We start from the raw sequence: 72,089 nt of genomic DNA on the forward strand, positions 1-72,089 counted from the left end.
CTGTAAATTCAGTTAACAGAGATAAAACATATTTTTGATTGAGCAGTTATGAAACACTCTTTTTGTAGAAAATGCAAGTGGAGATTCGGAGCGCTAAGAGGGTAATAGTGGAAAAAGGAATGTCTTCAAATATAAACTACACAGAATCATTCGGTGAAACTTCTTTCTGATCTGTGCATTCAGCTAACAGAGTTAAACCATACTTTTGATTGAGCAGATCTGAACACTCTTTCTGTAGAAATTGCAACTGGACATTTGGAGCGCTAAGAGCGTAGTAGTGGAAAAAGGAATATATTCAAATATAAACTACACAGAAGCATACGGTGAAACTTCTTTCTGATCTGAGCATTCAGCTAACAGAGTTAAACCATACTTTTCACTGAGCAATTTTGAAACACTCTGTCTGTAGAAAATGCAACTGGACATTCGTAGCGCTAAGTGGGTAATAGTGGAAAAAAGAATATGTTCAAATATAAACTACACAGAAGCATTGTATGAAACTTCTTTCTGTTCTGTGCATTCAACTAACAGAGTTGAACCTTACTTTTGATTGAGCCGTTCTGAAACACTCTTTCTGTAGAAACTGCAATTGGACATTCTGAGCGCTAAGAGGCCTATATTGGGAAAAAGAATGTCTACAAATAAAAACTGCACAGAAGAATTGTGTGAAACTTCTTTCTGTTCTGTTTGTTCAACTAAAAGAGTTGAACCTTAGTTTTGATTGAGCCGTTCTGAAACACTCTTTCTGTAGAAAATGCAAGTGGAGATTCGGAGCGCTAAGAGGGTAATAGTGGCAAAAGTAATGTCTCCAAATATAAACTACACAGAATCATTCTGTGAAACTTCTTTCTGATCTGTGCATTCAGCTAACAGAGTTAAACCATACTTTTGATTGAGCAGATCTGAACACTCTTTCTGTAGAAAATGCAACTGGACATTTGGAGCGCTAAGAGAGTAGTAGTGGAAAAAGGAATATATTCAAATATAAACTACACAGAAGCATTCTGTGAAACTTCTTTCTGATCTGAGCATTCAGCTAACAGAGTTAAACCATACTTTTGATTGAGCAGTTTTGAAACACTCTGTCTGTAGAAAATGCAACTGGACATTCGTAGCGCTAAGTGGGTTATAGTGGAAAAAAGAATATGTTCAAATATAAACTACTCAGAAGCATTGTATGAAACTTCTTTCTGTTCTGTGCATTCAACTAACAGAGTTGAACCTTAGTTTTGATTGAGCCTTTCTGAAACACTCTTTCTGTAGAAACTGCAATTGGACATTCTGAGCGCTAAGAGGCCTCTATTGGGAAAAATAATATCTTCAAATAAAAACTACACAGAAGCATTGTGTGAAACTTATTTCTGATATGTTCATTAAGCTAACAGAGTTAAACCATACTTTTGATTGCGCAGTTCTGAACACTCTTTCTGTAGAAAATGCAAGTGGACATTCGGAGCGCTAAGAGGGTAATAGTGGAAAAAGGAATATATTCAAATATAAACTACACAGTAGCATTCTGTGAAAATTCTTTCAGTTCTGTGCATTCAACTAACAGAGTTGAACCTTACTTTTGATTGAGCCGTTCTGAAACAGTCTTTCTGTAGAAACTGCAATTGGACATGCTAAGCGCTAAGAGGCCTACATTGGGAAAAAGAATATCTTCAAATAAAAACTACACAGATGCATTCTGTGAAACTTATTTCTGATCTGTAAATTCAGTTAACAGAGATAAAACATATTTTTGATTGAGCAGTTATGAAACACTCTTTTTGAAGAAAATGCAAGTGGAGATTCGGAGCGCTAAGAGGGTAATAGTGGACAAAGGAATGTCTTCAAATATAAACTACACAGAATCATTCGGTGAAACTTCTTTCTGATCTGTGCATTCAGCTAACAGAGTTAAAGCATACTTTTGATTGAGCAGATCTGAACACTCTTTCTGTAGAAAATGCAACTGGACATTTGGAGCGCTAAGAGCGTAGTAGTGGAAAAAGGAATATATTCAAATATAAACTACACAGAAGCATTCTGTGAAACTTCTTTCTGATCTGAGCATTCAGCTAACAGAGTTAAACCACACTTTTGATTGAGCAGTTTTGAAACACTCTGTCTGTAGAAAATGCAACTGGACATTCGTAGCGCTAAGTGGGTAATAGTGGAAAAAAATATGTTCAAATATAAACTACACAGAAGCATTGTATGAAATTTCTTTCTGTTCTGTGCATTCAACTAACAGAGTTGAACCTTACTTTTGATTGAGCCGTTCTGAAACACTCTTTCTGTAGAAACTGCAATTGGACATTCTGAGCGCTAAGAGGCCTATATTGGGAAAAAGAATGTCTACAAATAAAAACTACACAGAAGAATTGTGTGAAACTTCTTTCTGTTCTGTTTGTTCAACTAAAAGAGTTAAACCTTAGTTTTGATTGAGCCGTTCTGAAACACTCTTTCTGTAGAAAATGCAAGTGGAGATTCGGAGCGCTAAGAGGGTAATAGTGGAAAAAGTAATGTCTCCAAATATAAACTACACAGAATCATTCTGTGAAACTTCTTTCTGATCTGTGCATTCAGCTAACAGAGTTAAACCATACTTTTGATTGAGCAGATCTGAACACTCTTTCTGTAGAAAATGCAACTGGACATTTGGAGCGCTAAGAGAGTAGTAGTGGAAAAAGGAATATATTCAAATATAAACTACACAGAAGCATTCTGTGAAACTTCTTTCTGATCTGAGCATTCAGCTAACAGAGTTAAACCATACTTTTGATTGAGCAGTTTTGAAACACTCTGTCTGTAGAAAATGCAACTGGACATTCGTAGCGCTAAGTGGGTAATAGTGGAAAAAAGAGTATGTTCAAATATAAACTACACAGAAGCATTGTATGAAACTCCTTTCTGTTCTGTGCATTCAACTAACAGAGTTGAACCTTAGTTTTGATTGAGCCTTTCTGAAACACTCTTTCTGTAGAAACTGCAATTGGACATTCTGAGCGCTAAGAGGCCTCTATTGGGAAAAATAATATCTTCAAATAAAAACTACACAGAAGCATTGTGTGAAACTTATTTCTGATATGTTCATTAAGCTAACAGAGTTAAACCAAACTTTTGATTGCGCAGTTCTGAACACTTTTTCTGTAGAAAATGCAAGTGGACATTCGGAGCGCTAAGAGGGTAATAGTGGAAAAAGGAATATATTCAAATATAAACTACACAGTAGCATTCTGTGAAAATTCTTTCTGTTCTGTGCATTCAACTAAAAGAGTTGAACCTTACTTTTGATTGAGCCGTTCTGAAACACTCTTTCTGTAGAAACTGCAATTGGACATGCTAAGCGCTAAGAGGCCTACATTGGGAAAAAGAACATCTTCAAATAAAAACTACACAGATGCATTCTGTGAAACTTATTTCTGATCTGTAAATTCAGTTAACAGAGATAAAACATATTTTTGATTGAGCAGTTATGAAACACTCTTTTTGTAGAAAATGCAAGTGGAGATACGGAGCGCTAAGAGGGTAATAGTGGAAAAAGGAATGTCTTCAAATATAAACTACACAGAATCATTCGGTGAAACTTCTTTCTGATCTGTGCATTCAGCTGACAGAGTTAAACCATACTTTTGATTGAGCAGATCTGAACACTCTTTCTGTAGAAAATGCAACTGGACATTTGGAGCGCTAAGAGCGTAGTAGTGGAAAAAGGAATATATTCAAATATAAACTACACAGAAGCATTCTGTGAAACTTCTTTCTGATCTGAGCATTCAGCTAACAGAGTTAAACCACACTTTTCATTGAGCAGTTTTGAAACACTCTGTCTGTAGAAAATGCAACTGGACATTCGTAGCGCTAAGTGAGTAATAGTGGAAAAAAGAATATGTTCAAATATAAACTACACATAAGCATTGTATGAAATTTCTTTCTGTTCTGTGCATTCAACTAACAGAGTTGAACCTTACTTTTGATTGAGCCGTTCAGAAACACTCTTTCTGTAGAAACTGCAATTGGACATTCTGAGCGCTAAGAGGCCTATATTGGGAAAAAGAATGTCTACAAATAAAAACTACACAGAAGAATTGTGTGAAACTTCTTTCTGTTCTGTTTGTTCAACTAAAAGAGTTGAACCTTAGTTTTGATTGAGCCGTTCTGAAACACTCTTTCTGTAGAAAATGCAAGTGGAGATTCGGAGCGCTAAGAGGGTAATAGTGGAAAAAGGAATGTCTCTAAATATAAACTACACAGAATCATTCTGTGAAACTTCTTTCTGATCTGTGCATTCAGCTAACAGAGTTAAACCATATTTTTGATTGAGCAGATCTGAACACTCTTTCTGTAGAAAATGCAACTGGACATTTGGAGCGCTAAGAGAGTAGTAGTGGAAAAAGGAATATATTCAAATATAAATTACACAGAAGCATTCTGTGAAACTTCTTTCTGATCTGAGCATTCAGCTAACAGAGTTAAACCATACTTTTGATTGAGCAGTTTTGAAACACTCTGTCTGTAGAAAATGCAACTGGACATTCGTAGCGCTAAGTGGGTAATAGTGGAAAAAAGAGTATGTTCAAATATAAACTACACAGAAGCATTGTATGAAACTTCTTTCTGTTCTGTGCATTCAACTAACAGAGTTGAACCTTAGTTTTGATTGAGCCTTTCTGAAATACTCTTTCTGTAGAAACTGCAATTGGACATTCTGAGCGCTAAGAGGCCTCTATTGGGAAAAATAATATCTTCAAATAAAAACTACACAGAAGCATTGTGTGAAACTTATTTCTGATATGTTCATTAAGCTAACAGAGTTAAACCATACTTTTGATTGCGCAGTTCTGAACACTCTTTCTGTAGAAAATGCAAGTGGACATTCGGAGCGCTAAGAGGGTAATAGTGGAAAAAGGAATATATTCAAATATAAACTACACAGTAGCATTCTGTGAAAATTCTTTCTGTTCTGTGCATTCAATTAACAGAGTTAAACCTTACTTTTGATTGAGCCGTTCTGAAACACTCTTTCTGTAGAAACTGCAATTGGACGTGCTAAGCTCTAAGAGGCCTACATTGGGAAAAAGAATATCTTCAAATAAAAACTACACAGATGCATTCTGTGAAACTTATTTCTGATCTGTAAATTCAGTTATCAGAGATAAAACATATTTTTGATTGAGCAGTTATGAAACACTCTTTTTGTAGAAAATGCAAGTGGAGATACGGAGCGCTAAGAGGGTAATAGTGGAAAAAGGAATGTCTTCAAATATAAACTACACAGAATCATTCGGTGAAACTTCTTTCTGATCTGTGCATTCAGCTAACAGTGTTAAACCACACTTTTGATTGAGCAGATCTGAACACTCTTTCTGTAGAAAATGCAACTGGACATTTGGAGCGCTAAGAGCGTAGTAGTGGAAAAAGGAATATATTCAAATATAAACTACACAGAAGCATTCTGTGAAACTTCTTTCTGATCTGAGCATTCAGCTAACAGAGTTAAACCATACTTTTCACTGAGCAGTTTTGAAACACTCTGTCTGTAGAAAATGCAACTGGACATTCGTAGCGCTAAGTGGGTAATAGTGGAAAAAAGGATATGTTCAAATATAAACTACACAGAAGCATTGTATGAAAATTCTTTCTGTTCTGTGCATTCAACTAACAGAGTTGAACCTTACTTTTGATTGAGACGTTCTGAAACACTCTTTCTGTAGAAACTGCAATTGGACATTCTGAGCGCTAAGAGGCCTCTATTGGGAAAAAGAATGTCTACAAATAAAAACTACACAGAAGAATTGTGTGAAACGTCTTTCTGTTCTGTTTGTTCAACTAAAAGAGTTGAACCTTTGTTTTGATTGAGCCGTTCTGAAACACTCTTTCTGTAGAAAATGCAAGTGGATATTCGGAGCGCTAAGAGGGTAATAGTGGAAAAAGGAATGTCTCTAAATATAAACTACACAGAATCATTCTGTGAAACTTCTTTCTGATCTGTGCATTCAGCTAACAGAGTTAAACCATAGTTTTGATTGAGCAGATCTGAACACTCTTTCTGTAGAAAATGCAACTGGACATTTGGAGCGCTAAGAGAGTAGTAGTGGAAAAAGGAATATATTCAAATATCAACTACACAGAAGCATTCTGTGAAACTTCTTTCTGATCTGAGCATTCAGCTAACAGAGTTAAACCATACTTTTGATTGAGCAGTTTTGAAACACTCTGTCTGTAGAAAATGCAACTGGACATTCGTAGCGCTAAGTGGGTAATAGTGGAAAAAAGAGTATGTTCAAATATAAACTACACAGAAGCATTGTATGAAACTTCTTTCTGTTCTGTGCATTCAACTAACAGAGTTGAACCTTAGTTTTGATTGAGCCTTTCTGAAACACTCTTTCTGTAGAAACTGCAATTGGACATTCTGAGCGCTAAGAGGCCTCTATTGGGAAAAATAATATCTTCAAATAAAAACTACACAGAAGCATTGTGTGAAACTTATTTCTGATATGTTCATTAAGCTAACAGAGTTAAACCATACTTTTGATTGAGCAGTTCTGAACACTCTTTCTGTAGAAAATGCAAGTGGACATTCGGAGCGCTAAGAGGGTAATAGTGGAAAAAGGAATATATTCAAATATAAACTACACAGTAGCATTCTGTGAAAATTCTTTCTGTTCTGTGCATTCAATTAACAGAGTTAAACCTTACTTTTGATTGAGCCGTTCTGAAACACTCTTTCTGTAGAAACTGCAATTGGACATGCTAAGCGCTAAGAGGCCTACATTGGGAAAAAGAATATCTTCAAATAAAAACTACACAGATGCATTCTGTGAAACTTATTTCTGATCTGTAAATTCAGTTAACAGAGATAAAACATATTTTTGATTGAGCAGTTATGAAACACTCTTTTTGTAGAAAATGCAAGTGGAGAGGCGGAGCGCTAAGAGGGTAATAGTGGAAAAAGGAATGTCTTCAAATATAAACTACACAGAATCATTCGGTGAAACTTCTTTCTGATCTGTGCATTCAGCTAACAGAGTTAAACCATACTTTTGATTGAGCAGATCTGAACACTCTTTCTGTTGAAAATGCAACTGGACATTTGGAGCGCTAAGAGCGTAGTAGTGGAAAAAGGAATATATTCAAATATAAACTACACAGAAGCTTTCTGTGAAACTTCTTTCTGATCTGAGCATACAGCTAACAGAGTTAAACCATACTTTTGATTGAGCAGTTTTGAAACACTCTGTCTGTAGAAAATGCAACTGGACATTCGTAGCGCTAAGTGGGTAATAGTGGAAAAGAGAATATGTTCAAATATAAACTACACAGAAGCATTGTATGAAACTTCTTTCTGTTCTGTGCATTCAACTAACAGAGTTGAACCTTACTATTGATTGAGCCGTTCTGAAACACTCTTTCTGTAGAAACTGCAATTGGACATTCTGAGCGCTAAGAGGCCTATATTGGGAAAAAGAATGTCTACAAATAAAAACTACACAGAAGAATTGTGTGAAACATCTTTCTGTTCTGTTTGTTCAACTAAAAGAGTTGAACCTTAGTTTTGATTGAGCCGTTCTGAAACACTCTTTCTGTAGAAAATGCAAGTGGAGATTCGGAGCGCTAAGAGGGTAATAGTGGAAAAAGGAATGTCTCCAAATATAAACTACACAGAATCATTCTGTGAAACTACTTTCTGATCTGTGCATTTAGCTAACAGAGTTAAACCATACTTTTGATTGAGCAGATCTGAACACTCTTTCTGTAGAAAATGCAACTGGACAATTGGAGCGCTAAGAGAGTAGTAGTGGAAAAAGGAATATATTCAAATATAAACTACACAGAAGCATTCTGTGAAACTTCTTTCTGATCTGAGCATTCAGCTAACAGAGTTAAACCATACTTTTGATTGAGCAGTTTTGAAACACTCTGTCTGTAGAAAATGCAACTGGACATTCGTAGTGCTAAGTGGGTAATAGTGGAAAAAAGAATATATTCAAATATAAACTACACAGAAGCATTGTATGAAACTTCTTTCTGTTCTGTGCATTCAACAAACAGAGTTGAACCTTACTTTTGATTGAGCCTTTCTGAAACACTCTTTCTGTAGAATCTGCAATTGGACATTCTGAGCGCTAAGAGGCCTATATTGGGAAAAATAATATCTTCAAATAAAAACTACACAGAAGCATTGTGTGAAACTTATTTCTGATATGTTCATTAAGCTAACAGAGTTAAACCATACTTTTGATTGCGCAGTTCTGAACACTCTTTCTGTAGAAAATGCAAGTGGACATTCGGAGCGCTAAGAGGGTAATAGTGGAAAAAGGAATATATTCAAATATAAACTACACAGTAGCATTTTGTGAAAATTCTTTCTGTTCTGTGCATTCAACTAACAGAGTTGAACCTTACTTTTGATTGAGCCGTTCTGAAACACTCTTTCTGTAGAAACTGCAATTGGACATGCTAAGCGCTAAGAGGCTTACATTGGGAAAAAGAATATCTTCAAAAAAAACTACACAGATGCATTCTGTGAAACTTATTTCTGATCTGTAAATTCAGTTAACAGAGATAAAAAATATTTTTGATTGAGCAGTTATGAGACACTCTTTTTGTAGAAAATGCAAGTGGAGATTCGGAGCGCTAAGAGGGTAATAGTGGAAAAAGGAATGTCTTCAAATATAAACTACACAGAATCATTCGGTGAAACTTCTTTCTGATCTGTGCATTCAGCTAACAGAGTTAAACCGTACTTTTGATTGAGCAGATCTGAACACTCTTTCTGTGGAAAATGCAACTGGACAATTGGAGCGCTAAGCGCGTATTAGTGGAAAAAGGAATATATTCAAATATAAACTACACAGAAGCATTCTGTGAAACTTCTTTCTGATCTGAGCATTCAGCTAACAGAGTTAAACCATACTTTTGATTGAGCAGTTTTGAAACACTCTGTCTGTAGAAAATGCAACTGGACATTCGTAGCGCTAAGTGGGTAATAGTGGAAAAAAGAATATGTTCAAATATAAACTACACAGAAGCATTGTATGAAACTTCTTTCTGTTCTGTGCATTCAACTAACAGAGTTGAACGTTACTTTTGATTGAGCCGTTCTGAAACACTCTTTCTGTAGAAACTGCAATTGGACATTCTGAGCGCTAAGAGGCCTATATTGGGAAAAAGAATGTCTACAAATAAAAACTACACAGAAGAATTGTGTGAAACTTCTTTCTGTTCTGTTTGTTCAACTAAAAGAGTTGAACCTTAGTTTTGATTGAGCCGTTCTGAAACACTCTTTCTGTAGAAAATGCAAGTGGAGATTCGGAGCGCTAAGAGGGTAATAGTGGAAAAAGGAATGTCTTCAAATATAAACTACACAGAATCATTCGGTGAAACTTCTTTCTGATCTGTGCATTCAGCTAACAGAGTTAAACCATACATTTGATTGAGCAGATATGAACACTCTTTCTGTTGAAAATGCAACTGGACATTTGGAGCGCTAAGAGCGTAGTAGTGGAAAAAGGAATATATTCAAATATAAACTACACAGAAGCATTCTGTGAAACTTCTTTCTGATCTGAGCATACAGCAAACAGAGTTAAACCATACTTTTGATTGAGCAGTTTTGAAACACTCTGTCTGTAAAAAATGCAACTGGACATTCGTAGCCCTAAGTGGGTAATAGTGGAAAAGAGAATATGTTCAAATATAAACTACACGGAAGCATTGTATGAAACTTCTTTCTGTTCTGTGCATTCAACTAACTGAGTTGAACCTTACTTTTGATTGAGCCGTTCTGAAACACTCTTTCTGTAGAAACTGCAATTGGACATTCTGAGCGCTAAGAGGCCTATATTGGGAAAAATAATGTCTACAAATAAAAACTACACAGAAGAATTGTGTGAAACTTCTTTCTGTTCTGTTTGTTCAACTAAAAGAGTTGAACCTTAGTTTTGATTGAGCCGTTCTGAAACACTCTTTCTGTAGAAAATGCAAGTGGATATTCGGAGCGCTAAGAGGGTAATAGTGGAAAAAGGAATGTCTTCAAATATAAACTACACAGAATCATTCTGTGAAACTTCTTTCTGATCTGTGCATTCAGCTAACAGAGTTAAACCATACTTTTGATTGAGCAGATCTGAACACTCTTTCTGTAGAAAATGCAACTGGACATTTGGAGCGCTAAGAGAGTAGTAGTGGAAAAAGGAATATATTCAAATATAAACTACACAGAAGCATTCTGTGAAACTTCTTTCTGATCTGAGCATTCAGCTAACAGAGTTAAACCATACTTTTGATTGAGCAGTTTTGAAACACTCTGTCTGTAGAAAATGCAACTGGACATTCGTAGCGCTAAGTGGGTAATAGTGGAAAAAAGAATATGTTCAAATATAAACTACACAGAAGCATTGTATGAAACTTCTTTCTGTTCTGTGCATTCAACTAACAGAGTTGAACCTTAGTTTTGATTGAGCCTTTCTGAAACACTCTTTCTGTAGAAACTGCAATTGGACATTCTCAGCGCTAAAAGGCCAATATTGGGAAAAAAAATATCTTCAAATAAAAACTACACAGAAGCATTGTGTGAAACTTATTTCTGATATGTTCATTAAGCTAACAGAGTTAAACCATGCTTTTGATTGCGCAGTTCTGAACACTCTTTCTGTAGAAAATGCAAGTGGACATTCGGAGCGCTAAGAGGGTAATAGTGGAAAAAGGAATATATTCAAATATAAACTACACAGTAGCATTCTGTGAAAATTCTTTCTGTTCTGTGCATTCAACTAACAGAGTTGAACCTTACTTTTGATTGAGCCGTTCTGAAACACTCTTTCTGTAGAAACTGCAATTGGACATGCTAAGCGCTAAGAGGCCTACATTGGGAAAAAGAATATCTTCAAATAAAAACTACACAGATGCATTCTGTGAAACTTATTTCTGATCTGTAAATTCAGTTAACAGAGATAAAACATATTTTTGATTGAGCAGTTATGAAATACTCTTTTTGTAGAAAATGCAAGTGGAGATTCGGAGCGCTAAGAGGGTAATAGTGGAAAAAGGAATGTCTTCAAATATAAACTACACAGAATCATTCGGTGAAACTTCTTTCTGATCTGTGCATTCAGCTAACAGAGTTAAACGATACATTTGATTGAGCAGATCTGAACACTCTTTCTGTTGAAAATGCAACTGGACATTTGGAGCGCTAAGAGCGTAGTAGTGGAAAAAGTAATATATTCAAATATAAACTACACAGAAGCATTCTGTGAAACTTCTTTCTGATCTGAACATTCAGCTAACAGAGTTAAACCATACTTTTGATTGAGCAGTTTTGAAACACTCTGTCTGTAGAATATGCAACTGGACATTCGTAGCGCTAAGTGGGTAATAGTGGAAAAAAGAATACGTTCAAATATAAACTACACAGAAGCATTGTATGAAACTTCTTTCTGTTCTGTGCATTCAACTAACAGAGTTGAACCTTATTTTTGATTGAGCCTTTCTGAAACACTCTTTCTGTAGAAACTGCAATTGGACATTCTGAGCGCTAAGAGGCCTCTATTGGGGAAAATAATATCTTCAAATAAAAACTACACAGAAGCATTGTGTGAAACTTATTTCTGATATGTTCATTAAGCTAACAGAGTTAAACCATACTTTTGATTGCGCAGTTCTGAACACTCTTTCTGTAGAAAATGCAAGTGGACATTCGGAGCGCTAAGAGGGTAATAGTGGAAAAAGGAATATATTCAAATATAAACTACACAGTAGCATTCTGTGAAAATTCTTTCTGTTCTGTGCATTCAACTAACAGAGTTGAACCTTACTTTTGATTGAGCCGTTCTGAAACACTCTTTCTGTAGAAACTGCAATTGGACATGCTAAGCGCTAAGAGGCCTACATTGGGAAAAAGAATATCTTCAAATAAAAACTACACAGATGCATTCTGTGAAACTTATTTCTGATCTGTAAATTCAGTTAACAGAGATAAAACATATTTTTGATTGAGCAGTTATGAAACACTCTTTTTGTAGAAAATGCAAGTTGAGATTCGGAGCGCTAAGAGGGTAATAGTGGAAAAAGGAATGTCTTCAAATATAAACTACACAGAATCATTCGGTGAAACTTGTTTCTGATCTGTGCATTCAGCTAACAGAGTTAAACAATACTTTTGATTGAGCAGATCTGAACACTCTTTCTGTTGAAAATGCAACTGGACATTTGGAGCGCTAAGAGCGTAGTAGTGGAAAAAGGAATATATTCAAATATAAACTACACAGAAGCATTCTGTGAAACTTCTTTCTGATCTGAGCATTCAGCTAACAGAGTTAAACCATACTTTTGATTGAGCAGTTTTGAAACACTCTGTCTGTAGAAAATGCAACTGGACATTCGTAGCGCTAAGTGGGTAATAGTGGAAAAAAGTATATGTTCAAATATAAACTACACAGAAGCATTGTATGAAACTTCTTTCTGTTCTGTGCATTCAACTAACAGAGTTGAACCTTACTTTTGATTGAGCCGTTCTGAAACACTCTTTCTGTAGAAACTGCAATTGGACATTCTGAGCGCTAAGAGGCCTATATTGGGAAAAAGAATGTCTACAAATAAAAACTACACAGAAGAATTGTGTGAAACTTCTTTCTGTTCTGTTTGTTCAACTAAAAGAGTTGAACCTTAGTTTTGACTGAGCCGTTCTGAAACACTCTTTCTGTAGAAAATGCAAGTGGAGATTCGGAGCGCTAAGAGGGTAATAGTGGAAAAAGGAATGTCTCCAAATATAAACTACACAGAATCATTCTGTGAAACTTCTTTCTGATCTGTGCATTCAGCTAATAGAGTTAAACCATACTTTTGATTGAGCAGATCTGAACACTCTTTCTGTAGAAAATGCAACTGGACATTTGGAGCGCTAAGAGAGTAGTAGTGGAAAAAGGAATATATTCAAATATAAACTACACAGAAGCATTCTGTGAAACTTCTTTCTGATCTGAGCATTCAGCTAACAGAGTTAAACCATACTTTTGATTGAGCAGTTTTGAAACACTCTGTCTGTAGAAAATGCAACTGGACATTCGTAGCGCTAAGTGGGTAATAGTGGAAAAAAGAATATGTTCAAATATAAACTACACAGAAGCATTGTATGAAACTTCTTTCTGTTCTGTGCATTCAACTAACAAAGTTGAACCTTAGTTTTGATTGAGCCTTTCTGAAACACTCTTTCTGTAGAAACTGCAATTGGACATTCTGAGCGCTAAGAGGCCTCTATTGGGAAAAATAATATCTTCAAATAAAAACTACACAGAAGCATTGTGTGAAACTTATTTCTGTTATGTTCATTAAGCTAACAGAGTTAAACCATACTTTTGATTGCGCAGTTCTGAACACTCTTTCTGTAGAAAATGCAAGTGGACATACGGAGCGCTAAGAGGGTAATAGTGGAAAAAGGAATATATTCAAATATAAACTACACAGTAGCATTCTGTGAAAATTCTTTCTGTTCTGTGCATTCAACTAACAGAGTTGAACCTTACTTTTGATTGAGCCGTTCTGAAACACTCTTTCTGTAGAAACTGCAATTGGACATGCTAAGCGCTAAGAGGCCTACATTGGGAAAAAGAATATCTTCAAATAAAAACTACACAGATGCACTCTGTGAAACTTATTTCTGATCTGTAAATTCAGTTAACAGAGATAAAACTTATTTTTGATTGAGCAGTTATGAAACACTCTTTTTGTAGAAAATGCAAGTGGAGATTCGGAGCGCTAAGAGGTTAATAGTGGAAAAAGGAATGTCTTCAAATATAAACTACACAGAATCATTCGGTGAAACTTCTTTCTGATCTGTGCATTCAGCTAACAGAGTTAAACCATACTTTTGATTGAGCAGATCTGAACACTCTTTCTGTTGAAAATGCAACTGGACATTTGGAGCGGTAAGAGCGTAGTAGTGGAAAAAGGAATGTCTTCAAATATAAACTACACAGAATCATTCGGTGAAACTTCTTTCTGATCTGTGCATTCAGCTAACAGAGTTAAACCATACTTTTGATTGAGCAGATCTGAACACTCTTTCTGTAGAAAATGCAACTGGACATTTGGAGCGCTAAGAGCGTAGTAGTGGAAAAAGGAATATATTCAAATATAAACTACACAGAAGCATTCTGTGAAACTTCTTTCTGATCTGAGCATTCAGCTAACAGAGTTAAACCATACTTTTGATTGAGCAGTTTTGAAACACTCTGTCTGTAGAAAATGCAACTGGACATTCGTAGCGCTAAGTGGGTAATAGTGGAAAAAAGAATATGTTCAAATATAAACTACACAGAAGCATTGTATGAAACTTCTTTCTGTTCTGTGCATTCAACTAACAGAGTTGAACCTTACTTTTGATTGAGCCTTTCTGAAACACTCTTTCTGTAGAAACTGCAATTGGACATTCTGAGCGCTAAGAGGCCTCTATTGGGAAAAATAATATCTTCAAATAAAAACTACACAGAAGCATTGTGTGAAACTTATTTCTGATATGTTCATTAAGCTAACAGAGTTAAACCATACTTTTGATTGCGCAGTTCTGAACACTCTTTCTGTAGAAAATGCAAGTGGACATTCGGAGCGCTAAGAGGGTAATAGTGGAAAAAGGAATATATTCAAATATAAACTACACAGTAGCATTCTGTGAAACTTCTTTCTGTTCTGTGCATTCAACTAACAGAGTTGAACCTTACTTTTGATTGAGCCGTTCTGAAACACTCTTTCTGTAGAAACTGCAATTGGACATGCTAAGCGCTAAGAGGCCTACATTGGGAAAAAGAATATCTTCAAATAAAAACTACACAGATGCACTCTGTGAAACTTATTTCTGATCTGTAAATTCAGTTAACAGAGATAAAACATATTTTTGATTGAGCAGTTATGAAACACTCTTTTTGTAGAAAATGCAAGTGGAGATTCGGAGCGCTAAGAGGTTAATAGTGGAAAAAAGAATGTCTTCAAATATAAACTACACAGAATCATTCGGTGAAACTTCTTTCTGATCTGTGCATTCAGCTAACAGAGTTAAACCATACTTTAGATTGAGCAGATCTGAACACTCTTTCTGTTGAAAATGCAACTGGACATTTGGAGCGGTAAGAGTGTAGTAGTGGAAAAAGGAATATATTCAAATATAAACTACACAGAAGCATTGTGTGAAACTTCTTTCTGATCTGAGCATTCAGCTAACAGAGTTAAACCATACTTTTGATTGAGCAGTTTTGAAACACTCTGTCTGTAGAAAATGCAACTGGACATTCGTAGCGCTAAGTGGGTAATAGTGGAAAAAAGAATATGTTCAAATATAAACTACACAGAAGCATTGTATGAAACTTCTTTCTGTTCTGTGCATTCAACTAACAGAGTTGAACCTTACTTTTGATTGAGCCGTTCTGAAACACTCTTTCTGTAGAAACTGCAATTGGACATTCTGAGCGCTAAGAGGCCTATATTGTATAAAAGAATGTCTACAAATAAAAACTACACAGAAGAATTGTGTGAAACTACTTTCTGTTCTGTTTGTTCAACTAAAGGATTTGAACCTTAGTTTTGATTGAGCCGTTCTGAAACACTCTTTTTGTAGAAAATGCAAGTTGAGATTCGGAGCGCTAAGAGGGTAATAGTGGAAAAAGGAATGTCTCCAAATATAAACTACACAGAATCATTCTGTGAAACTTCTTTCTGATCTGTGCATTCAGCTAACAGAGTTAAACCATACTTTTGATTGAGCAGATCTGAACACTCTTTCTGTAGAAAATGCAACTGGACATTTGGAGCGCTAAGAGAGTAGTAGTGGAAAAAGGAATATATTCAAATATAAACTACACAGAAGCATTCTGTGAAACTTCTTTCTGATCTGAGCATTCAGCTAACAGAGTTAAACCATACTTTTGATTGAGCAGTTTTGAAACACTCTGTCTGTAGAAAATGCAACTGGACATTCGTAGCGCTAAGTGGGTAATAGTGGAAAAAAGAATACGTTCAAATATAAACTACACAGAAGCATTGTATGAAACTTCTTTCTGTTCTGTGCATTCAACTAACAGAGTTGAACCTTACTTTTGATTGAGCCTTTCTGAAACACTCTTTCTGTAGAAACTGCAATTGGACATTCTGAGCGCTAAGAGGCCTCTATTGGGAAAAATAATATCTTCAAATAAAAACTACACAGAAGCATTGTGTGAAACTTATTTCTGATATGTTCATTAAGCTAACAGAGTTAAACCATACTTTTGATTGCGCAGTTCTGAACACTCTTTCTGTAGAAAATGCAAGTGGACATTCGGAGCGCTAAGAGGGTAATAGTGGAAAAAGGAATATATTCAAATATAAACTACACAGTAGCATTCTGTGAAAATTCTTTCTGTTCTGTGCATTCAACTAACAGAGTTGAACCTTACTTTTGATTGAGCCGTTCTGAAACACTCTTTCTGTAGAAACTGCAATTGGACATGCTAAGCGCTAAGAGGCCTACATTGGGAAAAAGAATATCTTCAAATAAAAACTACACAGATGCATTCTGTGAAACTTATTTCTGATCTGTAAATTCAGTTAACAGAGATAAAGCATATTTTTGATTGAGCAGTTATGAAACACTCTTTTTGTAGAAAATGCAAGTGGAGATTCGGAGCGCTAAGAGGGTAATAGTGGAAAAAGGAATGTCTTCAAATATAAACTACACAGAATCATTCGGTGAAACTTCTTTCTGATCTGTGCATTCAGCTAACAGAGTTAAACCATACTTTTGATTGAGCAGATCTGAACACTCTTTCTGTAGAAAATGCAACTGGACATTTGGAGCGCTAAGAGCGTAGTAGTGGAAAAAGTAATATATTCAAATATAAACTACACAGAATCATTCTGTGAAACTTCTTTCTGATCTGAGCATTCAGCTAACAGAGTTAAACCATACTTTTGATTGAGCAGTTTTGAAACAGTCTGTCTGTAGAAAATGCAACTGGACATTCGTAGCGCTAAGTGGGTAATAGTGGAAAAAAGAATATGTTCAAATATAAACTACACAGAAGCATTGTATGAAACTTCTTTCTGTTCTGTGCATTCAACTAACAGAGTTGAACCTTACTTTTGATTGAGCCGTTCTGAAATACTCTTTCTGTAGAAACTGCAATTGGACATTCTGAGCGCTAGGAGGCCTATATTGGGAAAAAGAATGTCTACAAATAAAAACTACACAGAAGAATTGTGTGAAACTTCTTTCTCTTCTGTTTGTTCAACTAAAAGAGTTGAACCTTAGTTTTGATTGAGCCGTTCTGAAACACTCTTTCTGTGGAAAATGCAAGTGGAGATTCGGAGCGCTAAGAGGGTAATAGTGGAAAAAGGAATGTCTCCAAATATAAACTACACAGAATCATTCTGTGAAACTTCTTTCTGATCTGTGCATTCAGCTAACAGAGTTAAACCATACTTTTGATTGAGCAGATCTGAACACTCTTTCTGTAGAAATTGCAACTGGACATTTGGAGCGCTAAGAGAGTACTAGTGGAAAAAGGAATATATTCAAATATAAACTACACAGAAGCATTCTGTGAAACTTCTTTCTGATCTGAGCATTCAGCTAACAGAGTTAAACCATACTTTTGATTGAGCAGTTTTGAAACACTCTGTCTGTAGAAAATGCAACTGGACATTCGTAGCGCTAAGTGGGTAATAGTGGAAAAAAGAATATGTTCAAATATAAACTACACAGAAGCATTGTATGAAACTTCTTTCTGTTCTGTGCATTCAACTAACAGAGTTGAACCTTACTTTTGATTGAGCCTTTCTGAAACACTCTTTCTGTAGAAACTGCAATTGGACATTCTGAGCGCTAGGAGGCCTATATTGGGAAAAAGAATGTCTACAAATAAAAACTACACAGAAGAATTGTGTGAAACTACTTTCTGTTCTGTTTGTTCAACTAAAAGAGTTGAACCTTAGTTTTGATTGAGCCGTTCTGAAACACTCTTTCTGTAGAAAATGCAAGTGGAGATTCGGAGCGCTAAGAGGGTAATAGTGGAAAAAGGAATGTCTCCAAATATAAACTACACAGAATCATTCTGTGAAACTTCTTTCTGATCTGTGCATTCAGCTAACAGAGTTAAACCATACTTTTGATTGAGCAGATCTGAACACTCTTTCTGTAGAAAATGCAACTGGACATTTGGAGCGCTAAGAGAGTAGTAGTGGAAAAAGGAATATATTCAAATATAAACTACACAGAAGCATTCTGTGAAACTTCTTTCTGATCTGAGCATTCAGCTAACAGAGTTAAACCATACTTTTGATTGAGCAGTTTTGAAACACTCTGTCTGTAGAAAATGCAACTGGACATTCGTAGCGCTAAGTGGTTAATAGTGGAAAAAAGAATACGTTCAAATATAAACTACACAGAAGCATTGTATGAAACTTCTTTCTGTTCTGTGCATTCAACTAACAGAGTTGAACCTTACTTTTGCTTGAGCCTTTCTGAAACACTCTTTCTGTAGAAACTGCAATTGGACATTCTGAGCGCTAAGAGGCCTCTATTGGGAAAAATAATATCTTTAAATAAAAACTACACAGAAGCATTGTGTGAAACTTATTTCTGATATGTTCATTAAGCTAACAGAGTTAAACCATACTTTTGATTGCGCAGTTCTGAACACTCTTTCTGTAGAAAATGCAAGTGGACATTCGGAGCGCTAAGAGGGTAATAGTGGAAAAAGGAATATATTCAAATATAAACTACACAGTAGCATTCTGTGAAAATTCTTTCTGTTCTGTGCATTCAACTAACAGAGTTGAACCTTACTTTTGATTGAGCCGTTCTGAAACACTCTTTCTGTAGAAACTGCAATTGGACATGCTAAGCGCTAAGAGGCCTACATTGGGAAAAAGAATATCTTCAAATAAAAACTACACAGATGCATTCTATGAAACTTATTTCTGATCTGTAAATTCAGTTAACAGAGATAAAGCATATTTTTGATTGAGCAGTTATGAAACACTCTTTTTGTAGAAAATGCAAGTGGAGATTCGGAGCGCTAAGAGGGTAATAGTGGAAAAAGGAATGTCTTCAAATATAAACTACACAGAATCATTCGGTGAAACTTCTTTCTGATCTGTGCATTCAGCTAACAGAGTTAAACCATACTTTTGATTGAGCAGATCTGAACACTCTTTCTGTAGAAAATGCAACTGGACATTTGGAGCGCTAAGAGCGTAGTAGTGGAAAAAGGAATATATTCAAATATAAACTACACAGAAGCATTCTGTGAAACTTCTTTCTGATCTGAGCATTCAGCTAACAGAGTTAAACCATACTTTTGATTGAGCAGTTTTGAAACACTCTGTCTGTAGAAAATGCAACTGGACATTCGTAGCGCTAAGTGGGTAATAGTGGAAAAAAGAATATGTTCAAATATAAACTACACAGAAGCATTGTATGAAACTTCTTTCTGTTCTGTGCATTCAACTAACAGAGTTGAACCTTACTTTTGATTGAGCCTTTCTGAAACACTCTTTCTGTAGAAACTGCAATTGGACATTCTGAGCGCTAAGAGGCCTCTATTGGGAAAAATAATATCTTCAAATAAAAACTACACAGAAGCATTGTGTGAAACTTATTTCTGATATGTTCATTAAGCTAACAGAGTTAAACCATACTTTTGATTGCGCAGTTCTGAACACTCTTTCTGTAGAAAATGCAAGTGGACATTCGGAGCGCTAAGAGGGTAATAGTGGAAAAAGGAATATATTCAAATATAAACTACACAGTAGCATTCTGTGAAACTTCTTTCTGTTCTGTGCATTCAACTAACAGAGTTGAACCTTACTTTTGATTGAGCCGTTCTGAAACACTCTTTCTGTAGAAACTGCAATTGGACATGCTAAGCGCTAAGAGGCCTACATTGGGAAAAAGAATATCTTCAAATAAAAACTACACAGATGCATTCTGTGAAACTTATTTCTGATCTGTAAATTCAGTTAACAGAGATAAAACATATTTTTGATTGAGCAGTTATGAAACACTCTTTTTGTAGAAAATGCAAGTGGAGATTCGGAGCGCTAAGAGGGTAATAGTGGAAAAAGGAATGTCTTCAAATATAAACAACACAGAATCATTCGGTGAAACTTCTTTCTGATCTGTGCATTCAGCTAACAGAGTTAAAACATACTTTTGATTGAGCAGATCTGAACATTCTTTCTGTAGAAAATGCAACTGGACATTTGGAGCTCTAAGAGCGTAGTAGTGGAAAAAGGAATATATTCAAATATAAACTACACAGAAGCATTCTGTGAAACTTCTTTCTGATCTGAGCATTCAGCTAACAGAGTTAAACCATACTTTTGATTGAGCAGTTTTGAAACAGTCTGTCTGTAGAAAATGCAACTGGACATTCGTAGCGCTAAGTGGGTAATAGTGGAAAAAAGAATATGTTCAAATATAAACTACACAGAAGCATTGTATGAAACTTCTTTCTGTTCTGTGCATTCAACTAACAGAGTTGAACCTTACTTTGATTGAGCCGTTCTGAAATACTCTTTCTGTAGAAACTGCAATTGGACATTCTGAGCGCTAGGAGGCCTATATTGGGAAAAAGAATGTCTACAAATAAAAACTACACAGAAGAATTGTGTGAAACTTCTTTCTCTTCTGTTTGTTCAACTAAAAGAGTTGAACCTTAGTTTTGATTGAGCCGTTCTGAAACACTCTTTCTGTAGAAAATGCAAGTGGAGATTCGGAGCGCTAGGAGGGTAATAGTGGAAAAAGGAATGTCTCCAAATATAAACTACACAGAATCTTTCTGTGAAACTTCTTTCTGATCTGTGCATTCAGCTAACAGAGTTAAACCATACTTTTGATTGAGCAGATCTGAACACTCTTTCTGTAGAAAATGCAACTGGACATTTGGAGCGCTAAGAGAGTACTAGTGGAAAAAGGAATATATTCAAATATAAACTACACAGAAGCATTCTGTGAAACTTCTTTCTGATCTGAGCATTCAGCTAACAGAGTTAAACCATACTTTTGATTGAGCAGTTTTGAAACACTCTGTCTGTAAAAAATGCAACTGGACATTCGTAGCGCTAAGTGGGTAATAGTGGAAAAAAGAATATGTTCAAATATAAACTACACAGAAGCATTGTATGAAACTTCTTTCTGTTCTGTGCATTCAACTAACAGAGTTGAACCTTACTTTTGATTGAGCCTTTCTGAAACACTCTTTCTGTAGAAACTGCAATTGGACATTCTGAGCGCTAAGAGGCCTATATTGGGAAAAATAATATCTTCAAATAAAAACTACACAGAAGCATTGTGTGAAACTTATTTCTGATATGTTCATTAAGCTAACAGAGTTAAACCATACTTTTGATTGCGCAGTTCTGAACACTCTTTCTGTAGAAAATGCAAGTGGACATTCGGAGCGCTAAGAGGGTAATAGTGGAAAAAGGAATGTCTCCAAATATAAACTACACAGAATCATTCTGTGAAACTTCTTTCTGATCTGTGCATTCAGCTAACAGAGTTAAACCATACTTTTGTTTGAGCCGTTCTGAAACACTCTTTCTGTAGAAACTGCAATTGGACATGCTAAGCGCTAAGAGGCCTACATTGGGAAAAAGAATATCTTCAAATAAAAACTACACAGATGCATTCTGTGAAACTTATTTCTGATCTGTAAATTCAGTTAACAGAGATAAAACATATTTTTGATTGAGCAGTTATGAAAGATTCTTTTTGTAGAAAATGCAAGTGGAGATTCGGAGCGCTAAGAGGGTAATAGTGGAAAAAATAATGTCTTCAAATATAAACTACACAGAATCATTCGGTGAAACTTCTTTCTGATCTGTGCATTCAGCTAACAGAGTTAAACCATACTTTTGATTGAGCAGATCAGAACACTCTTTCTGTAGAAAATGCAACTGGACATTTGGAGCGCTAAGAGCGTAGTAGTGGAAAAAGGAATATATTCAAATATAAACAACACAGAAGCATTCTGTGAAACTTCTTTCTGATCTGAGCATTCAGCTAACAGAGTTAAACCATACTTTTGATTGAGCAGTTTTGAAACAGTCTGTCTGTAGAAAATGCAACTGGACATTCGTAGCGCTACGTGGGTAATAGTGGAAAAAAAATATGTTCAAATATAAACTACACAGAAGCATTGTATGAAACTTCTTTCTGTTCTGCGCATTCAACTAACAGAGTTGAACCTTACTTTTGATTGAGCCTTTCTGAAACACTCTTTCTGTAGAAACTGCAATTGGACATTCTGAGCGCTAGGAGGCCTATATTGGGAAAAAGAATGTCTACAAATAAAAACTACACAGAAGAATTGTGTGAAACTACTTTCTGTTCTGTTTGTTCAACTAAAAGAGTTGAACCTTAGTTTTGATTGAGCCGTTCTGAAACACTCTTTCTGTAGAAAATGCAAGTGGAGATTCGGAGCGCTAAGAGGGTAATAGTGGAAAAAGGAATGTCTCCAAATATAAACTACACAGAATCATTCTGTGAAACTTCTTTCTGATCTGTGCATTCAGCTAACAGAGTTAAACCATACTTTTGATTGAGCAGATCTGAACACTCTTTCTGTAGAAAATGCAACTGGACATTTGGAGCGCTAAGAGAGTAGTAGTGGAAAAAGGAATATATTCAAATATAAACTACACAGAAGCATTCTGTGAAACTTCTTTCTGATCTGAGCATTCAGCTAACAGAGTTAAACCATACTTTTGATTGAGCAGTTTTGAAACACTCTGTCTGTAGAAAATGCAACTGGACATTCGTAGCGCTAAGTGGGTAATAGTGGAAAAAAATACGTTCAAATATAAACTACACAGAAGCATTGTATGAAACTTCTTTCTGTTCTGTGCATTCAACTAACAGAGTTGACCCTTCCTTTTGATTGAGCCTTTCTGAAACACTCTTTCTGTAGAAACTGCAATTGGACATTCTGAGCGCTAAGAGGCCTCTATTGGGAAAAATAATATCTTCAAATAAAAACTACACAGAAGCATTGTGTGAAACTTATTTCTGATATGTTCATTAAGCTAACAGAGTTTAACCATACTTTTGATTGCGCAGTTCTGAACACTCTTTCTGTAGAAAATGCAAGTGGACATTCGGAGCGCTAAGAGGGTAATAGTGGAAAAAGGAATATATTCAAATGTAAACTACACAGTAGCATTCTGTGAAAATTCTTTCTGTTCTGTGCATTCAACTAACAGAGTTGAACCTTACTTTTGATTGAGCCGTTCTGAAACACTCTTTCTGTAGAAACTGCAATTGGACATGCTAAGCGCTAAGAGGCCTACATTGGGAAAAAGAATATCTTCAAATAAAAACTACACAGATGCATTCTGTGAAACTTATTTCTGATCTGTAAATTCAGTTAACAGAGATAAAGCATATTTTTGATTGAGCAGTTATGAAACACTCTTTTTGTAGAAAATGCAAGTGGAGATTCGGAGCGCTAAGAGGGTAATAGTGGAAAAAGTAATGCCTTCAAATATAAACAACACAGAATCATTCGGTGAAACTTCTTTCTGATCTGTGCATTCAGCTAACAGAGTTAAACCATACTTTTGATTGAGCAGATCTGAACATTCTTTCTGTAGAAAATGCAACTGGACATTTGGAGCGCTAAGAGCGTAGTAGTGGAAAAAGGAATATATTCAAATATAAACTACACAGAAGCATTCTGTGAAACTTCTTTCTGATCTGAGCATTCAGCTAACAGAGTTAAACCATACTTTTGATTGAGCAGTTTTGAAACAGTCTGTCTGTAGAAAATGCAACTGGACGTTCGTAGCGCTAAGTGGGTAATAGTGGAAAAAAGAATATGTTCAAATATAAACTACACAGAAGCATTGTATGAAACTTCTTTCTGTTCTGTGCATTCAACTAACAGAGTTGAACCTTACTTTTGATTGAGCCGTTCTGAAATACTCTTTCTGTAGAAACTGCAATTGGACATTCTGAGCGCTAGGAGGCCTATATTGGGAAAAAGAATGTCTACAAATAAAAACTACACAGAAGAATTGTGTAAAACTCCTTTCTCTTCTGTTTGTTCAACTAAAAGAGTTGAACCATAGTTTTGATTGAGCCGTTCTGAAACACTCTTTCTGTAGAAAATGCAAGTGGAGATTCGGAGCGCTAAGAGGGTAATAGTGGAGAAAGGAATGTCTCCAAATATAAACTACACAGAATCATTCTGTGAAACTTCTTTCTGATCTGTGCATTCAGCTAACAGAGTTAAACCATACTTTTGATTGAGCAGATCTGAACACTCTTTCTGTAGAAAATGCAACTGGACATTTGGAGCACTAAGAGAGTACTAGTGGAAAAAGGAATATATTCAAATATAAACTACACAGAAGCATTCTGTGAAACTTCTTTCTGATCTGAGCATTCAGCTAACAGAGTTAAACCATACTTTTGATTGAGCAGTTTTGAAACACTCTGTCTGTAGAAAATGCAACTGGACATTCGTAGCGCTAAGTGGGTAATAGTGGAAAAAAGAATATGTTCAAATATAAACTACACAGAAGCATTGTATGAAACTTCTTTCTGTTCTGTGCATTCAACTAACAGAGTTGAACCTTACTTTTGATTGAGCCTTTCTGAAACACTCTTTCTGTAGAAAATGCAACTGGACATTTGGAGCGCTAAGAGCGTAGTAGTGGAAAAAGGAATATATTCAAATATAAACTACACAGAAGCATTCTGTGAAACTTCTTTCTGATCTGAGCATTCAGCTAACAGAGTTAAACCATACTTTTTATTGAGCAGTTTTGAAACACTCTGTCTGTAGAAAATGCAACTGGACATTCGTAGCGCTAAGTGGGTAATAGTGGAAAAAAGAATACGTTCAAATATAAACTACACAGAAGCATTGTATGAAACTTCTTTCTGTTCTGTGCATTCAACTAACAGAGTTGAACCTTACTTTTGATTGAGCCTTTCTGAAACACTCTTTCTGTAGAAACTGCAATTGGACATTCTGAGCGCTAAGAGGCCTCTATTGGGAAAAATAATATCTTCAAATAAAAACTACACAGAAGCATTGTGTGAAACTTATTTCTGATATGTTCATTAAGCTAACAGAGTTAAACCATACTTTTGATTGCGCAGTTCTGAACACTCTTTCTGTAGAAAATGCAAGTGGACATTCGGAGCGCTAAGAGGGTAATAGTGGAAAAAGGAATATATTCAAATATAAACTACACAGTAGCATTCTGTGAAAATTCTTTCTGTTCTGTGCATTCAACTAACAGAGTTGAACCTTACTTTTGATTGAGCCGTTCTGAAAAACTCTTTCTGTAGAAACTGCAATTGGACATGCTAAGCGCTAAGAGGCCTACATTGGGAAAAAGAATATCTTCAAATAAAAACTACACAGATGCATTCTGTGAAACTTATTTCTGATCTGTAAATTCAGTTAACAGAGATAAAGCATATTTTTGATTGAGCAGTTATGAAACACTCTTTTTGTAGAAAATGCAAGTGGAGATTCGGAGCGCTAAGAGGGTAATAGTGGAAAAAGGAATGTCTTCAAATATAAACTACACAGAATCATTCGGTGAAACTTCTTTCTGATCTGTGCATTCAGCTAACAGAGTTAAACCATACTTTTGATTGAGCAGATCTGAACATTCTTTCTGTAGAAAATGCAACTGGACATTTGGAGCGCTAAGAGCGTAGTAGTGGAAAAAGGAATATATTCAAATATAAACTACACAGAATCATTCTGTGAAACTTCTTTCTGATCTGAGCATTCAGCTAACAGAGTTAAACCATACTTTTGATTGAGCAGTTTTGAAACACTCTGTCTGTAGAAAATGCAACTGGACATTCGTAGCGCTAAGTGGGTAATAGTGGAAAAAAGAATATGTTCAAATATAAACTACACAGAAGCATTGTATGAAACTTCTTTCTGTTCTGTGCATTCAACTAACAGAGTTGAACCTTACTTTTGATTGAGCCTTTCTGAAACACTCTTTCTGTAGAAACTGCAATTGGACATTCTGAGCGCTAAGAGGCCTCTATTGGGAAAAATAATATCTTCAAATAAAAACTACACAGAAGCATTGTGTGAAACTTATTTCTGATATGTTCATTAAGCTAACAGAGTTAAACCATACTTTTGATTGCGCAGTTCTGAGCACTCTTTCTGTAGAAAATGCAAGTGGACATTCGGAGCGCTAAGAGGGTAATAGTGGAAAAAGGAATATATACAAATATAAACTACACAGTAGCATTCTGTGAAAATTCTTTCTGTTCTGTGCATTCAACTGACAGAGTTGAACCTTACTTTTGATTGAGCCGTTCTGAAACACTCTTTCTGTAGAAACTGCAATTGGACATGCTAAGCGCTAAGAGGCCTACATTGGGAAAAAGAATATCTTCAAATAAAAAGTACACAGATGCATTCTGTGAAACTTATTTCTGATCTGTAAATTCAGTTAACAGAGATAAAACATATTTTTGATTGAGCAGTTATGAAACACTCTTTTTGTAGAAAATGCAAGTGGAGATTCGGAGCGCTAAGAGGGTAATAGTGGAAAAAGGAATGTCTTCAAATATAAACAACACAGAATCATTCGGTGAAACTTCTTTCTGATCTGTGCATTCAGCTAACAGAGTTAAACCATACTTTTGATTGAGCAGATCTGAACATTCTTTCTGTAGAAAATGCAACTGGACATTTGGAGCGCTAAGAGCGTAGTAGTGGAAAAAGGAATATATTCAAATATAAACTACACAGAAGCATTCTGTGAAACTTCTTTCTGATCTGAGCATTCAGCTAACAGAGTTAAACCATACTTTTGATTGAGCAGTTTTGAAACAGTCTGTGTGTAGAAAATGCAACTGGACATTCGTAGCGCTAAGTGGGTAATGGTGGAAAAAAGAATATGTTCAAATATAAACTACACAGAAGCATTGTATGAAACTTCTTTCTGTTCTGTGCATTCAACTAACAGAGTTGAACCTTACTTTTGATTGAGCAGTTCTGAAATACTCTTTCTGTAGAAACTGCAATTGGACATTCTGAGCGCTAGGAGGCCTATATTGGGAAAAAGAATGTCTACAAATAAAAACTACACAGAAGAATTGTGTGAAACTTCTTTCTCTTCTGTTTGTTCAACTAAAAGAGTTGAACCTTAGTTTTGATTGAGCCGTTCTGAAACACTCTTTCTGTAGAAAATGCAAGTGGAGATTGGGAGCGCTAAGAGGGTAATAGTGGAAAAAGGAATGTCTCCAAATATAAACTACACAGAATCATTCTGTGAAACTTCTTTCTGATCTGTGCATTCAGCTAACAGAGTTAAACCATACTTTTGATTGAGCAGATCTGAAGACTCTTTCTGTAGAAAATGCAACTGGACATTTTGAGCGCTAAGAGAGTACTAGTGGAAAAAGGAATATATTCAAATATAAACTACACAGAAGCATTCTGTGAAACTTCTTTCTGATCTGAGCATTCAGCTAACAGAGTTAAACCATACTTTTGATTGAGCAGTTTTGAAACACTCTGTCTGTAGAAAATGCAACTGGACATTCGTAGCGCTAAGTGGGTAACAGTGGAAAAAAGAATATGTTCAAATATAAACTACACAGAAGCATTGTATGAAACTTCTTTCTGTTCTGTGCATTCAACTAACAGAGTTGAACCTTACTTTTGATTGAGCCTTTCTGAAACACTCTTTCTGTAGAAACTGCAATTGGACATTCTGAGCGCTAGGAGGCCTATATTGGGAAAAAGAATGTCTACAAATAAAAACTACAAAGAAGAATTGTGTGAAACTACTTTCTGTTCTGTTTGTTCAACTAAAAGAGTTGAACCTTAGTTTTGATTGAGCCGTTCTGAAACACTCTTTCTGTAGAAAATGCAAGTGGAGATTCGGAGCGCTAAGAGGGTAATAGTGGAAAAAGGAATGTCTCCAAATATAAACTACACAGAATCATTCTGTGAAACTTCTTTCTGATCTGTGCATTCAGCTAACAGAGTTAAACCATACTTTTGATTGAGCAGATCTGAACACTCTTTCTGTAGAAAATGCAACTGGACATTTGGAGCGCTAAGAGAGTAGTAGTGGAAAAAGGAATATATTCAAATATAAACTACACAGAAGCATTCTGTGAAACTTCTTTCTGATCTGAGCATTCAGCTAACAGAGTTAAACCATACTTTTGATTGAGCAGTTTTGAAACACTCTGTCTGTAGAAAATGCAACTGGACATTCGTAGCGCTAAGTGGGTAATAGTGGAAAAAAGAATACGTTCAAATATAAACTACACAGAAACATTGTATGAAACTTCTTTCTGTTCTGTGCATTCAACTAACAGAGTTGAACCTTACTTTTGATTGAGCCTTTCTGAAACACTCTTTCTGTAGAAACTGCAATTGGACATTCTGAGCGCTAAGAGGCCTCTATTGGGAAAAAAAATATCTTCAAATAAAAACTACACAGAAGCATTGTGTGAAACTTATTTCTGATATGTTCATTAAGCTAACAGAGTTAAACCATACTTTTGATTGCGCAGTTCTGAACACTCTTTCTGTAGAAAATGCAAGTGGACATTCGGAGCGCTAAGAGGGTAATAGTGGAAAAAGGAATATATTCAAATATAAACTACACAGTAGCATTCTGTGAAAATTCTTTCTGTTCTGTGCATTCAACTAACAGAGTTGAACCTTACTTTTGATTGAGCCGTTCTGAAACACTCTTTCTGTAGAAACTGCAATTGGACATGCTAAACGCTAAGAGGCCTACATTGGGAAAAAGAATATCTTCAAATAAAAACTACACAGATGCATTCTGTGAAACTTATTTCGATCTGTAAATTCAGTTAACAGAGATAAAGCATATTTTTTATTGAGCAGGTATGAAACACTCTTTTTGTAGAAAATGCAAGTGGAGATTCGGAGCGCTAAGAGGGTAATAGTGGAAAAAGGAATGTCTTCAAATATAAACTACACAGAATCATTCGGTGAAACTTCTTTCTGATCTGTGCATTCAGCTAACAGAGTTAAACCATACTTTTGATTGAGCAGATCTGAACACTCTTTCTGTAGAAAATGCAACTGGACATTTGGATTGCTAAGAGCGTAGTAGTGGAAAAAGGAATATATTCAAATATAAACTACACAGAAGCATTCTGTGAAACTTCTTTCTGATCTGAGCATTCAGCTAACAGAGTTAAACCATACTTTTGATTGAGCAGTTTTGAAACACTCTGTCTGTAGAAAATGCAACTGGACATTCGTAGCGCTAAGTGGGTAATAGTGGAAAAAAGAATATGTTCAAATATAAACTACACAGAAGCATTGTATGAAACTTCTTTCTGTTCTGTGCATTCAACTAACAGAGTTGAACCTTACTTTTGATTGAGCCTTTCTGAAACACTCTTTCTGTAGAAACTGCAATTGGACATTCTGAGCGCTAAGAGGCCTCTATTGGGAAAAATAATATCTTCAAATAAAAACTACACAGAAGCATTGTGTGAAACTTATTTCTGATATGTTCATTAAGCTAACAGAGTTAAACCATACTTTTGATTGCGCAGTTCTGAACACTCTTTCTGTAGAAAATGCAAGTGGACATTCGGAGCGCTAAGAGGGTAATAGTGGAAAAAGGAATATATTCAAATATAAACTACACAGTAGCATACTGTGAAAATTCTTTCTGTTCTGTGCATTCAACTAACAGTGTTGAACCTTACTTTTGATTGAGCCGTTCTGAAACACACTTTCTGTAGAAACTGCAATTGGACATGGTAAGCGCTAAGAGGCCTACATTGGGAAAAAGAATATCTTCAAATAAAAACTACACAGATGCATTCTGTGAAACTTATTTCTGATCTGTAAATTCAGTTAACAGAGATAACACATATTTTTGATTGAGCAGTTATGAAACACTCTTTTTGTAGAAAATGCAAGTGGAGATTCGGAGCGCTAAGAGGGTAATAGTGGAAAAAGGAATGTCTTCAAATATAAACAACACAGAATCATTCGGTGAAACTTCTTTCTGATCTGTGCATTCAGCTAACAGAGTTAAACCATACTTTTGATTGAGCAGATCTGAACATTCTTTCTGTAGAAAATGCAACTGGACATTTGGAGCGCTAAGAGCGTAGTAGTGGAAAAAGGAATATATTCAAATATAAACTACACAGAAGCATTCTGTGAAACTTCTTTCTGATCTGAGCATTCAGCTAACAGAGTTAAACCATACTTTTGATTGAGCAGTTTTGAAACAGTCTGTCTGTAGAAAATGCAACTGGACATTCGTAGCGCTAAGTGGGTAATAGTGGAAAAAAGAATATGTTCAAATATAAACTACACAGAAGCATTCTATGAAACTTCTTTCTGTTCTGTGCATTCAACTAACAGAGTTGAACCTTACTTTTGATTGAGCCGTTCTGAAATACTCTTTCTGTAGAAACTGCAATTGGACATTCTGAGCGCTAGGAGGCCTATATTGGGAAAAAGAATGTCTACAAATAAAAACTACACCGAAGAATTGTGTGAAACTTCTTTCTCTTCTGTTTGTTCAACTAAAAGAGTTGAACCTTAGTTTTGATTGAGCCGTTCTGAAACACTCTTTCTGTAGAAAATGCAAGTGGAGATTCGGAGCGCTAAGGGGGTAATAGTGGAAAAAGGAATGTCTCCAAATATAAACTACACAGAATCATTCTGTGAAACTTCTTTCTGATCTGTGCATTCAGCAAACAGAGTTAAACCATACTTTTGATTGAACAGATCTGAACACTCTTTCTGTAGAAAATGCAACTGGACATTTGGAGCACTAAGAGAGTACTAGTGGAAAAAGGAATATATTCAAATATAAACTACACAGAAGCATTCTGTGAAACTTCTTTCTGATCTGAGCATTCAGCTAACAGAGTTAAACCATACTTTTGATTGAGCAGTTTTGAAACACTCTGTCTGTAGAAAATGCAACTGGACATTCGTAGCGCTAAGTGGGTAATAGTGGAAAAAAGAATACGTTCAAATATAAACTACACAGAAACATTGTATGAAACTTCTTTCTGTTCTGTGCATTCAACTAACAGAGTTGAACCTTACTTTTGATTGAGCCTTTCTGAAACACTCTTTCTGTAGAAACTGCAATTGGACATTCTGAGCGCTAAGAGGCCTCTATTGGGAAAAAAAATATCTTCAAATAAAAACTACACAGAAGCATTGTGTGAAACTTATTTCTGATATGTTCATTAAGCTAACAGAGTTAAACCATACTTTTGATTGCGCAGTTCTGAACACTCTTTCTGTAGAAAATGCAAGTGGACATTCGGAGCGCTAAGAGGGTAATAGTGGAAAAAGGAATATATTCAAATATAAACTACACAGTAGCATTCTGTGAAAATTCTTTCTGTTCTGTGCATTCAACTAACAGAGTTGAACCTTACTTTTGATTGAGCCGTTCTGAAACACTCTTTCTGTAGAAACTGCATTTGGACATGCTAAACGCTAAGAGGCCTACATTGGGAAAAAGAATATCTTCAAATAAAAACTACACAGATGCATTCTGTGAAACTTATTTCGATCTGTAAATTCAGTTAACAGAGATAAAGCATATTTTTTATTGAGCAGGTATGAAACACTCTTTTTGTAGAAAATGCAAGTGGAGATTCGGAGCGCTAAGAGGGTAATAGTGGAAAAAGGAATGTCTCCAAATATAAACTACACAGAATCATTCGGTGAAACTTCTTTCTGATCTGTGCATTCAGCTAACAGAGTTAAACCATACTTTTGATTGAGCAGATCTGAACACTCTTTCTGTAGAAAATGCAACTGGACATTTGGAGCGCTAAGAGAGTAGTAGTGGAAAAAGGAATATATTCAAATATAAACTACACAGAAGCATTCTGTGAAACTTCTTTCTGATCTGAGCATTCAGCTAACAGAGTTAAACCATACTTTTGATTGAGCAGTTTTGAAACACTCTGTCTGTAGAAAATGCAACTGGACATTCGTAGCGCTAAGTGGGTAATAGTGGAAAAAAGAATACGTTCAAATATAAACTACACAGAAGCATTGTATGAAACTTCTTTCTGTTCTGTGCATTCAACTAACAGAGTTGAACCTTACTTTTGATTGAGCCTTTCTGAAACACTCTTTCTGTAGAAACTGCAATTGGACATTCTGAGCGCTAAGAGGCCTCTATTGGGAAAAATAATATCTTCAAATAAAAACTACACAGAAGCATTGTGTGAAACTTATTTCTGATATGTTCATTAAGCTAACAGAGTTAAACCATACTTTTGATTGCGCAGTTCTGAACACTCTTTCTGTAGAAAAGGCAAGTGGACATTCGGAGCGCTAAGAGGGTAATAGTGGAAAAAGGAATATATTCAAATATAAACTACACAGTAGCATTCTGTGAAAATTCTTTCTGTTCTGTGCATTCAACTAACAGGGTTGAACCTTACTTTTGATTGAGCCGTTCTGAAACACTCTTTCTGTAGAAACTGCAATTGGACATGCTAAGCGCTAAGAGGCCTACATTGGGAAAAAGAATATCTTCAAATAAAAACTACACAGATGCATTCTGTGAAACTTATGTCTGATCTGTAAATTCAGTTAACAGAGATAAAACATATTTTTGATTGAGCAGTTATGAAAGATTCTTTTTGTAGAAAATGCAAGTGGAGATTCGGAGCGCTAAGAGGGTAATAGTGGAAAAAGGAATGTCTTCAAATATAAACTACACAGAATCATTCGGTGAAACTTCTTTCTGATCTGTGCATTCAGCTAACAGAGTTAAACCATACTTTTGATTGAGCAGATCAGAACACTCTTTCTGTAGAAAATGCAACTGGACATTTGGAGCGCTAAGAGAGTAGTAGTGGAAAAAGGAATATATTCAAATATAAACAACACAGAAGCATTCTGTGAAACTTCTTTCTGATCTGAGCATTCAGCTAACAGAGTTAAACCATACTTTTGATTGAGCAGTTTTGAAACACTCTGTCTGTAGAAAATGCAACTGGACATTCGTAGCGCTAAGTGGGTAATAGTGGAAAAAAGAATATGTTCAAATATAAACTACACAGAAGCATTGTATGAAACTTCTTTCTGTTCTGTGCATTCAACTAACAGAGTTGAACCTTACTTTTGAATGAGCCTTTCTGAAACACTCTTTCTGTAGAAACTGCAATTGGACATTCTGAGCGCTAGGAGGCCTATATTGGGAAAAAGAATGTCTACAAATAAAAACTACACAGAAGAATTGTGTGAAACTACTTTCTGTTCTGTTTGTTCAACTAAAAGAGTTGAACCTTAGTTTTGATTGAGCCGTTCTGAAACACTCTTTCTGTAGAAAATGCAAGTGGAGATTCGGAGCGGTAAGAGGGTAATAGTGGAAAAAGGAATGTCTCCAAATATAAACTACACAGAATCATTCTGTGAAACTTCTTTCTGATCTGTGCATTCAGCTAACAGAGTTAAACCATACTTTTGATTGAGCAGATCTGAACACTCTTTCTGTAGAAAATGCAACTGGACATTTGGAGCGCTAAGAGAGTAGTAGTGGAAAAAGGAATATATTCAAATATAAACTACACAGAAGCATTCTGTGAAACTTCTTTCTGATCTGAGCATTCAGCTAACAGAGTTAAACCATACTTTTGATTGAGCAGTTTTGAAACACTCTGTCTGTAGAAAATGCAACTGGACATTCGTAGCGCTAAGTGGGTAATAGTGGAAAAAAGAATACGTTCAAATATAAACTACACAGAAGCATTGTATGAAACTTCTTTCTGTTCTGTGCATTCAACTAACAGAGTTGAACCTTACTTTTGATTGAGCCTTTCTGAAACACTCTTTCTGTAGAAACTGCAATTGGACATTCTGAGCGCTAAGAGGCCTCTATTGGGAAAAATAATATCTTCAAATAAAAACTACACAGAAGCATTGTGTGAAACTTATTTCTGATATGTTCATTAAGCTAACAGAGTTAAACCATACTTTTGATTGCGCAGTTCTGAACACTCTTTCTGTAGAAAATGCAAGTGGACATTCGGAGCGCTAAGAGGGTAATAGTGGAACAAGGAATATATTCAAATATAAACTACACAGTAGCATTCTGTGAAAATTCTTTCTGTTCTGTGCATTCAACTAACAGAGTTGAACCTTACTTTTGATTGAGCCGTTCTGAAACACTCTTTCTGTAGAAACTGCAATTGGACATGCTAAGCGCTAAGAGGCCTACATTGGGAAAAAGAATATCTTCAAATAAAAACTACACAGATGCATTCTGTGAAACTTATTTCTGATCTGTAAATTCAGTTAACAGAGATAAAGCATATTTTTGATTGAGCAGTTATGAAACACTCTTTTTGTAGAAAATGCAAGTGGAGATTCGGAGCGCTAAGGGGGTAATAGTGGAAAAAGGAATGTCTTCAAATATAAACTACACAGAATCATTCGGTGAAACTTCTTTCTGATCTGTGCATTCAGCTAACAGAGTTAAACCATACTTTTGATTGAGCAGATCTGAACACTCTTTCTGTAGAAAATGCAACTGGACATTTGGAGCGCTAAGAGCGTAGTAGTGGAAAAAGGAATATATTCAAATATAAACTACACAGAAGCATTCTGTGAAACTTCTTTCTGATCTGAGCATTCAGCTAACAGAGTTAAACCATACTTTTGATTGAGCAGTTTTGAAACACTCTGTCTGTAGAAAATGCAACTGGACATTCGTAGCGCTAAGTGGGTAATAGTGGAAAAAAGAATATGTTCAAATATAAACTACACAGAAGCATTGTATGAAACTTCTTTCTGTTCTGTGCATTCAACTAACAGAGTTGAACCTTACTTTTGATTGAGCCTTTCTGAAACACTCTTTCTGTAGAAACTGCAATTGGACATTCTGAGCGCTAAGAGGCCTCTATTGGGAAAAATAATATCCTAAAATAAAAACTACACAGAAGCATTGTGTGAAACTTATTTCTGATATGTTCATTAAGCTAACAGAGTTAAACCATACTTTTGATTGCGCAGTTCTGAACACTCTTTCTGTAGAAAATGCAAGTGGACATTCGGAGCGCTAAGAGGGTAATAGTGGAAAAAGGAATATATTCAAATATAAATTACACAGTAGCATTCTGTGAAAATTCTTTCTGTTCTGTGCATTCAACTAACAGAGTTGAACCTTACTTTTGATTGAGCCGTTCTGAAACACTCTTTCTGTAGAAACTGCAATTGGACATGCTAAGCGCTAAGAGGCCTACATTGGGAAAAAGAATATCTTCAAATAAAAACTACACAGATGCATTCTGTGAAACTTATTTCTGATCTGTAAATTCAGTTAACAGAGATAAAACATATTTTTGATTGAGCAGTTATGAAACACTCTTTTTGTAGAAAATGCAAGTGGAGATTCGGAGCGCTAAGAGGGTAATAGTGGAAAAAGGAATGTCTTCAAATATAAACAACACAGAATCATTCGGTGAAACTTCTTTCTGATCTGGGCATTCAGCTAACAGAGTTAAACCATACTTTTGATTGAGCAGATCTGAACACTCTTTCTGTAGAAAATGCAACTGGACATTTGGAGCGCTAAGAGCGTATTAGTGGAAATAGGAATATATACAAATATAAACTACACAGAAGCATTCTGTGAAACTTCTTTCTGATCTGAGCATTCAGCTAACAGAGTTAAACCATACTTTTGATTGAGCAGTTTTGAAACACTCTGTCTGTAGAAAATGCAACTGGACATTCGTAGCGCTAAGTGGGTAATAGTGGAAAAAAGAATATGTTCAAATATAAACTACACAGAAGCATTGTATGAAACTTCTTTCTGTTCTGTGCATTCAACTAACAGAGTTGAAACTTACTTTTGATTGAGCCTTTCTGAAACACTCTTTCTGTAGAAACTGCAATTGGAAATTCTGAGCGCTAGGAGGCCTATATTGGGAAAAAGAATGTCTACAAATAAAAACTACACAGAAGAATTGTGTGAAACTTCTTTCTGTTCTGTTTGTTCAACTAAAAGAGTTGAACTTTTGTTTTGATTGAGCCGTTCTGAAACACTCTTTCTGTAGAAAATGCAAGTGGAGATTCGGAGCGCTAAGAGGGTAATAGTGGAAAAAGGAATGTCTCCAAATATAAACTACACGGAATCATTCTGTGAAACTTCTTTCTGATCTGTGCATTCAGCTAACAGAGTTAAACCATACTTTTGATTGAGCAGTTTTGAAACACTCTGTCTGTAGAAAATGCAACTGTACATTCGTAGCGCTAAGTGGGTAACAGTGGAAAAAAGAATATGTTCAAATATAAACTACATAGAAGCATTGTATGAAACTTCTTTCTTTTCTGTGCATTCAACTAACAGAGTTGAACCTTACTTTTGATTGAGCCTTTCTGAAACACTCTTTCTGTAGAAACTGCAATTGGACATTCTGAGCGCTAAGAGGCCTCTATTGGGAAAAATAATATCTTCAAATAAAAACTACACAGAAGCATTGTGTGAAACTTATTTCTGATATGTTCATTAAGCTACCAGAGTTAAACCATACTTTTGATTGCGCAGTTCTGAACACACTTTCTGTAGAAAATGCAAGTGGACATTCGGAGCGCTAAGAGGGTAATAGTGGAAAAAGGAATATATTCAAATATAAACTACACAGTAGCATTCTGTGAAAATTCTTTCTGTTCTGTACATTCAACTAACAGAGTTGAACCTAACTTTTGATTGAGCCGTTCTGAAACACTCTTTCTGTAGAAACTGCAATTGGACATGCTAAGCGCTAAGAGGCCTACATTGGGAAAAAGAATATCCTCAAATAAAAACTACACAGATGCATTCTGTGAAACTTATTTCTGATCTGTAAATTCAGTTAACAGAGATAAAACATATTTTTGATTGAGCAGTTATGAAACACTCTTCTTGTAGAAAATGCAAGTGGAGATTCGGAGCGCTAAGAGGGTAATAGTGGAAAAAGGAATGTCTTCAAATATAAACAACTCAGAATCATTCGGTGAAACTTCTTTCTGATCTGTGCATTCAGCTAACAGAGTTGAACCATACTTTTGATTGAGCAGATCTGAACATTCTTTCTGTAGAAAATGCAACTGGACATTTGGAGCGCTAAGAGCGTAGTAGTGGAAAAAGGAATATATTCAAATATAAACTACACAGAAGCATTCTGTGAAACTTCTTTCTGATCTGAGCATTCAGCTAACAGAGTTAAACCATACTTTTGATTGAGCAGTTTTGAAACAGTCTGTCTGTAGAAAATGCAACTGGACATTCGTAGCGCTAAGTGGGTAATAGTGGAAAAAAGAATATGTTCAAATATAAACTACACAGAAGCATTGTATGAAACTTCTTTCTGTTCTGTGCATTCAACTAACAGAGTTGAACCTTACTTTTGATTGAGCCGTTCTGAAATACTCTTTCTGTAGAAACTGCAATTGGACATTCTGAGCGCTAGGAGGCCTATATTGGGAAAACGAATGTCTACAAATAAAAACTACACAGAAGAATTGTGTGAAACTTCTTTCTGTTCTGTTTGTTCAACTAAAAGAGTTGAACCTTAGTTTTGATTGAGCCGTTCTGAAACACTCTTTCTGTAGAAAATGCAAGTGGAGATTCGGAGCGCTAAGAGGGTAACAGTGGAAAAAGGAATGTCTCCAAATATAAACTACACAGAATCATTCTGTGAAACTTCTTTCTGATGTGTGCATTCAGCTAACAGAGTTAAACCATACTTTTGATTGAGCAGATCTGAACACTCTTTCTGTAGAAAATGCAACTGGACATTTGGAGCGCTAAGAGAGTACTAGTGGAAAAAGGAATATATTCAAATATAAACTACACAGAAGCATTCTGTGAAACTTCTTTCTGATCTGAGCATTCAGCTAACAGAGTTAAACCATACTTTTGATTGAGCAGTTTTGAAACACTCTGTCTGTAGAAAATGCAACTGGACATTCGTAGCGCTAAGTGGGTAATAGTGGAAAAAAGAATATGTTCAAATATAAACTACACAGAAGCATTGTATGAAACTTCTTTCTGTTCTGTGCATTCAAGTAACAGAGTTGAACCTTACTTTTGATTGAGCCTTTCTGAAACACTCTTTCTGTAGAAACTGCAATTGGACATTCTGAGCGCTAGGAGGCCTATATTGGGAAAAAGAATGTCTACAAATAAAAACTACACAGAAGAATTGTGTGAAACTACTTTCTGTTCTGTTTGTTCAACTAAAAGAGTTGAACCTTAGTTTTGATTGAGCCGTTCTGAAACACTCTTTCTGTAGAAAATGCAAGTGGAGATTCGGAGCGCTAAGAGGGTAATAGTGGAAAAAGGAATATATTCAAATATAAACAACACAGAAGCATTCTGTGAAACTTCTTTCTGATCTGAGCATTCAGCTAACAGAGTTAAACCATACTTTTGATTGAGCAGATCTGAACATTCTTTCTGTAGAAAATGCAACTGGACATTCGTAGCGCTAAGTGGGTAATAGTGGAAAAAAGAATATGTTCAAATATAAACTACACAGAAGCATTGTATGAAACTTCTTTCTGTTCTGTGCATTCAAGTAACAGAGTTGAACCTTACTTTTGATTGAGCCTTTCTGAAACACTCTTTCTGTAGAAACTGCAATTGGACATTCTGAGCGCTAGGAGGCCTATATTGGGAAAAAGAATGTCTACAAATAAAAACTACACAGAAGAATTGTGTGAAACTACTTTCTGTTCTGTTTGTTCAACTAAAAGAGTTGAACCTTAGTTTTGATTGAGCCGTTCTGAAACACTCTTTCTGTAGAAAATGCAAGTGGAGATTCGGAGCGCTAAGAGGGTAATAGTGGAAAAAGGAATGTCTTCAAATATAAACAACACAGAATCATTCGGTGAAACTTCTTTCTGATCTGTGCATTCAGCTAACAGAGTTAAACCATACTTTTGATTGAGCAGATCTGAACATTCTTTCTGTAGAAAATGCAACTGGACATTTGGAGCGCTAAGAGCGTAGTAGTGGAAAAAGGAATATATTCAAATATAAACTACACAGAAGCATTCTGTGAAACTTCTTTCTGATCTGAGCATTCAGCTAACAGAGTTAAACCATACTTTTGATTGAGCAGTTTTGAAACAGTCTGTCTGTAGAAAATGCAACTGGACATTCGTAGCGCTAAGTGGGTAATAGTGGAAAAAAGAATATGTTCAAATATAAACTACACAGAAGCATTGTATGAAACTTCTTTCTGTTCTGTGCATTCAACTAACAGAGTTGAACCTTACTTTTGATTGAGCCGTTCTGAAATACTCTTTCTGTAGAAACTGCAATTGGACATTCTGAGCGCTAGGAGGCCTATATTGGGAAAACGAATGTCTACAAATAAAAACTACACAGAAGAATTGTGTGAAACTTCTTTCTCTTCTGTTTGTTCAACTAAAAGAGTTGAACCTTAGTTTTGATTGAGCCGTTCTGAAACACTCTTTCTGTAGAAAATGCAAGTGGAGATTCGGAGCGCTAAGAGGGTAACAGTGGAAAAAGGAATGTCTCCAAATATAAACTACACAGAATCATTCTGTGAAACTTCTTTCTGATGTATGCATTCAGCTAACAGAGTTAAACCATACTTTTGATTGAGCAGATCTGAACACTCTTTCTGTAGAAAATGCAACTGGACATTTGGAGCGCTAAGAGAGTACTAGTGGAAAAAGGAATATATTCAAATATAAACTACACAGAAGCATTCTGTGAAACTTCTTTCTGATCTGAGCATTCAGCTAACAGAGTTAAACCATACTTTTGATTGAGCAGTTTTGAAACACTCTGTCTGTAGAAAATGCAACTGGACATTCGTAGCGCTAAGTGGGTAATAGTGGAAAAAAGAATATGTTCAAATATAAACTACACAGAAGCATTGTATGAAACTTCTTTCTGTTCTGTGCATTCAACTAACAGAGTTGAACCTTACTTTTGATTGAGCCTTTCTGAAACACTCTTTCTGTAGAAACTGCAATTGGACATTCTGAGCGCTAGGAGGCCTATATTGGGAAAAAGAATGTCTACAAATAAAAACTACACAGAAGAATTGTGTGAAACTACTTTCTGTTCTGTTTGTTCAACTAAAAGAGTTGAACCTTAGTTTTGATTGAGCCGTTCTGAAACACTCTTTCTGTAGAAAATGCAAGTGGAGATTCGGAGCGCTAAGAGGGTAATAGTGGAAAAAGGAATGTCTCCAAATATAAACTACACAGAATCATTCTGTGAAACTTCTTTCTGATCTGTGCATTCAGCTAACAGAGTTAAACCATACTTTTGATTGAGCAGATCTGAACACTCTTTCTGTAGAAAATGCAACTGGACATTTGGAGCGCTAAGAGATTAGTAGTGGAAAAAGGAATATATTCAAATATAAACTACACAGAAGCATTCTGTGAAACTTCTTTCTGATCTGAGCATTCAGCTAACAGAGTTAAACCATACTTTTGATTGAGCAGTTTTGAAACACTCTGTCTGTAGAAAATGCAACTGGACAATCGTAGCGCTAAGTGGGTAATAGTGGAAAAAAGAATATGTTCAAATATAAACTACACAGAAGCATTGTATGAAACTACTTTCTTTTCTGTGCATTCAACTAACAGAGTTGAACCTTAGTTTTGATTGAGCCTTTCTGAAACACTCTTTCTGTAGAAACTGCAATTGGACATTCTGAGCGCTAAGAGGCCTCTATTGGGAAAAATAATATCTTCAAATAAAAACTACACAGAAGCATTGTGTGAAACTTATTTCTGATATGTTCATTAAGCTAACAGAGTTAAACCATACTTTTGATTGCGCAGTTCTGAACACACTTTCTGTAGAAAATGCAAGTGGACATTCGGAGCGCTAAGAGGGTAATAGTGGAAAAAGGAATATATTCAAATATAAACTACACAGTAGCATTCTGTGAAAATTCTTTCTGTTCTGTACATTCAACTAACAGAGTTGAACCTAACTTTTGATTGAGCCGTTCTGAAACACTCTTTCTGTAGAAACTGCAATTGGACATGCTAAGCGCTAAGAGGCCTACATTGGGAAAAAGAATATCTTCAAATAAAAATTACACAGATGCATTCTGTGAAACTTATTTCTGATCTGTAAATTCAGTTAACAGAGATAAAACATATTTTTGATTGAGCAGTTATGAAACACTCTTTTTGTAGAAAATGCAAGAAGAGATTCGGAGCGCTAAGAGGGTAATAGTTGAAAAAGGGATGTCTTCAAATATAAACAACACAGAATCATTCTGTGAAACTTCTTTCTGATCTGTGCATTCAGCTAACAGAGTTAAACCATACTTTTGATTGAGCAGATCTGAACATTCTTTCTGTAGAAAATGCAACTGGACATTAGGAGCGCTAAGAGCGTAGTAGTGGAAAAAGGAATATATTCAAATATAAACTACACAGAAGCATTCTGTGAAACTTCTTTCTGATCTGAGCATTCAGCTAACAGAGATAAACCATACTTTTGATTGAGCAGTTTTGAAACAGTCTGTCTGTAGGAAATGCAACTGGACATTCGTAGCGCTAAGTGGGTAATAGTGGAAAAAAGAATATGTTCAAATATAAACTACACAGAAGCATTGTATGAAACTTCTTTCTGTTCTGTGCATTCAACTAACAGAGTTGAACCTTACTTTTGATTGAGCCGTTCTGAAATACTCTTTCTGTAGAAAATGCAATTGGACATTCTGAGCGGTAAGAGGCCTATATTGGGAAAAAGAATGTCTACAAATAAAAACTACACAGAACTATTCTGTGAAACTACTTTCTGTTCTGTTCATTCAACTAAAAGAGTTGAACCTTAGTTTTGATTGAGCCATTCTGAAACACTCTTTCTGTAGAAAATGCAAGTGGAGATTTGGAGCGCTAAGAGGGTAATAGTGGAAAAAGGAATGTCTTCAAATATAAACTACACAGAATCATTCTGTATAACTTTTTTCTGATCTGTGCATTCAGCTAACAGAGTTAAAACATAATTTTGATTGAGCAGATCTGAACACTCTTTCTGTAGAAAATGCAACTGGACATTTGGAGCGCTAAGAGGGTAGTAGTGGAAAAAAGAATATGTTCAAATATAAACTACACAGAAGCATTGTATGAAACTTCTTTCTGTTCTGTGCATTCAACTAAGAGTGTTGAACCTTACGTTTGATTGAGCCGTTCTGAAACACTCTTTCTGTAGAAACAGCAATTGGACATTCTGGGCGTTAAGGGGCCTATATTGGGAAAAATAATATCTTCAAATAAAAACTACACAGAAGCATTGTTTGAAACTTATTTCTGATATGTGCATTCAGCTAACAGAGTTAAACCATACTTTTGATTGCGAAGTTCAGAACACTCTTTCTGTAGAAAATGCAAGTGGACATTCGGAGCGCTAAGATGGTAATAGTGGAAAAAGGAATATATTCAAATATAAACTACACAGAAGCATTCTGTGAAACTTCTTTCTGTTCTGTGCATTCAACTACCACGGTTGAAACTTACTTTTTATTGAGCCGTTCTGAAACACTCTTTCTGTAGAAACTGCAATTGGACATTCTGAGCTCTAAGAGGACTATATTGGGAAAAAGAATGTCTACAAATGAAAACTACACAGAAGCATTCTGTGAAACTTCTTTCTGTTCTGTTCATTCAACTAAAAGAGTTGAACCTTAGTTTTGATTGATCCGTTCTGAAGCACTCTTTCTGTAGTAAATGCAAGTGGAGATTCGGAGCGCTAAGAGGGTAATAGTGGAAAAAGGAATGTCTTCAAATATAAACAACACAGAATCATTCGGTGAAACTTCTTCCTGATCTGTGCATTCAGCTAACAGAGTTAAACCATACTTTTGATTGAGCAGATCTGAACATTCTTTCTGTAGAAAATGCAACTGGACACTTGGAGCGCTAAGAGCGTAGTAGTGGAAAAAGGAATATATTCAAATATAAACTACACAGAAGCATTCTGTGAAAATTCTTTCTGTTCTGTGCATTCAACTAACAGAGTTGAACCTTACTTTTGATTGAGCCCTTCTGAAACACTCTTTCTGTAGAAACTGCAATTGGACATGCTAAGCGCTAAGAGGCCTACATTGGGAAAAAGAATATCTTCAAATAAAAACTACACAGACGCATTCTGTGAAACTTATTTCTGATCTGTAAATTCAGTTAACAGAGATAAAGCATATTTTTGATTGAGCAGTTATGAAACACCCTTTTTGTAGAAAATGCAAGTGGAGATTCGGAGCGCTAAGAGGGTAATAGTGGAAAAGGGAAAGTCTTCAAATATAAACTACACAGAATCATTCGGTGAAACTTCTTTCTGATCTGTGCATTCAGCTAAGAGAGTTAAACCATACTTTTGATTGAGCAGATCTGAACACTCTTTCTGTAGAAAATGCAACTGGACATTTGGAGCGCTAAGAGCATAGTAGTGGAAAAAGGAATAAATTCAAATATAAACTACACAGAAGCATTCTGTGAAACTTCTTTCTGATCTGAGCTTCAGCTAACAGAGTTAAACCATACTTTTGATTGAGCAGTTTTGAAACACTCTGTCTGTAGAAAATGCAACTGGACATTCGTAGCGCTAAGTGGGTAATAGTGGAAAAAAGAATATGTTCAAATATAAACTACACAGAAGCATTGTATGAAACTTCTTTCTGTTCTGTGCATTCAACTAACAGAGTTGAACCTTACTTTTGATTGAGCCTTTCTGAAACACTCTTTCTGTAGAAACTGCAATTGGACATTCTGAGCGCTAAGAGGCCTCTATTGGGAAAAATAATATCTTCAAATAAAAACTACACAGAAGCATTGTGTGAAACTTATTTCTGATATGTTCATTAAGCTAACAGAGTTAAACCATACTTTTGATTGCGCAGTTCTGAACACTCTTTCTGTAGAAAATGCAAGTGGACATTCGGAGCGCTAAGAGGGTAATAGTGGAAAAAGGAATATATTCAAATATAAACTACACAGTAGCATTCTGTGAAAATTCTTTCTGTTCTGTGCATTCAACTAACAGAGTTGAACCTTACTTTTGATTGAGCCGTTCTGAAACACTCTTTCTGTAGAAACTGCAATTGGACATGCTAAGCGCTAAGAGGCCTACATTGGGAAAAAGAATATATTCAAATAAAAACTACACAGATGCATTCTGTGAAACTTATTTCTGATCTGTAAATTCAGTTAACAGAGATAAAACATATTTTTGATTGAGCAGTTATGAAACACTCTTTTTGTAGAAAATGCAAGTGGAGATTCGGAGCGCTAAGAGGGTAATAGTGGAAAAAGGAATGTCTTCAAATATAAACAACACAGAATCATTCGGTGAAACTTCTTTCTGATCTGTGCATTCAGCTAACAGAGTTAAACCATACTTTTGATTGAGCAGATCTGAACATTCTTTCTGTAGAAAATGCAACTGGACATTTGGAGCGCTAAGAGCGTAGTAGTGGAAAAAGGAATATATTCAAATATAAACTACACAGAAGCATTCTGTGAAACTTCTTTCTGATCTGAGCATTCAGCTAACAGAGTTAAACCATACTTTTGATTGAGCAGTTTTGAAACAGTCTGTCTGTAGAAAATGCAACTGGACATTCGTAGCGCTAAGTGGGTAATAGTGGAAAAAAGAATATGTTCAAATATAAACTACACAGAAGCATTGTATGAAACTTCTTTCTGTTCTGTGCATTCATCTAACAGAGTTGAACCTTACTTTTGATTGAGCCGTTCTGAAATACTCTTTCTGTAGAAACTGCAATTGGACATTCTGAGCGCTAGGAGGCCTATATTGGGAAAAAGAATGTCTACAAATAAAAACTACACAGAAGAATTGTGTGAAACTTCTTTCTCTTCTGTTTGTTCAACTAAAAGAGTTGAACCTTAGTTTTGATTGAGCCGTTCTGAAACACTCTTTCTGTAGAAAATGCAAGTGGAGATTCGGAGCGCTAAGGGGGTAATAGTGGAAAAAGGAATGTCTCCAAATATAAACTACACAGAATCATTCTGTGAAACTTCTTTCTGATCTGTGCATTCAGCAAACAGAGTTAAACCATACTTTTGATTGAACAGATCTGAACACTCTTTCTGTAGAAAATGCGACTGGACATTTGGAGCACTAAGAGAGTAGTAGTGGAAAAAGGAATATATTCAAATATAAACTACACAGAAGCATTCTGTGAAACTTCTTTCTGATCTGAGCATTCAGCTAACAGAGTTAAACCATACTTTTGATTGAGCAGTTTTGAAACACTCTGTCTGTAGAAAATGCAACTGGACATTCGTAGCGCTAAGTGGGTAATAGTGGAAAAAAGAATATGTTCAAATATAAACTACACAGAAGGATTGTATGAAACTTCTTTCTGTTCTGTGCATTCAACTAACAGAGTTGAACCTTACTTTTGATTGAGCCTTTCTGAAACACTCTTTCTGTAGAAACTGCAATTGGACATTCTGAGCGCTAGGAGGCCTATATTGGGAAAAAGAATGTCTACAAATAAAAACTACACAGAAGAATTGTGTGAAACTACTTTCTGTTCTGTTTGTTCAACTAAAAGAGTTGAACCTTAGTTTTGATTGAGCCGTTCTGAAACACTCTTTCTGTAGAAAATGCAAGTGGAGATTCGGAGCGCTAAGAGGGTAATAGTGGAAAAAGGAATGTCTCCAAATATAAACTACACAGAATCATTCTGTGAAACTTCTTTCTGATCTGTGCATTCAGCTAACAGAGTTAAACCATACTTTTGATTGAGCAGATGTGAACACTCTTTCTGTAGAAAATGCAACTGGACATTTGGAGCGCTAAGAGAGTAGTAGTGGAAAAAGGAATATATTCAAATATAAACTACACAGAAGCATTCTGTGAAACTTCTTTCTGATCTGAGCATTCAGCTAACAGAGTTAAACCATACTTTTGATTGAGCAGTTTTGAAACACTCTGTCTGTAGAAAATGCAACTGGACATTCGTAGCGCTAAGTGGGTAATAGTGGAAAAAAGAATACGTTCAAATATAAACTACACAGAAGCATTGTATGAAACTTCTTTCTGTTCTGTGCATTCAACTAACAGAGTTGAACCTTACTTTTGATTGAGCCTTTCTGAAACAGTCTTTCTGTAGAAACTGCAATTGGACATTCTGAGCGCTAAGAGGCCTATATTGGGAAAAATAATATCTTCAAATAAAAACTACACAGAAGCATTGTGTGAAACTTATTTCTGATATGTTCATTAAGCTAACAGAGTTAAACCATACTTTTGATTGCGCAGTTCTGAACACTCTTTCTGTAGAAAAGGCAAGTGGACATTCGGAGCGCTAAGAGGGTAATAGTGGAAAAAGGAATATATTCAAATATAAACTACACAGTAGCATTCTGTGAAAATTCTTTCTGTTCTGTGCATTCAACTAACAGAGTTGAACCTTACTTTTGATTGAGCCGTTCTGAAACACTCTTTCTGTAGAAACTGCAATTGGACATGCTAAGCGCTAAGAGGCCTACATTGGGAAAAAGAATATCTTCAAATAAAAACTACACAGATGCATTCTGTGAAACTTATTTCTGATCTGTAAATTCAGTTAACAGAGATAAAACATATTTTTGATTGAGCAGTTATGAAAGATTCTTTTTGTAGAAAATGCAAGTGGAGATTCGGAGCGCTAAGAGGGTAATAGTGGAAAAAGGAATGTCTTCAAATATAAACTACACAGAATCATTCGGTGAAACTTCTTTCTGATCTGTGCATTCAGCTAACAGAGTTAAACCATACTTTTGATTGAGCAGATCAGAACACTCTTTCTGTAGAAAATGCAACTGGACATTTGGAGCGCTAAGAGCGTAGTAGTGGAAAAAGGAATATATTCAAATATAAACAACACAGAAGCATTCTGTGAAACTTCTTTCTGATCTGAGCATTCAGCTAACAGAGTTAAACCATACTTTTGATTGAGCAGTTTTGAAACACTCTGTCTGTAGAAAATGCAACTGGACATTCGTAGCGCTAAGTGGGTAATAGTGGAAAAAAGAATATGTTCAAATATAAACTACACAGAAGCATTGTATGAAACTTCTTTCTGTTCTGTGCATTCAACTAACAGAGTTGAACCTTACTTTTGATTGAGCCTTTCTGAAACACTCTTTCTGTAGAAACTGCAATTGGACATTCTGAGCGCTAGGAGGCCTATATTGGGAAAAAGAATGTCTACAAATAAAAACTACACAGAAGAATTGTTTGAAACTACTTTCTGTTCTGTTTGTTCAACTAAAAGAGTTGAACCTTAGTTTTGATTGAGCCGTTCTGAAACACTCTTTCTGTAGAAAATGCAAGTGGAGATTCGGAGCGGTAAGAGGGTAATAGTGGAAAAAGGAATGTCTCCAAATATAAACTACACAGAATCATTCTGTGAAACTTCTTTCTGATCTGTGCATTCAGCTAACAGAGTTAAACCATACTTTTGATTGAGCAGATCTGAACACTCTTTCTGTAGAAAATGCAACTGGACATTTGGAGCGCTAAGAGAGTAGTAGTGGAAAAAGGAATATATTCAAATATAAACTACACAGAAGCATTCTGTGAAACTTCTTTCTGATCTGAGCATTCAGCTAACAGAGTTAAACCATACTTTTGATTGAGCAGTTTTGAAACACTCTGTCTGTAGAAAATGCAACTGGACATTCGTAGCGCTAAGTGGGTAATAGTGGAAAAAAGAATACGTTCAAATATAAACTACACAGAAGCATTGTATGAAACTTCTTTCTGTTCTGTGCATTCAACTAACAGAGTTGAACCTTACTTTTGATTGAGCCTTTCTGAAACACTCTTTCTGTAGAAACTGCAATTGGATATTCTGAGCGCTAAGAGGCCTCTATTGGGAAAAATAATACCTTCAAATAAAAACTACACAGAAGCATTGTGTGAAACTTATTTCTGATATGTTCATTAAGCTAACAGAGTTAAACCATACTTTTGATTGCGCAGTTCTGAACACTCTTTCTGTAGAAAATGCAAGTGGACATTCGGAGCGCTAAGAGGGTAATAGTGGAAAAAGGAATATATTCAAATATAAACTACACAGTAGCATTCTGTGAAAATTCTTTCTGTTCTGTGCATTCAACTAACAGAGTTGAACCTTACTTTTGATTGAGCCGTTCTGAAACACTCTTTCTGTAGAAACTGCAATTGGACATGCTAAGCGCTAAGAGGCCTACATTGGGAAAAAGAATATCTTCAAATAAAAACTACACAGATGCATTCTGTGAAACTTATTTCTGATCTGTAAATTCAGTTAACAGAGATAAAGCATATTTTTGATTGAGCAGTTATGAAACACTCTTTTTGTAGAAAATGCAAGTGGAGATTCGGAGCGCTAAGAGGGTAATAGTGGAAAAAGGAATGTCTTCAAATATAAACTACACAGAATCATTCGGTGAAACTTCTTTCTGATCTGTGCATTCAGCTAACAGAGTTAAACCATACTTTTGATTGAGCAGATCTGAACACTCTTTCTGTAGAAAATGCAACTGGACATTTGGAGCGCTAAGAGCGTAGTAGTGGAAAAAGGAATATATTCAAATATAAACTACACAGAAGCATTCTGTGAAACTTCTTTCTGATCTGAGCATTCAGCTAACAGAGTTAAACCATACTTTTGAATGAGCAGTTTTGAAACACTCTGTCTGTAGAAAATGCAACTGGACATTCGTAGCGCTAAGTGGGTAATAGTGGAAAAAAAATATGTTCAAATATAAACTACACAGAAGCATTGTATGAAACTTCTTTCTGTTCTGTGCATTCAACTAACAGAGTTGAACCTTACTTTTGATTGAGCCTTTCTGAAACACTCTTTCTGTAGAAACTGCAATTGGACATTCTGAGCGCTAAGAGGCCTCTATTGGGAAAAATAATATCCTCAAATAAAAACTACACAGAAGCATTGTGTGAAACTTATTTCTGATATGTTCATTAAGCTAACAGAGTTAAACCATACTTTTGATTGCGCAGTTCTGAACACTCTTTCTGTAGAAAATGCAAGTGGACATTCGGAGCGCTAAGAGGGTAATAGTGGAAAAAGGAATATATTCAAATATAAATTACACAGTAGCATTCTGTGAAAATTCTTTCTGTTCTGTGCATTCAACTAACAGAGTTGAACCTTACTTTTGATTGAGCCGTTCTGAAACACTCTTTCTGTAGAAACTGCAATTGGACATGCTAAGCGCTAAGAGGCCTACATTGGGAAAAAGAATATCTTCAAATAAAAACTACACAGATGCATTCTGTGAAACTTATTTCTGATCTGTAAATTCAGTTAACAGAGATAAAACATATTTTTGATTGAGCAGTTATGAAACACTCTTTTTGTAGAAAATGCAAGTGGAGATTCGGAGCGCTAAGAGGGTAATAGTGGAAAAAGGAATGTCTTCAAATATAAACAACACAGAATCATTCGGTGAAACTTCTTTCTGATCTGTGCATTCAGCTAACAGAGTTAAACCATACTTTTGATTGAGCAGATCTGAACATTCTTTCTGTAGAAAATGCAACTGGACATTTGGAGCGCTAAGAGCGTAGTAGTGGAAAAAGGAATATATTCAAATATAAACTACACAGAAGCATTCTGTGAAACTTCTTTCTGATCTGAGCATTCAGCTAACAGAGTTAAACCATACTTTTGATTGAGCAGTTTTGAAACAGTCTGTCTGTAGAAAATGCAACTGGACATTCGTAGCGCTAAGTGGGTAATAGTGGAAAAAAGAATATGTTCAAATATAAACTACACAGAAGCATTGTATGAAACTTCTTTCTGTTCTGTGCATTCAACTAACAGAGTTGAACCTTACTTTTGATTGAGCCGTTCTGAAATACTCTTTCTGTAGAAACTGCAATTGGACATTCTGAGCGCTAGGAGGCCTATATTGGGAAAACGAATGTCTACAAATAAAAACTACACAGAAGAATTGTGTGAAACTTCTTTCTCTTCTGTTTGTTCAACTAAAAGAGTTGAACCTTAGTTTTGATTGAGCCGTTCTGAAACACTCTTTCTGTAGAAAATGCAAGTGGAGATTCGGAGCGCTAAGAGGGTAACAGTGGAAAAGGGAATGTCTCCAAATATAAACTACACAGAATCATTCTGTGAAACTTCTTTCTGATCTGTGCATTCAGCTAACAGAGTTAAACCATACTTTTGATTGAGCAGATCTGAACACTCTTTCTGTAGAAAATGCAACTGGACATTTGGAGAGCTAAGAGTGTAGTAGTGGAAAAAGGAATATATTCAAATATAAACTACACAGAAGCATTCTGTGAAACTTCTTTCTGATCTGAGCATTCAGCTAACAGAGTTAAACCATACTTTTGATTGAGCAGTTTTGAAACACTCTGTCTGTAGAAAATGCAACTGGACATTCGGAGCGCTAAGAGGGTAATAGTGGAAAAAGGAATATATTCAAATATAAACAACACAGTAGCATTCTGTGAAAATTCTTTCTGTTCTGTGCATTCAACTAACAGAGTTGAACCCTACTTTTGATTGAGCCGTTCTGAAACACTCTTTCTGTAGAAACTGCAATTGGACATGCTAAGCGCTAAGAGGCCTACATTGGGAAAAAGAATATCTTCAAATAAAAACTACACAGATGCGTTCTGTGAAACTTATTTCTGATCTGTAAATTCAGTTAACAGAGATAAAACATATTTTTGATTGAGCAGTTATGAAAGATTCTTTTTGTAGAAAATGCAAGTGGAGATTCGGAGCGCTAAGAGGGTAATAGTGGAAAAAGGAATGTCTTCAAATATAAACTACACAGAATCATTCGGTGAAACTTCTTTCTGATCTGTGCATTCAGCTAACAGAGTTAAACCATACTTTTGATTGAGCAGATCAGAACACTCTTTCTGTAGAAAATGCAACTGGGCATTTGGAGCGCTAAGAGTGTAGTAGTGGAAAAAGGAATATATTCAAATATAAACAACACAGAAGCATTCTGTGAAACTTCTTTCTGATCTGAGCATTCAGCTAACAGAGTTAAACCATACTTTTGATTGAGCAGTTTTGAAACACTCTGTCTGTAGAAAATGCAACTGGACATTCGTAGCGCTAAGTGGGTAATAGTGGAAAAAAGAATATGTTCAAATATAAACTACACAGAAGCATTGTATGAAACTTCTTTCTGTTCTGTGCATTCAACTAACAGAGTTGAAACTTACTTTTGATTGAGCCTTTCTGAAACACTCTTTCTGTAGAAACTGCAATTGGAAATTCTGAGCGCTAGGAGGCCTATATTGGGAAAAAGAATGTCTACAAATAAAAACTACACAGAAGAATTGTGTGAAACTTCTTTCTGTTCTGTTTGTTCAACTAAAAGAGTTGAACTTTTGTTTTGATTGAGCCGTTCTGAAACACTCTTTCTGTAGAAAATGCAAGTGGAGTTTCGGAGCGCTAAGAGGGTAATAGTGGAAAAAGGAATGTCTCCAAATATAAACTACACGGAATCATTCTGTGAAACTTCTTTCTGATCTGTGCATTCAGCTAACAGAGTTAAACCATACTTTTGATTGAGCAGTTTTGAAACACTCTGTCTGTAGAAAATGCAACTGTACATTCGTAGCGCTAAGTGGGTAACAGTGGAAAAAAGAATATGTTCAAATATAAACTACACAGAAGCATTGTATGAAACTTCTTTCTTTTCTGTGCATTCAACTAACAGAGTTGAACCTTACTTTTGATTGAGCCTTTCTGAAACACTCTTTCTGTAGTAACTGCAATTGGACATTCTGAGCGCTAAGAGGCCTCTATTGGGAAAAATAATATCTTCAAATAAAAATTACACAGAAGCATTGTGTGAAACTTATTTCTGATATGTTCATTAAGCTACCAGAGTTAAACCATACTTTTGATTGCGCAGTTCTGAACACACTTTCTGTAGAAAATGCAAGTGGACATTCGGAGCGCTAAGAGGGTAATAGTGGAAAAAGGAATATATTCAAATATAAACTACACAGTAGCATTCTGTGAAAATTCTTTCTGTTCTGTACATTCAACTAACAGAGTTGAACCTAACTTTTGATTGAGCCGTTTTGAAACACTCTTTCTGTAGAAACTGCAATTGGACATGCTAAGCGCTAAGAGGCCTACATTGGGAAAAAGAATATCCTCAAATAAAAACTACACAGATGCATTCTGTGAAACTTATTTCTGATCTGTAAATTCAGTTAACAGAGATAAAACATATTTTTGATTGAGCAGTTATGAAACACTCTTTTTGTAGAAAATGCAAGTGGAGATTCGGAGCGCTAAGAGGGTAATAGTGGAAAAAGGAATGTCTTCAAATATAAACAACTCAGAATCATTCGGTGAAACTTCTTTCTGATCTGTGCATTCAGCTAACAGAGTTAAACCATACTTTTGATTGAGCAGATCTGAACATTCTTTCTGTAGAAAATGCAACTGGACATTTGGAGCGCTAAGAGCGTAGTAGTGGAAAAAGGAATATATTCAAATATAAACTACACAGAAGCATTCTGTGAAACTTCTTTCTGATCTGAGCATTCAGCTAACAGAGTTAAACCATACTTTTGATTGAGCAGTTTTGAAACAGTCTGTCTGTAGAAAATGCAACTGGACATTCGTAGCGCTAAGTGGGTAATAGTGGAAAAAAGAATATGTTCAAATATAAACTACACAGAAGCATTGTATGAAACTTCTTTCTGTTCTGTGCATTCAACTAACAGAGTTGAACCTTACTTTTGATTGACCCGTTCTGAAATACTCTTTCTGTAGAAACTGCAATTGGACATTCTGAGCGCTAGGAGGCCTATATTGGGAAAACGAATGTCTACAAATAAAAACTACACAGAAGAATTGTGTGAAACTTCTTTCTCTTCTGTTTGTTCAACTAAAAGAGTTGAACCTTAGTTTTGATTGAGCCGTTCTGAAACACTCTTTCTGTAGAAAATGCAAGTGGAGATTCGGAGCGCTAAGAGGGTAACAGTGGAAAAAGGAATGTCTCCAAATATAAACTACACAGAATCATTCTGTGAAACTTCTTTCTGATGTGTGCATTCAGCTAACAGAGTTAAACCATACTTTTGATTGAGCAGATCTGAACACTCTTTCTGTAGAAAATGCAACTGGACATTTGGAGCGCTAAGAGAGTACTAGTGGAAAAAGGAATATATTCAAATATAAACTACACAGAAGCATTCTGTGAAACTTCTTTCTGATCTGAGCATTCAGCTAACAGAGTTAAACCATACTTTTGATTGAGCAGTTTTGAAACACTCTGTCTGTAGAAAATGCAACTGGACATTCGTAGCGCTAAGTGGGTAATAGTGGAAAAAAGAATATGTTCAAATATAAACTACACAGAAGCATTGTATGAAACTTCTTTCTGTTCTGTGCATTCAACTAACAGTGTTGAACCTTACTTTTGATTGAGCCTTTCTGAAACACTCTTTCTGTAGAAACTGCAATTGGACATTCTGAGCGCTAGGAGGCCTATATTGGGAAAAAGAATGTCTACAAATAAAAACTACACAGAAGAATTGTGTGAAACTACTTTCTGTTCTGTTTGTTCAACTAAAAGAGTTGAACCTTAGTTTTGATTGAGCCGTTCTGAAACACTCTTTCTGTAGAAAATGCAAGTGGAGATTCGGAGCGCTAAGAGGGTAATAGTGGAAAAAGGAATGTCTTCAAATATAAACAACACAGAATCATTCGGTGAAACTTCTTTCTGATCTGTGCATTCAGCTAACAGAGTTAAACCATACTTTTGATTGAGCAGATCTGAACATTCTTTCTGTAGAAAATGCAACAGGACATTTGGAGCGCTAAGAGCGTAGTAGTGGAAAAAGGAATATATTCAAATATAAACTACACAGAAGCATTCTGTGAAACTTCTTTCTGATCTGAGCATTCAGCTAACAGAGTTAAACCATACTTTTGATTGAGCAGTTTTGAAACAGTCTGTCTGTAGAAAATGCAACTGGACATTCGTAGCGCTAAGTGGGTAATAGTGGAAAAAAGAATATGTTCAAATATAAACTACACAGAAGCATTGTATGAAACTTCTTTCTGTTCTGTGCATTCAACTAACAGAGTTGAACCTTACTTTTGATTGAGCCGTTCTGAAATACTCTTTCTGTAGACACTGCAATTGGACATTCTGAGCGCTAGGAGGCCTATATTGGGAAAACGAATGTCTACAAATAAAAACTACACAGAAGAATTGTGTGAAACTTCTTTCTCTTCTGTTTGTTCAACTAAAAGAGTTGAACCTTAGTTTTGATTGAGCCGTTCTGAAACACTCTTTCTGTAGAAAATGCAAGTGGAGATTCGGAGCGCTAAGAGGGTAACAGTGGAAAAAGGAATGTCTCCAAATATAAACTACACAGAATCATTCTGTGAAACTTCTTTCTGATGTGTGCATTCAGCTAACAGAGTTAAACCATACTTTTGATTGAGCAGATCTGAACACTCTTTCTGTAGAAAATGCAACTGGACATTTGGAGCGCTAAGAGAGTACTAGTGGAAAAAGGAATATATTCAAATATAAACTACACAGAAGCATTCTGTGAAACTTATTTCTGATCTGAGCATTCAGCTAACAGAGTTAAACCATACTTTTGATTGAGCAGTTTTGAAACACTCTGTCTGTAGAAAATGCAACTGGACATTCGTAGCGCTAAGTGGGTAATAGTGGAAAAAAGAATATGTTCAAATATAAACTACACAGAAGCATTGTATGAAACTTCTTTCTGTTCTGTGCATTCAACTAACAGAGTTGAACCTTACTTTTGATTGAGCCTTTCTGAAACACTCTTTCTGTAGAAACTGCAATTGGACATTCTGAGCGCTAGGAGGCCTATATTGGGAAAAAGAATGTCTACAAATAAAAACTACACAGAAGAATTGTGTGAAACTACTTTCTGTTCTGTTTGTTCAACTAAAAGAGTTGAACCTTAGTTTTGATTGAGCCGTTCTGAAACACTCTTTCTGTAGAAAATGCAAGTGGAGATTCGGAGCGCTAAGAGGGTAATACTGGAAAAAGGAATGTCTCCAAATATAAACTACACAGAATCATTCTGTGAAACTTCTTTCTGATCTGTGCATTCAGCTAACAGAGTTAAACCATACTTTTGATCGAGCAGATCTGAACACTCTTTCTGTAGAAAATGCAACTGGACATTTGGAGCGCTAAGAGAGTAGTAGTGGAAAAAGGAATATATTCAAATATAAACTACACAGAAGCATTCTGTGAAACTTCTTTCTGATCTGAGCATTCAGCTAACAGAGTTAAACCATACTTTTGATTGAGCAGTTTTGAAACACTCTGTCTGTAGAAAATGCAACTGGACATTCGTAGCGCTAAGTGGGTAATAGTGGAAAAAAGAATATGTTCAAATATAAACTACACAAAAGCATTGTATGAAACTACTTTCTTTTCTGTGCATTCAACTAACAGAGTTGAACCTTACTTTTGATTGAGCCTTTCTGAAACACTCTTTCTGTAGAAACTGCAATTGGACATTCTGAGCGCTAAGAGGCCTCTATTGGGAAAAATAATATCTTCAAATAAAAACTACACAGAAGCATTGTGTGAAACTTATTTCTGATATGTTCATTAAGCTAACAGAGTTAAACCATACTTTTGATTGCGCAGTTCTGAACACACTTTCTGTAGAAAATGCAAGTGGACATTCGGAGCGCTAAGAGGGTAATAGTGGAAAAAGGAATATATTCAAATATAAACTACACAGTAGCATTCTGTGAAAATTCTTTCTGTTCTGTACATTCAACTAACAGAGTTGAACCTAAATTTTGATTGAGCCGTTCTGAAACACTCTTTCTGTAGAAACTGCAATTGGACATGCTAAGCGCTAAGAGGCCTACATTGGGAAAAAGAATATCTTCAAATAAAAATTACACAGATGCATTCTGTGAAACTTATTTCTGATCTGTAAATTCAGTTAACAGAGATAAAACATATTTTTGATTGAGCAGTTATGAAACACTCTTTTTGTAGAAAATGCAAGAAGAGATTCGGAGCGCTAAGAGGGTAATAGTTGAAAAAGGGATGTCTTCAAATATAAACAACACAGAATCATTCTGTGAAACTTCTTTCTGATCTGTGCATTCAGCTAACAGAGTTAAACCATACTTTTGATTGAGCAGATCTGAACATTCTTTCTGTAGAAAATGCAACTGGACATTAGGAGCGCTAAGAGCGTAGTAGTGGAAAAAGGAATATATTCAAATATAAACTACACAGAAGCATTCTGTGAAACTTCTTTCTGATCTGAGCATTCAGCTAACAGAGTTAAACCATACTTTTGATTGAGCAGTTTTGAAACAGTCTGTCTGTAGAAAATGCAACTGGATATTCGTAGCGCTAAGTGGGTAATAGTGGAAAAAAGAATATGTTCAAATATAAACTACACAGAAACATTGTATGAAACTTCTTTCTGTTCTGTGCATTCAACTAACAGAGTTGAACCTTACTTTTGATTGAGCCGTTCTGAAATACTCTTTCTGTAGAAAATGCAATTGGACATTCTGAGCGGTAAGAGGCCTATATTGGGAAAAAGAATGTCTACAAATAAAAACTACACAGAACTATTCTGTGAAACTACTTTCTGTTCTGTTCATTCAACTAAAAGAGTTGAACCTTAGTTTTGATTGAGCCATTCTGAAACACTCTTTCTGTAGAAAATGCAAGTGGAGATTTGGAGCGCTAAGAGGGTAATAGTGGAAAAAGGAATGTCTTCAAATATAAACTACACAGAATCATTCTGTATAACTTTTTTCTGATCTGTGCATTCAGCTAACAGAGTTAAAACATAATTTTGATTGAGCAGATCTGAACACTCTTTCTGTAGAAAATGCAACTGGACATTTGGAGCGCTAAGAGGGTAGTAGTGGAAAAAAGAATATGTTCAAATATAAACTACACAGAAGCATTGTATGAAACTTCTTTCTGTTCTGTGCATTCAACTAAGAGTGTTGAACCTTACGTTTGATTGAGCCGTTCTGAAACACTCTTTCTGTAGAAACAGCAATTGGACATTCTGGGCGTTAAGAGGCCTATATTGGGAAAAATAATATCTTCAAATAAAAACTACACAGAAGCATTGTTTGAAACTTATTTCTGATATGTGCATTCAGCTAACAGAGTTAAACCATACTTTTGATTGCGAAGTTCAGAACACTCTTTCTGTAGAAAACGCAAGTGGACATTCGGAGCGCTAAGATGGTAATAGTGGAAAAAGGAATATATTCAAATATAAACTACACAGAAGCATTCTGTGAAACTTCTTTCTGTTCTGTGCATTCAACTACCACGGTTGAAACTTACTTTTTATTGAGCCGTTCTGAAACACTCTTTCTGTAGAAACTGCAATTGGACATTCTGAGCTCTAAGAGGACTATATTGGGAAAAAGAATATCTACAAATGAAAACTACACAGAAGCATTCTGTGAAACTTCTTTCTGTTCTGTTCATTCAACTAAAAGAGTTGAACCTTAGTTTTGATTGATCCGTTCTGAAACACTCTTTCTGTAGTAAATGCAAGTGGAGATTCGGAGCGCTAAGAGGGTAATAGTGGAAAAAGGAATGTCTTCAAATATAAACAACACAGAATCATTCGGTGAAACTTCTTTCTGATCTGTGCATTCAGCTAACAGAGTTAAACCATACTTTTGATTGAGCAGATCTGAACATTCTTTCTGTAGAAAATGCAACTGGACAATTGGAGCGCTAAGAGCGTAGTAGTGGAAAAAGGAATATATTCAAATATAAACTACACAGAAGCATTCTGTGAAAATTCTTTCTGTTCTGTGCATTCAACTAACAGAGTTGAACCTTACTTTTGATTGAGCCGTTCTGAAACACTCTTTCTGTAGAAACTGCAATTGGACATGCTAAGCGCTAAGAGGCCTACATTGGGAAAAAGAATATCTTCAAATAAAAACTACACAGACGCATTCTGTGAAACTTATTTCTGATCTGTAAATTCAGTTAACAGAGATAAAGCATATTTTTGATTGAGCAGTTATGAAACACCCTTTTTGTAGAAAATGCAAGTGGAGATTCGGAGCGCTAAGAGGGTAATAGTGGAAAAGGGAATGTCTTCAAATATAAACTACACAGAATCATTCGGTGAAACTTCTTTCTGATCTGTGCATTCAGCTAACAGAGTTAAACCATACTTTTGATTGAGCAGATCTGAACACTCTTTCTGTAGAAAATGCAACTGGACATTTGGAGCGCTAAGAGCATAGTAGTGGAAAAAGGAATAAATTCAAATATAAACTACACAGAAGCATTCTGTGAAACTTCTTTCTGATCTGAGCATTCAGCTAACAGAGTTAAACCATACTTTTTATTGAGCAGTTTTGAAACACTCTGTCTGTAGAAAATGCAACTGGACATTTTGAGCGCTAAGTGGGTAATAGTGGAAAAAAGAATATGTTCAATTATAAACTACACAGAAGCATTGTATGAAACTTCTTTCTGTTCTGTGCATTCAACTAACAGAGTTGAACCTTACTTTTGATTGAGCCTTTCTGAAACACTCTTTCTGTAGAAACTGCAATTGGACATTCTGAGCGCTAAGAGGCCTCTATTGGGAAAAATAATATCCTCAAATAAAAACTACACAGAAGCATTGTGTGAAACTTATTTCTGATATGTTCATTAAGCTAACAGAGTTAAACCATACTTTTGATTGCGCAGTTCTGAACACTCTTTCTGTAGAAAATGCAAGTGGACATTCGGAGCGCTAAGAGGGTAATAGTGGAAAAAGGAATATATTCAAATATAAATTACACAGTAGCATTCTGTGAAAATTCTTTCTGTTCTGTGCATTCAACTAACAGAGTTGAACCTTACTTTTGATTGAGCCGTTCTGAAACACTCTTTCTGTAGAAACTGCAATTGGACATGCTAAGCGCTAAGAGGCCTACATTGGGAAAAATAATATATTCAAATAAAAACTACACAGATGCATTCTGTGAAACTTATTTCTGATCTGTAAATTCAGTTAACAGAGATAAAACATATTTTTGATTGAGCAGTTATGAAACACTCTTTTTGTAGAAAATGCAAGTGGAGATTCGGAGCGCTAAGAGGGTAATAGTGGAAAAAGGAATGTCTTCAAATATAAACAACACAGAATCATTCGGTGAAACTTCTTTCTGATCTGTGCATTCAGCTAACAGAGTTAAACCATACTTTTGATTGAGCAGATCTGAACATTCTTTCTGTAGAAAATGCAACTGGACATTTGGAGCGCTAAGAGCGTAGTAGTGGAAAAAGGAATATATTCAAATATAAACTACACAGAAGCATTCTGTGAAACTTCTTTCTGATCTGAGCATTCAGCTAACAGAGTTAAACCATACTTTTGATTGAGCAGTTTTGAAACAGTCTGTCTGTAGAAAATGCAACTGGACATTCGTAGCGCTAAGTGGGTAATAGTGGAAAAAAGAATATGTTCAAATATAAACTACACAGAAGCATTGTATGAAACTTCTTTCTGTTCTGTGCATTCAACTAACAGAGTTGAACCTTACTTTTGATTGAGCCGTTCTGAAATACTCTTTCTGTAGAAACTGCAATTGGACATTCTGAGCGCTAGGAGGCCTATATTGGGAAAAAGAATGTCTACAAATAAAAACTACACAGAAGAATTGTGTGAAACTTCTTTCTGTTCTGTTTGTTCAACTAAAAGAGTTGAACCTTAGTTTTGATTGAGCCGTTCTGAAACACTCTTTCTGTAGAAAATGCAAGTGGAGATTCGGAGCGCTAAGAGGGTAATAGTGGAAAAAGGAATGTCTCCAAATATAAACTACACAGAATCATTCTGTGAAACTTCTTTCTGATCTGTGCATTCAGCTAACAGAGTTAAACCATACTTTTGATTGAGCAGAACTGAACACTCTTTCTGTAGAAAATGCAACTGGACATTTGGAGCGCTAAGAGAGTACTAGTGGAAAAAGGAATATATTCAAATATAAACTACACAGAAGCATTCTGTGAAACTTCTTCCTGATCTGAGCATTCAGCTAACAGAGTTAAACCATACTTTTTATTGAGCAGTTTTGAAACACTCTGTCTGTAGAAAATGCAACTGGACATTCGTAGCGCTAAGTGGGTAATAGTGGAAAAAAGAATATGTTCAAATATAAACTACACAGAAGCATTGTATGAAACTTCTTTCTGTTCTGTGCATTCAACTAACAGAGTTGAACCTTACTTTTGATTGAGCCTTTCTGAAACACTCTTTCTGTAGAAACTGCAATTGGACATTCTGAGCGCTAGGAGGCCTATATTGGGAAAAAGAATGTCTACAAATAAAAACTACACAGAAGAATTGTGTGAAACTACTTTCTGTTCTGTTTGTTCAACTAAAAGAGTTGAACCTTAGTTTTGATTGAGCCATTCTGAAACACTCTTTCTGTAGAAAATGCAAGTGGAGATTCGGAGCGCTAAGAGGGTAATAGTGGAAAAAGGAATGTCTCCAAATATAAACTACACAGAATTATTGTGTGAAACTTCTTTCTGATCTGTGCATTCAGCTAACAGAGTTAAACCATACTTTTGATTGAGCAGATCTGAACACTCTTTCTGTAGAAAATGCAACTGGACATTTGGAGCGCTAAGAGAGTAGTAGTGGAAAAAGGAATATATTCAAATATAAACTACACAGAAGCATTCTGTGAAACTTATTTCTGATCTGAGCATTCAGCTAACAGAGTTAAACCATACTTTTGATTGAGCAGTTTTGAAACACTCTGTCTGTAGAAAATGCAACTGGACATTCGTAGCGCTAAGTGCGTAATAGTGGAAAAAAGAATTCGTTCAAATATAAACTACAGAGAAGCATTGTATGAAACTTCTTTCTGTTCTGTGCATTCAACTAACAGAGTTGACCCTTACTTTTGATAGAGCCTTTCTGAAACACTCTTTCTGTAGAAACTGCAATTGGACATTCTGAGCGCTAAGAGGCCTCTATTGGGAAAAATAATATCTTCAAATAAAAACTACACAGAAGCATTGTGTGAAACTTATTTCTGATATGTTCATTAAGCTAACAGAGTTAAACCATACTTTTGATTGCGCAGTTCTGAACACACTTTCTGTAGAAAATGCAAGTGGACATTCGGAGCGCTAAGAGGGTAATAGTGGAAAAAGGAATATATTCAAATATAAACTACACAGTAGCATTCTGTGAAAATTCTTTCTGTTCTGTACATTCAACTAACAGAGTTGAACCTTACTTTTGATTGAGCCGTTCTGAAACACTCTTTCTGTAGAAACTGCAATTGGACATGCTAAGCGCTAAGAGGCCTACATTGGGAAAAAGAATATCTTCAAATAAAAACTACACAGATGCATTCTGTGAAACTTATTTCTGATCTGTAAATTCAGTTAACAGAGATAAAACATATTTTTGATTGAGCAGTTATGAAACACTCTTTTTGTAGAAAATGCAAGTTGAGATTCGGAGCGCTAAGAGGGTAATAGTGGAAAAAGGAATGTCTTCAAATATAAACAACACAGAATCATTCGGTGAAACTTCTTTCTGATCTGTGCATTCAGCTAACAGAGTTAAATCATACTTTTGATTGAGCAGATCTGAACATTCTTTCTGTAGAAAATGCAACTGGACATTGGGAGCGCTAAGAGCGTAGTAGTGGAAAAAGGAATATATTCAAATATAAACTACACAGAAGCATTCTGTGAAACTTCTTTCTGATCTGAGCATTCAGCTAACAGAGTTAAACCATACTTTTGATTGAGCAGTTTTGAAACAGTCTGTCTGTAGAAAATGCAACTGGACATTCGTAGCGCTAAGTGGGTAATAGTGGAAAAAAGAATATGTTCAAATATAAACTACACAGAAGCATTGTATGAAACTTCTTTCTGTTCTGTGCATTCAACTAACAGAGTTGAACCTTACTTTTGATTGAGCCTTTCTGAAACACTCTTTCTGTAGAAACTGCAATTGGACATTCTGAGCGCTAAGAGGCCTCTATTGGGAAAAATAATATCTTCAAATAAAAACTACACAGAAGCATTGTGTGAAACTTATTTCTGATATGTTCATTAAGCTAACAGAATTAAACCATACTTTTGATTGCGCAGTTCTGAACACTCTTTCTGTAGAAAATGCAAGTGGACATTCGGAGCGCTAAGAGGGTAATAGTGGAAAAAGGAATATATTCAAATATAAACTACACAGTAGCATTCTGTGAAAATTCTTTCTGTTCTGTGCATTCAACTAACAGAGTTGAACCTTACTTTTGATTGAGCCGTTCTGATACACTCTTTCTGTAGAAACTGCAATTGGACATGCTAAGCCCTAAGAGGCCTACATTGGGAAAAAGAATATCTTCAAATAAAAACTACACAGATGCATTCTGTGAAACTTATTTCTGATCTGTAAATTCAGTTAACAGAGATAAAGCATATTTTTGATTGAGCAGTTATGAAACACTCTTTTTGTAGAAAATGCAAGTGGAGATTCGGAGCGCTAAGAGGGTAATAGTGGAAAAAGGAATGTCTTCAAATATAAACTACACAGAATCATTCGGTGAAACTTCTTTCTGATCTGTGCATTCAGCTAACAGAGTTAAACCATACTTTTGATTGAGCAGATCTGAACACTCTTTCTGTAGAAAATGCAACTGGACATTTGGAGCGTTAAGAGCGTAGTAGTGGAAAAAGGAATATATTCAAATATAAACTACACAGAAGCATTCTGTGAAACTTCTTTCTGATCTGAGCATTCAGCTAACAGAGTTAAACCATACTTTTGATTGAGCAGTTTTGAAACACTCTGTCTGTAGAAAATGCAACTGGACATTCGTAGCGCTAAGTGGGTAATAGTGGAAAAAAGAATATGTTCAAATATAAACTACACAGAAGCATTGTATGAAACTATTTTCTGTTCTGTGCATTCAACTAACAGAGTTGAACCTTACTTTTTATTGAGCCGTTCTGAAACACTCTTTCTGTAGAAACTGCAATTGGACATTCTGAGCGCTAGGAGGCCTATATTGGGAAAAAGAATGTCTACAAATAAAAACTACACAGAAAAATTGTGTGAAACTACTTTCTGTTCTGTTTGTTCAACTAAAAGAGTTGAACCTTAGTTTTGATTGAGCCGTTCTGAAACACTCTTTCTGTAGAAAATGCAAGTGGAGATTCGGAGCGCTAAGAGGGTAATAGTGGAAAAAGGAATGTCTCCAAATATAAACTACACAGAATCATTCTGTGAAACTTCTTTCTGATCTGTGCATTCAGCTAACAGAGTTAAACCATACTTTTGATTGAGCAGATCTGAACACTCTTTCTGTAGAAAATGCAAATGGACATTTGGAGCGCTAAGAGAGTACTAGTGGAAAAAGGAATATATTCAATATAAACTACACAGAAGCATTCTGTGAAACTTCTTTCTGATCTGAGCATACAGCTAACAGAGTTAAACCATACTTTTGATTGAGCAGTTTTGAAACACTCTGTCTGTAAAAAATGCAACTGGACATTCGTAGCGCTAAGTGGGTAATAGTGGAAAAAAGAATATGTTCAAATATAAACTACACAGAAGCATTGTATGAAACTTCTTTCTGTTCTGTGCATTCAACTAACAGAGTTGAACCTTACTTTTGATTGTGCCTTTCTGAAACACTCTTTCTGTAGAAATTGCAATTGGACATTCTGAGCGGTAAGAGGCCTCTATTGGGAAAAATAATATCTTCAAATAAAAACTACACAGAAGCATTGTGTGAAACTTATTTCTGATATGTTCATTAAGCTAACAGAATTAAACCATACTTTTGATTGCGCAGTTCTGAACACTCTTTCTGTAGAAAATGCAAGTGGACATTCGGAGCGCTAAGAGGGTAATAGTGGAAAAAGGAATATATTCAAATATAAACTACACAGTAGCATTCTGTGAAAATTCTTTCTGTTCTGTGCATTCAACTAACAGAGTTGAACCTTACTTTTGATTGAGCCGTTCTGAAACACTCTTTCTGTAGAAACTGCAATTGGACATGCTAAGCGCTAAGAGGCCTACATTGGGAAAAAGAATATCTTCAAATAAAAACTACACAGATACATTCTGTGAAACTTATTTCTGATCTGTAAATTCAGATAACAGAGATAAAACATATTTTTGATTGAGCAGTTATGAAACACTCTTTTTGTAGAAAATGCAAGTGGAGATTCGGAGCGCTAAGAGGGTAATAGTGGAAAAAGGAATGTCTTCAAATATAAAAAACACAGAATCATTCGGTGAAACTTCTTTCTGATCTGTGCATTCAGCTAACAGAGTTAAACCATACTTTTTATTGAGCAGATCTGAACATTCTTTCTGTAGAAAATGCAACTGGACATTTGGAGCGCTAAGAGCGTAGTAGTGGAAAAAGGAATATATTCAAATATAAACTACACAGAAGCATTCTGTGAAACTTCTTTCTGATCTGAGCATTCAGCTAACAGAGTTAAACCATACTTTTGATTGAGCAGTTTTGAAACAGTCTGTCTGTAGAAAATGCAACTGGACATTCGTAGCGCTAAGTGGGTAATAGTGGAAAAAAGAATATGTTCAAATATAAACTACACAGAAGCATTGTATGAAACTTCTTTCTGTTCTGTGCATTCAACTAACAGAGTTGAACCTTACTTTTGATTGAGCCGTTCTGAAACACTCTTTCTGTAGAAACTGCAATTGGACATTCTGAGCGCTAGGAGGCCTATATTGGGAAAAAGAATGTCTACAAATAAAAACTACACAGAAGAATTGTGTGAAACTTCTTTCTGTTCTGTTTGTTCAACTAAAAGAGTTGAACCTTAGTTTTGATTGAGTCGTTCTGAAACACTCTTTCTGTAGAAAATGCAAGTGGAGATTCGGAGCGCTAAGAGGGTAATAGTGGAAAAAGGAATGTCTCCAAATATAAACTACACAGAATCATTCTGTGAAACTTCTTTCTGATCTGTGCATTCAGCTAACAGAGTTAAACCATACTTTTGATTGAGCCGATCTGAACACTCTTTCTGTAGAAAATGCAACTGGACATTTGGAGCGCTAAGAGAGTACTAGTGGAAAAAGGAATATATTCAAATATAAACTACACAGAAGCATTCTGTGAAACTTCTTTCTGATCTGAGCATTCAGCTAACAGAATTAAACCATACTTTTTATTGAGCAGTTTTGAAACACTCTGTCTGTAGAAAATGCAACTGGACATTGTGAGCGCTAAGTGGGTAATAGTGGAAAAAAGAATATGTTCAAATATAAACTACACAGAAGCATTGTATGAAACTTCTTTCTGTTCTGTGCATTCAACTAACAGAGTTGAACCTTACTTTTGATTGAGCCTTTCTGAAACACTCTTTCTGTAGAAACTGCAATTGGACATTCTGAGCGCTAGGAGGCCTATATTGGGAAAAAGAATGTCTACAAATAAAAACTACACAGAAGAATTGTGTGAAACTACTTTCTGTTCTGTTTGTTCAACTAAAAGAGTTGAACCTTAGTTTTGATTGAGCCGTTCTGAAACACTCTTTCTGTAGAAAATGCAAGTGGAGATTCGGAGCGCTAAGAGGGTAATAGTGGAAAAAGGAATGTCTCCAAATATAAACTACACAGAATTATTGTGTGAAACTTCTTTCTGATCTGTGCATTCAGCTAACAGAGTTAAACCATACTTTTGATTGAGCAGATCTGAACACTCTTTCTGTAGAAAATGCAACTGGACATTTGGAGCGCTAAGAGAGTAGTAGTGGAAAAAGGAATATATTCAAATATAAACTACACAGAAGCATTCTGTGAAACTTCTTTCTGATCTGAGCATTCAGCTAACAGAGTTAAACCATACTTTTGATTGAGCAGTTTTGAAACACTCTGTCTGTAGAAAATGCAACTGGACATTCGTAGCGCTAAGTTGGTAATAGTGGAAAAAAGAATACGTTCAAATATAAACTACAGAGAAGCATTGTATGAAACTTCTTTCTGTTCTGTGCATTCAACTAACAGAGTTGAACCTTACTTTTGATTGAGCCTTTCTGAAACACTCTTTCTGTAGAAACTGCAATTGGACATTCTGAGCGCTAAGAGGCCTCTATTGGGAAAAATAATATCTTCAAATAAAAACTACACAGAAGCATTGTGTGAAACTTATTTCTGATATGTTCATTAAGCTAACAGAGTTAAACCATACTTTTGATTGCGCAGTTCTGAACACTCTTTCTGTAGAAAATGCAAGTGGACATTCGGAGCGCTAAGAGGGTAATAGTGGAAAAAGGAATATATTCAAATATAAACTACACAGTAGCATTCTGTGAAAATTCTTTCTGTTCTGTGCATTCAACTAACAGAGTTGAACCTTACTTTTGATTGAGCCGTTCTGAAACACTCTTTCTGTAGAAACTGCAATTGGACATGCTAAGCGCTAAGAGGCCTACATTGGGAAAAAGAATATCTTCAAATAAAAACTACACAGATGCATTCTGTGAAACTTATTTCTGATCTGTAAATTCAGTTAACAGAGATAAAACATATTTTTGATTGAGCAGTTATGAAAGATTCTTTTTGTAGAAAATGCAAGTGGAGATTCGGAGCGCTAAGAGGGTAATAGTGGAAAAAGGAATGTCTTCAAATATAAACTACACAGAATCATTCGGTGAAACTTCTTTCTCATCTGTGCATTCAGCTAACAGAGTTAAACCATACTTTTGATTGAGCAGATCAGAACACTCTTTCTGTAGAAAATGCAACTGGACATTTGGAGCGCTAAGAGCGTAGTAGTGGAAAAAGGAATATATTCAAATATAAACAACACAGAAGCATTCTGTGAAACTACTTTCTGATCTGAGCATTCAGCTAACAGAGTTAAACCATACTTTTGATTGAGCAGTTTTGAAACAGTCTGTCTGTAGAAAATGCAACTGGACATTCGTAGCGCTAAGTGGGTAATAGTGGAAAAAAGAATATGTTCAAATATAAACTACACAGAAGCATTGTATGAAACTTTTTTCTGTTCTGTGCATTCAACTAACAGAGTTGAACCTTACTTTTGATTGAGCCGTTCTGAAACACTCTTTCTGTAGAAACTGCAATTGGACATTCTGAGCGCTAGGAGGCCTATATTGGGAAAAAGAATGTCTACAAATAAAAACTACACAGAAGAATTGTGTGAAACTTCTTTCTGTTCTGTTTGTTCAACTAAAAGAGTTGAACCTTAGTTTTGATTGAGCCGTTCTGAAACACTCTTTCTGTAGAAAATGCAAGTGGAGATTCGGAGCGCTAAGAGGGTAATAGTGGAAAAAGGAATGTCTCCAAATATAAACTACACAGAATCATTCTGTGAAACTTCTTTCTGATCTGTGCATTCAGCTAACAGAGTTAAACCATACTTTTGATTGAGCAGATCTGAACACTCTTTCTGTAGAAAATGCAACTGGACATTTGGAGCGCTAAGAGAGTACTAGTGGAAAAAGGAATATATTCAAATATAAACTACACAGAAGCATTCTGTGAAACTTCTTTCTGATCTGAGCATTCAGCTAACAGAGTTAAACCATACTTTTGATTGAGCAGTTTTGAAACACTCTGTCTGTAGAAAATGCAACTGGACATTCGTAGCGCTAAGTGGGTAATAGTGGAAAAAAGAATATGTTCAAATATAAACTACACAGAAGCATTGTATGAAACTTCTTTCTGTTCTGTGCATTCAACTAACAGAGTTGAACCTTACTTTTGATTGAGCCTTTCTGAAACACTCTTTCTGTAGAAACTGCAATTGGACATTCTGAGCGCTAGGAGGCCTATATTGGGAAAAAGAATGTCTACAAATAAAAACTACACAGAAGAATTGTGTGAAACTACTTTCTGTTCTGTTTGTTCAACTAAAAGAGTTGAACCTTAGTTTTGATTGAGCCGTTCTGAAACACTCTTTCTGTAGAAAATGCAAGTGGAGATTCGGAGCGCTAAGAGGGTAATAGTGGAAAAAGGAATGTCTCCAAATATAAACTACACAGAATTATTGTGTGAAACTTCTTTCTGATCTGTGCATTCAGCTAACAGAGTTAAACCATACTTTTGATTGAGCAGATCTGAACACTCTTTCTGTAGAAAATGCAACTGGACATTTGGAGCGCTAAGAGAGTAGTAGTGGAAAAAGGAATATATTCAAATATAAACTACACAGAAGCATTCTGTGAAACTTCTTTCTGATCTGAGCATTCAGCTAACAGAGTTAAACCATACTTTTGATTGAGCAGTTTTGAAACACTCTGTCTGTAGAAAATGCAACTGGACATTCGTAGCGCTAAGTGGGTAATAGTGGAAAAAAGAATACGTTCAAATATAAACTACAGAGAAGCATTGTATGAAACTTCTTTCTGTTCTGTGCATTCAACTAACAGAGTTGAACCTTACTTTTGATTGAGCCTTTCTGAAACACTCTTTCTGTAGAAACTGCAATTGGACATTCTGAGCGCTAAGAGGCCTCTATTGGGAAAAATAATATCTTCAAATAAAAACTACACAGAAGCATTGTGTGAAACTTATTTCTGATATGTTCATTAAGCTAACAGAGTTAAACCATACTTTTGATTGCGCAGTTCTGAACACTCTTTCTGTAGAAAATGCAAGTGGACATTCGGAGCGCTAAGAGGGTAATAGTGGAAAAAGGAATATATTCAAATATAAACTACACAGTAGCATTCTGTGAAAATTCTTTCTGTTCTGTGCATTCAACTAACAGAGTTGAACCTTACTTTTGATTGAGCCGTTCTGAAACACTCTTTCTGTAGAAACTGCAATTGGACATGCTAAGCGCTAAGAGGCCTACATTGGGAAAAAGAATATCTTCAAATAAAAACTACACAGATGCATTCTGTGAAACTTATTTCTGATCTGTAAATTCAGTTAACAGAGATAAAACATATTTTTGATTGAGCAGTTATGAAAGATTCTTTTTGTAGAAAATGCAAGTGGAGATTCGGAGCGCTAAGAGGGTAATAGTGGAAAAAGGAATGTCTTCAAATATAAACTACACAGAATCATTCGGTGAAACTTCTTTCTCATCTGTGCATTCAGCTAACAGAGTTAAACCATACTTTTGATTGAGCAGATCAGAACACTCTTTCTGTAGAAAATGCAACTGGACATTTGGAGCGCTAAGAGCGTAGTAGTGGAAAAAGGAATATATTCAAATATAAACAACACAGAAGCATTCTGTGAAACTACTTTCTGATCTGAGCATTCAGCTAACAGAGTTAAACCATACTTTTGATTGAGCAGTTTTGAAACAGTCTGTCTGTAGAAAATGCAACTGGACATTCGTAGCGCTAAGTGGGTAATAGTGGAAAAAAGAATATGTTCAAATATAAACTACACAGAAGCATTGTATGAAACTTTTTTCTGTTCTGTGCATTCAACTAACAGAGTTGAACCTTACTTTTGATTGAGCCGTTCTGAAACACTCTTTCTGTAGAAACTGCAATTGGACATTCTGAGCGCTAGGAGGCCTATATTGGGAAAAAGAATGTCTACAAATAAAAACTACACAGAAGAATTGTGTGAAACTTCTTTCTGTTCTGTTTGTTCAACTAAAAGAGTTGAACCTTAGTTTTGATTGAGCCGTTCTGAAACACTCTTTCTGTAGAAAATGCAAGTGGAGATTCGGAGCGCTAAGAGGGTAATAGTGGAAAAAGGAATGTCTCCAAATATAAACTACACAGAATCATTCTGTGAAACTTCTTTCTGATCTGTGCATTCAGCTAACAGAGTTAAACCATACTTTTGATTGAGCAGATCTGAACACTCTTTCTGTAGAAAATGCAACTGGACATTTGAGCGCTAAGAGAGTACTAGTGGAAAAAGGAATATATTCAAATATAAACTACACAGAAGCATTCTGTGAAACTTCTTTCTGATCTGAGCATTCAGCTAACAGAGTTAAACCATACTTTTGATTGAGCAGTTTTGAAACACTCTGTCTGTAGAAAATGCAACTGGACATTCGTAGCGCTAAGTGGGTAATAGTGGAAAAAAGAATATGTTCAAATATAAACTACACAGAAGCATTGTATGAAACTTCTTTCTGTTCTGTGCATTCAACTAACAGAGTTGAACCTTACTTTTGATTGAGCCTTTCTGAAACACTCTTTCTGTAGAAACTGCAATTGGACATTCTGAGCGCTAGGAGGCCTATATTGGGAAAAAGAATGTCTACATATAAAAACTACACAGAAGAATTGTGTGAAACTACTTTCTGTTCTGTTTGTTCAACTAAAAGAGTTGAACCGTAGTTTTGATTGAGCCGTTCTGAAACACTCTTTCTGTAGAAAATGCAAGTGGAGATTCGGAGCGCTAAGAGGGTAATAGTGGAAAAAGGAATGTCTCCAAATATAAACTACACAGAATTATTGTGTGAAACTTCTTTCTGATCTGTGCATTCAGCTAACAGAGTTAAACCATACTTTTGATTGAGCAGATCTGAACACTCTTTCTGTAGAAAATGCAACTGGACATTTGGAGCGCTAAGAGAGTAGTAGTGGAAAAAGGAAAATATTCAAATATAAACTACACAGAAGCATTCTGTGCAACTTCTTTCTGATCTGAGCATTCAGCTAACAGAATTAAACCATACTTTTGATTGAGCAGTTTTGAAACACTCTGTCTGTAGAAAATGCAACTGGACATTCGTAGCGCTAAGTGGGTAATAGTGGAAAAAAGAATACGTTCAAATATAAACTACACAGAAGCATTGTATGAAACTTCTTTCTGTTCTGTGCATTCAACTAACAGAGTTGAACCTTACTTTTGATTGAGCCTTTCTGAAACACTCTTTCTGTAGAAACTGCAATTGGACATTCTGAGCGCTAAGAGGCCTCTATTGGGAAAAATAATATCTTCAAATTAAAACTACACAGAAGCATTGTGTGAAACTTATTTCTGATATGTTCATTAAGCTAACAGAGTTAAACCATACTTTTGATTGCGCAGTTCTGAACACTCTTTCTGTAGAAAATGCAAGTGGACATTCGGAGCGCTAAGAGGGTAATAGTGGAAAAAGGAATATATTCAAATATAAACTACACAGTAGCATTCTGTGAAAATTCTTTCTGTTCTGTGCATTCAACTAACAGAGTTGAACCTTACTTTTGATTGAGCCGTTCTGAAACACTCTTTCTGTAGAAACTGCAATTGGACATGCTAAGCGCTAAGAGGCCTACATTGGGAAAAAGAATATCTTCAAATAAAAACTACACAGATGCATTCTGTGAAACTTATTTCTGATCTGTAAATTCAGTTAACAGAGATAAAACATATTTTTGATTGAGCAGTTATGAAAGATTCTTTTTGTAGAAAATGCAAGTGGAGATTCGGAGCGCTAAGAGGGTAATAGTGGAAAAAGGAATGTCTTCAAATATAAACTACACAGAATCATTCGGTGAAACTTCTTTCTCATCTGTGCATTCAGCTAACAGAGTTAAACAATACTTTTGATTGAGCAGATCAGAACACTCTTTCTGTAGAAAATGCAACTGGACATTTGGAGCGCTAAGAGCGTAGTAGTGGAAAAAGGAATATATTCAAATATAAACAACACAGAAGCATTCTGTGAAACTACTTTCTGATCTGAGCATTCAGCTAACAGAGTTAAACCATACTTTTGATTGAGCAGTTTTGAAACAGTCTGTCTGTAGAAAATGCAACTGGACATTCGTAGCGCTAAGTGGGTAATAGTGGAAAAAAGAATATGTTCAAATATAAACTACACAGAAGCATTGTATGAAACTTTTTTCTGTTCTGTGCATTCAACTAACAGAGTTGAACCTTACTTTTGATTGAGCCGTTCTGAAACACTCTTTCTGTAGAAACTGCAATTGGACATTCTGAGCGCTAGGAGGCCTGTATTGGGAAAAAGAATGTCTACAAATAAAAACTACACAGAAGAATTGTGTGAAACTTCTTTCTGTTCTGTTTGTTCAACTAAAAGAGTTGAACCTTAGTTTTGATTGAGCCGTTCTGAAACACTCTTTCTG

The sequence above is a fragment of the Symphalangus syndactylus genome, chromosome 7 (genome assembly GCF_028878055.3).
Source record: "Symphalangus syndactylus isolate Jambi chromosome 7, NHGRI_mSymSyn1-v2.1_pri, whole genome shotgun sequence".
Taxonomy (NCBI): Eukaryota; Metazoa; Chordata; class Mammalia; order Primates; family Hylobatidae; genus Symphalangus; species Symphalangus syndactylus.